Source organism: Canis lupus, chromosome 13 (genome assembly GCF_011100685.1).
Source record: "Canis lupus familiaris isolate Mischka breed German Shepherd chromosome 13, alternate assembly UU_Cfam_GSD_1.0, whole genome shotgun sequence".
Taxonomy (NCBI): domain Eukaryota; kingdom Metazoa; phylum Chordata; class Mammalia; order Carnivora; family Canidae; genus Canis; species Canis lupus.
In genome coordinates, this window is record NC_049234.1 from 30,224,258 (window position 1) to 30,295,124 (window position 70,867).

The 70,867-nt window shown below is 53.4% G+C and overlaps 1 protein-coding gene across 1 annotated transcript; it reads right to left on the reverse strand.

Moving 5' to 3' along the window:
• Positions 1–1,923: 1,923 nt before the first annotated feature.
• NDRG1 (N-myc downstream regulated 1) lies at positions 1,924–43,378 on the reverse strand. The gene is made up of 15 exons (NM_001284434.1): positions 43,308–43,378; positions 40,705–40,740; positions 28,307–28,412; positions 25,324–25,444; positions 21,593–21,655; positions 20,780–20,840; positions 19,653–19,739; positions 16,746–16,802; positions 13,642–13,745; positions 12,079–12,135; positions 11,206–11,257; positions 10,083–10,130; positions 7,557–7,592; positions 5,263–5,314; positions 1,924–2,157 (listed from the first exon to the last, which is right to left on the reverse strand). Exons 1-15 carry the CDS (start codon positions 43,368–43,370, stop codon positions 1,946–1,948), a joined length of 1,155 nt encoding a protein of 384 aa, NP_001271363.1. The 5' UTR covers positions 43,371–43,378; the 3' UTR covers positions 1,924–1,945.
• Between the last annotated feature and the right edge of the window lie 27,489 nt (positions 43,379–70,867).

Sequence of the window (70,867 nt, forward strand, 5' to 3'; positions counted from 1 at the left end):
GCCTCTCTCTCTCTCTGTGTCTCTCATGAATAAATAAATACATAAAATCTTTTTAAAATTAATTAATTAATTAAATACTGCTGTTAGAAGACTCACATCGGTGGCTCATATCATATTCCCAGGGGCCAGGGGTGCTCTAAGGCAGGTGTCAGGAGGCCCCAGGTAAGGAAGGACCCCTCCCTCGACTGTGGGGGCTGCATGCACGGTCCCTCGGAGGAAAAAGACACAAGCCACTGCAAAGTTACAAATTTATTGGTCTGGAAATAAATACAAATATCTGATTAAGAAACTTCTCTGGAAAGACTTGTACACAACAGTTTTCCTGTCTCGATTCAGCCACTCCTGCCCTGACCCCTGACCGGGTCAGGGGAGGCGTCCGGGTGGTAGGAGCAGTCAACTGAGTCACTGCCCCTTCAGCTACCTGGAAGCCTTGACTACGTCCTCCTCCCAACTCGAGGGTCCTGGAAAGCACCAGGCCCCAGCGGCTGATTCATAATGATTCATCCCCTCAGATCAAACTTCCTATAAGAAGATCCATGGTTAGCCAAAATGAAAATCAAAAGCCAGTAGTACAGGAACTTGACAGCGACGCCGACGTTGCCCAGAAATGTCAGTGGTGCCGCCCCACTCAGCAAAAGGTTAGAGGGGCAGGGAAGAGGGGAAGGCAGGCAGGAGAGGGAAGGAAATCCCGTGGGATATTCCAGAATCCTTTCATCTTCTCAGCCAACGCTCCCCGTGGGAGTCCCCCATGCCCCCCTGCAAGAGCGAACAGTTCTACCCAGAGATCCAGCAACGTTACCGGGTCAGAAATGTTTGGCCGTCAAGTTCAGATTCGACCCCGCTTGTCAAAGATCGGAAGCTGGATTTAACTCAATCACACAAGATTGTGTGTGATTTCAGGATGGACTGAAATCACGACTGCACTGGATCCCATCACAACCACAGAAATCCCTTACATCGAATAGCCCAGATACCCCGCCACCCCCACCCACCCCCGGTCCCCCACCCCCACCCCCCACCCCCACTGCAAGGAGACTCATCACAGCCAGGTACAGCTGCTTGGAATGTTTCCCTCCGTTGCAAAGCCAGCAAGCAGGGACCTCAGTGGTCTTCCCCATGAACAGAATCATGGCTCACGTCTTTGGGGTAGAAAGTCGGGGCCGTGGAGGAGGAGACAGCCTGCAGAGCCCAAGGCTCGAAGGCCATGATAACCAACGTTGGCTGAGGCTGCATCTCTGGAAAGCCTGGAGAATCTGCTGCCCGCTTTCACTGTCCATTGAAAGGACGCCAGAAAAAAATAGGCTCGTGTTGTTTCGGCATTAAAAAGTGGCTATATACGCGAACTTGAAAAATCTACGTCTTCGGGTCAACTCAACTACGCAGATTTGGTTTCCCAGGCAGTCTAGCCTCTACATAAATTCCACCTGCACCCCGCTCTCCATGCTGCAGAGCTAAAAGAGCTGCCCCTAAACCCGCAGGTCTCCCCCTCCCCAAATCAGAACAGATTCTGTTTCCAGAAACTGGGTCACTTCTTTAGTTGGAGAGGAAAACAGGAAGTAGAGAGGCTGGGCTCCCGACACAACGCCCTCTAGGACCAGGATGCCGGGGTCAGCCTAGGCCTGGGCTTAGGAAGTGTTTAGGGCGGCGGGTCTTGTTTTTGGCAGTTTGGTGTCTCTGAGGGAGGGTAAGAGGGTGGCCCAGTGGGCCACGTGTCAACGAGCACAGGACACCGAGATGCTTCTTTTCCTTTGGTCCGCCCACCCTGCCCTGCTGGGAAAGGTGCCCCTGACAAACCCAGTCTAAGTGTTCCCCCCCAGAGCTCTCTTACACCATAAGCTTTGGGTTAATACGAGTTATGTGTGGTGTGGCAGGCGGGGGCGGGAAGGGCCGGAGGAAGGGCAGCTGCGTGAGCCCAGAGTCCAGGGGCGGCCAAGGTGCAGGCCGTCTAGCAGGACACCTCCATGGACTTGGGCCCGGCATTGTTGCCGGTGGCTCCAGAGTTGGGGGTGATGTCCAGGCGAGCACCCTCACTGGTGTGGGAGCGGCTGCGGGTGCCCTCGCTGGTGTGGGAGCGGCTGCGGGCACCCTCCAGGGATGTGACGCTGGAGCCAGAGGCCGTGCGGGAGCGCATCAGGCGGGTCATGCTGGCTGAGGGCACTGGGGGGAGAGAGAGAGAGAGAGGGAGAGAAGAGGCGCCGGTTAGAGACAGAGAGCACCAGATGCACCTGCATGCCAGCAACGGTGCCTCCTGCCTGACCCGTCCATCCCTGCGGCCATCCCGCCACCGGGCTCCCTGTCCTCTCTGTATCTGCTCCCAGAGGATGAGAACAAGGCCCCGATAAGGGGTAAGGCCTTACAATCACACAGTGGCTTGAAACCAGAGGTTGGTCTGAAGCCCACATCTGCAACTTCCTTAACTGTTGTGTGACTCTGGAAGCATCCCTCTCGGAGCCCCCATCCTGGTCAAGAAGGTGGGAATCCCGATCCCCTAGTATTGGCACCCATGTGTGCACCCGAGTAGCATAACCCCCTGCTGTCTACAGGCTCTCGAGGGCATCAGCTGGGCTAATCCCTCCATGCCACAAGTGGGGGAAACTGAGGCCACAAAGCAAGTCTGTGGCCCCGGTCACTTGTCATGTCCTCCAGAGAAGCCTGGGAGTTCCCAGGAACTATGAATGGCACTGCCCATCCTTCAGGACTTAAAACGCCCTTGCACATAGCAGATGGCTGAGAAAGTGAAATAAAGACAAAGCAATCCCTGCCGCCCCGCGCTGCCCTGGGCTGAATCCTGTCCTCCCCACCCTCAAATTCAGAGCCACCAGCCCCAAGTCATATCCACAAGAATCTAAGAATGGACATAGGGTGCTTGCCAATATATTTTGTTAAGATGAGGTCATCCTGGATTAGGGTGGGCTCTAATGCAATGGCTGGTGGCTCATAAGAGGAGACAGACACACACACACACAGGGAAGAAGGCCACGTGAACACAGAGCAGAGATGGGCGTGATGTGGCTGCAAGCCAAGGGACACCACAGATTGCCAGCTCCCACCAGTAGCCGAGATGAGGTAAGGAAAGATCTTCCGAGAGCCTCTGAGGGGAGCATGACCTTGTATACATCTTGACTTTGGACTTCTAGCTTCTAGAACCGCAGTGCAGTCAAAGAAACGAACCATGGTGTCTGGTTTCCTTCTTAAGCCAACCAGTTTGTGGAGATTGGTGACGGCTGCTCCAGGAAACTAGCCCACCACCCAAACAGGCATCACTGCCAAGGCCCCCCTGAACAATCCGCATCACAATCTGAGCCAGCCCATAGAAACGCAAATGTGCAGAGGTCACACTCCGCTCCGTGGGCATGGGGGGCAGGCTGGCTGTGACACATATCCACAAACACAACAAAACAAACCCTGGCTGTACTGAATTCCCTTCTCGGAGAGCTAGTGTCTAAATGAGCTCTTTCAGAGAATCGGCCTCACTCCCACATCTGTCGCTCACCTATTTCTTCTGAGCCCTGTTGCTCAACCTCAGATCTGGAGTTTAACCGACCTCTCAGGGCTCTGGTGACCACAGAATGGTGTCACGGAGGCAAAGAGCTGGTCCTACCCGCCCCAGCTTGAACAGGCGCTCGATAGAGGACTATTTGCTTTCTCTGTGGTTCATGCCTCTGGGACTAAAGCTCTTCCTGCTGTCTTCCCCTATAACCTGCCGGATGCTTCAGCTTTCTGGAAATAGAAGCGTGTGTGTGTGTGTGTGTGTGTGTGTGTGTGTGTGTGTGTGTGTCGGAGGGAACAAGGCCTGCCTTTCACTTCCTTTCTCCCCAGAATACACTTTCAAGGCAGAAATCCAAACCCAGGGCAGGTCCAAGACAAGCGAGTCATGACGTGTGCCCCGCAAGGTTAATGAAGTCTGTCCATCCCATCGGTGTTCTCCGGCCACTGTCTCTGGCTGAACACTTTCCCATCGGGAAGGCAGCTCAAAAGGCAGCAGACCCACAGACAGATGTTTTCTGCTGGAATTGGGCACCCAGGGCCACCAACTCTGCCCGAAGCACATAAATCAGGCTCCCTGGCTCTCCTGGCCTCTCTAGAAACTGACCATGGCTGAGGCCAATCTTAACACTGCGGTCAGTTTACCAAATATACCATTACTATTTTAAATGGGTGGGAAAATTGTTTCAGTCTCAGGAAAAAAAAAACACACACACACACACACAACAAAAACAGAAGAGATTAGACATTCAGACTTCCTAGTTAAGATGGGCACATAAATTATAATTCTAAGCAGTAGGCAGAAAGAGCCAGAAGAACCACGTCATGGCTCACACATCAACCGGTACCATCTGTGGCTGCCACCCAACAGAGTGCTTACACTTGGCATTCTCTGTCCTGCTCATGGGACTGCATTTCTGAAAAGGGGCCGTAGGTGTCTAACGAATAAACTATAACCATCACACAAAATGCAGTAAGTTCTTGAATTATGCTTCTATTTATCCTTCAATTCCCAAATCCAGTGATTTGGCAAAGACGCACGATCTTGAACATAAGTGACTTTTTATCACCCGCTTACACAGAGCTTTTCAGTTTTCAAAGAACTTTGCAGAGATCTCCACTGTGCTCCAGGCTTACGTTTGCCCCCATTCACATCCACGAGCACTCTCACGCTATCTCGCTATCTCTCAAAAAAAAATAAGAGTATCGAATAGGATTTTTGTGATGGTTAAACGAGAAAAAAAAATGAAGGATTTACTAATAATCTTCCATCATTACCATCACCGCCACTACCACCAGCATCACGGAAACTGGAAGTCTCTTAAGAAAGCACGTAATCCTATATATGCAACTGATGCATCACTAAATTTTACCTCTGAAACTTATAATACACTCTGTGTTAATTAAATTGAATTAGATAGTGAAAGAAAGAAAGCACATAATCAAAATGTAAAAGATTTTCATAGTTCCGCCATCGTCTTTTTGGGGCTTAAAGAATTAGTCCTCATCTAAGTCTGAAGAAAATTACCTGGTATGAAACAACTCCTGTTCATCAGTGCAGGGAGCTACCATGGTACAAAGGAGATACTAGAACCTTTGCACTGCCACCCATCCACCACCACACACCTACGTATTTCTTCCCCTGACCTTCCCACTTTGCAAAAAGCTGAGGCTGGCCAAGGTGGATAGCTCACTCAAGCCCGGTTCAGGTCATTGCATTTTCAAACCCCACGCCTGCCCCTCGCCCCACTACCTGCTTGGAAAGGCCACACTTACTGTATCCCATGCCCTGCACGAAGTACTTGAAGGCCTCGGCAAGCTTGGCTGGCTGCAAGAGAGAAAGAGGACAGTACGGTCAGTCGTCGGAGGTCCAGTTCCTGAATGGCCACGTGGAGCTGTGCCCTTGGTCACCTTCACTAAAGAGCTTGGCTCAAGGGAGAAGGGCACCACATGTTGACAGGACAATGCACAAAAGTAAAGGAAAGGCTATGAGGTCACAATCGGGAGCAAAATTAACTTTGGCTCGAGAGAAAAAATTCAAATTCACTTCCTAGCTGGGTGAGTTTGTTCAAGTTACATAACTTCCCCTTGTGAAACATGGACAGAGAGCCACACTAACTTCTGAGGGTTTCTGTAAAGAAGACTATACTGGTAGAGTGATGTGTCCAACTCCGCATCTAGAATGTAACAGCACCACCCATTGTGCTAAGGACTTTGCAGCCTTGTCTTATTTTCTCTTGACAACAACCTTATGAGGTTGGTGCTATATCTGCATACATTTCATTGCTGAACAGAGAGGTAAATAATCCATCCAAGGTCATACAGCTAATTCATGAGGGGTCCTACAGATTAATCCAGGGCTTTCTAAATTCTATGCTTTTAAGACAATTCACTCTCAGCCTCAAGAGCAGGCTGGCTGACTGGATGAATGGAAAGAAGAAAGGATGGTGGATAGATAAAAAGGAAATAAGATGGATGGATAGAAGTAAGGAGGATGGACGGGTGGATGAAAATAAAGGATGGGTGGAAGGAAAGAAAAATTAGAAGAAGGATGGATGGATGGATGGATGGATGGATGGATGGATGGTGGGTGGGTGGATGGATGCATGGATGCATAGATGCATGTATGCATGGATGGATGGTTGGATGGATGGATGGATGGATAGATGGATATATGTATAGTTGGATAAGCCAATTAACCAAACCAATGGGGCTACTTTAAATGAAATGAGTTGGGAATGCTGGGAACACACCCAGTTCTATCAATTACTCCTTTACTCCTCCCAAATTTAAACCAATCTGCCCTGGCAGGTGAATGCTCTCAGGTAAAGGCCATATCCACAGTCTAATTAACTGCCACTCTCAAAAGCAATGCCCTGGCTCTATTCTCCTCATACTTTCTGTCCCAGTGAGAAGTCATCCGCAGACGCAGTGTTCCTACCCTTCCCCACCAACTCCTGCCACTATTCTACAAAGAGCCACATGACATAGAGGCTGTCGTCAAGTTGCCCTCTGGGGTTCGTGTGACAATCATAAGAAAGAGTTGCCGGTTAGAGGTGCAGGGAGCCAGGGGCACCCTTGCCAGCAGGACAGCAGAAACAATCTTTCAGCCTCTCTTCCCCTTCCATGACACTGCAATAAACACTTGCTCTTCTCATCTCTAAGGACTGTTGCCCTTGCCAATGGAATGAGGGGTGGGAACGCACTCTGTAAACATACACCCTATCCGTAAGGGCCAAAAGGGGGAGACTGATTCCTTGGACTGGGCTCCTGGAAGCCTGGGCTAGTCCAGCTGCCGCCATGCATCAACAACGCATTTTAATTATGGTCAGGGCTGCATCTGTTCTCATTCCAAATACAGAAAAGGAAAAAGGGAAAGGGTGGGGAGGGAGAGGACGGAGGGAGGCCGTGAGGGGGGCCCTGGAGTCCTACTGTCTCAGGAGGAGTCTCAGGAGTGAGATGGATGGATAAAGACTCCACCAGTAACGTGCAGGTATTAGCTCACGCTTATGTCTAAGCAGGGCTCTACGGGGAGCCCATCTGTTCCCCCCAGAGGCTGGGACATCCCATCCTTCTCTGGCTTCTCCCAGCTGTCAAACGGGCGTTAACACAACAGCAGATAAAACACTTGAAAGGATTTTGTCCCTTTCCAGTGGGAGCAGAGGGAGACCCCGCAGAGAGCCTAGTACCACCAAAGGCCACTTGTGCCTCCACCTCTGTATGGAGCTCTGGATGGGGGAGGCTGCAGTGAGCAAAGATCCAGAGCAATGAGTCAAGGTCCAGGATCCGCCTGATGCAGAAATCTGCTTCTCGGGAGGGTCTCTTCTTCAGATCCCTCCAGTGAAATACTCTGCGACCCCACACAGAAGACCCCCGTGTCATCTACCCCCCTGGGGTTCCTAGGTGATCAAGTCCTGACCCGCAAGCACCTTTCATAAACGGTAAGGTGTCTGCAGTGTCATCAGATGTCACAGTGAGGTAGGGGAGGAGCAGACAGGGGGGGAATAGGTGGTAACAGGACACAGAGGCACCTGCCCTCCAGCTGGGGAGTGGTGACAGGTGGGACTCACCTGGGAGATCTGCGGGAGGCCACCACAATCTGCCATCTGGGGGAGAGGGAAGCTGGTTAATGCCAAACACAGCAGCAGAGGCGTCCCTCCACCTGGCGCTGCCCTGCCGCTGCCCTGCCCCTGTTCTGTCCCCTTTGGGGGGAAGTGGGCACCTATGGGTGGGGAATCACCCATCTCCACCTAGCAAGGCTGCTCTTGTCACCACCCATCTTGGCACCGATGTGTGCCTTCTTGACAAACCAGATGCTCAGTGCTCTGCTAGACCCTAAAAGAAATTTCCCTCAGTTCCTCAGGAACCAGGGGGTGTGACTGTCCCCCGCTGCAGAAGAGGGACCTGAGACTTTGAAGGACCTGCAGGCCTCCGGCCAGGGTCCATCTGACCAGAAAGCCTTCACTGCATGAGGCCCTGTACACACACATTTTCTTTAAACACCCCCTCAGTCAGAAACTGCCCCACCCGAGACTTCAGGCCTCATGGTCTCTTCGCTGGCCACCCTGGTATAAATGCTGTAGCTTCCAAAGTTCCTACTGAATCACCCACGCTAAGGCCACCGCTTCTTCGTCAGGGCGGCTGTAGGCACGTGGGACTAGGACCCAGACCCAGGGCTCGGGAGACCTGGGCGACAGGTTGGGACGGGGGGAGGATGGCTTGGAGAGACATGGGACTGGCAGGCGGGAGTGACAGCGGCTGAGGCCGGGCCATCCCACAGCCCAGAGTCTCACCTCAGAGCCACGCTCACGGGGCTGTCCTGGGTCTGGGATCGTGGTGACACGAAGCCAGAATTCCACTCCAGGGACCAACCCGAATCAGGCCGAAACAGGTCAGATCCCCATCCACCATCAAAGCCACTTGCTCTTAGGTCATCACCTACCCTCTGCAGATGTAATGGGTTCAGATGAGACCTGTACTGGATTAGTGGGGACCCTAAATCCGGTGACTTGGATCCTAAGTCTAATGACTTAAAACTAGAGGGTAATTTTGGCTCAGGGACACCAGGGAGAAGGTTGGGTGGCGTGGAGGCGGAGACAGGAGGGATGCGGCCACAAGCCAGGGAACTGGGGATTGGCCACTGCCAGAAGCGGGAAGAGCAAGGAAGGAGGCTCCCTGGAGCCTTCAGAGGGAGCGTGGCCCTGCCCACACCTTGACTTTGGACTGACAGCCTCCAGATGGTGAAGAGAACAGACTCCTGTGCCTTTAGGCCACCCAGCTTGGGGTGCTTTTATGGAGAAAAGGGGACTGACCCCCTTTCCCGAATGCTCCTTCCTCCCCTCTCTAGCAGCAGTAACTGTGGCCTGTCCACCTTCCCCCTGGGACGGCAGCCCCAGGAGCCGCCGGAGCCCAGACACAGATGTGTTAGGACGATTGAGACAAAGGAGCCCCCGGGTTGGCCAATCAGCAGCCCCCTCAGGCTCAAAGCCCCGCATCTTCCAGTCTCGCAATTTCCTTGTAAGGAAATCTTGAAAGAAAATGTAGGTCAAAGAGCCAGTTCTGGGGGACCAACCACCCCTCCTGGGTGTCAGATGCCTCCTGGGACCTTTCATTTATTCATGAGAGACACAGAGAGAGGCAGAGACGGAGGCAGAGGGAGAAGCAGGCTCCCTGCAGGGAGCCCGAAGCGGGACTCGATCCCAGGACCCCGGGATCAGGCCCTGAGCCAAAGGCAGACGCTCAGCCCGAGTCACCCAGGCATCCTCCCCGATGCCTTTCAAATGTGTTCCTCTTTCACAGCGACCCACAGCCCCTCAGCTCCTCGTGCCCCCTAATTTCACACGGGCCCTTCCTGGGTCCCCTGCCCTCTCTATTTCTGGGAGAATAGCCAGAAAGATTCTTCACGTCCATTGTATCTTTGGGGCAATGCGGCCCCAAACACCAGGGTGGCTGGATTGCATGGTCAGCGAGGGCGCGGACCCTCACCCCGGCCTCGGGACAGAGAGCACCTCAAGTGTCCAGACGAGCCTTCTAGACATGGTCCTGCCTTCCCATGGCACAGCCCCCCTCGGGGGAACGCCCAGCCCCCGCCTCCACTCTCCACCCACCCCCGGGAGAGCCCTGCTTGCACCATCCCCGGTCCATTCCTCATCAGATCACCACAGCCAGTAGCCCCCCAAGGTCTCGGGGTCCCAGAGAAGGTTCCCTCCATCTTTGTGGCTGAGGGTGACCCGCGGTGGCCCAACACACAGACGTTTGTGTCTTTAATGCAAACATTAAAGAATTCTTTCTTGGGCCCCTGGTGTCTCAGCGGTTGAGCATCTGCCTTTGGCTCGGGTCATGATCCCGGGGTCCTGGGATCGAGTCCTGCCTCGGGCTCCCCGAAGGGAGCCTACTTCTCCTTCTGCCTGTGTCTCTGCCTCTCTCGCTGTGTCTCTCGTGAATAGATAAATAAACATCTTTAAAAATAAAAATAATTTAAAAAAGAAAAGAATTCTTTCTCTGGTCTCTAAGCAGGCACTAGACTATTCCTTTCTGCAGCAAACCAGGGGTCTCTCAGAAAGAACAAATGCAAACGGGGATCATTTTGCCTGTACCTTGAGGAGAGTGGTCTTGGTTGGGTCCAATTTTGAGTTGCACTCCACCTGGACAAGGAAAGGGGAAGAAATCTATTAATTTTCTCTCTGGGGCCAAAGTCCTCATCTTTTCCCCCTTCCTGGTGACGCGGCCACCATCGGCAGCAGCGCCAGTGCCCCTGCTGGCCTGAGGAAAGAACAGGAGCTCAAGGTTAAGCAACGTGGCCATAAATTCCAGCCCTGCCATCGCTAGCCGGGCGACCTCAGACAAGGTACTTCATGTCTTTGAGCCTCTCGGTTTTTTATCAATAAGATGGAAATAATATCTTTCTCAAAGGGTTGTTAGGGAGCTGAGCTCCAATCTAGCGGATGCCCCAGAAAGCTGCTAAATGAATGGCCTTCTGTAACCAGCTGCTGCCAGCGATTGTGCAAGCTCAGCATCTCTAGTCCAGACAACTATTCTTCATACAAAATGATGTTTGCTAAGCCAGGTTTCTCTCTTCAAATTGGGCAAAATAACCCACACGTGACCCGTGATGTTCAAAGCGCCTATAGGAGAACTATCACCTCCCTTGATGTGAATAAGATATCTCTACTGATGCATCCTAAGATTATGTCCAGTGGGTTAGATCACAGGAAACTCTCGGCCCCTTAAGACATTTCAGGTCTTTATTCTATGAACATTTGCAAATCCCACTCTGTAGCTCACCGCACAAGGCATGTCACCTCTCTAGGACTCTGCTCAATCACCCCTACGTCTCCCTGTCTCCAGCTCCAGGGATGGTGGAAGGGTAGAGTCTGGGCTTTTCCTCCCCAACATCACAGGTGGGAATTAAGGGGTGAAATGCCCCACAGAGCCTTGTCTGAGCCTCACTCCCCAGATGCCTCTTTGCCCCGCCAGACATTCGGGGACCAACTGGGTCTGAAAACTCTACCCAATTCCCAAAGGAGAGGACAGTCCCTTGGACCAGCAAGCCAGGCGACAAACCCATCTAAACCAACCAATGGGAAGTGGTCTGCGGGGCCGGCGAGGAAAGGCAGGGAAAGAGGCTCGTGTCTGGGGTCCCCCTAACCCCCGCCCCAAGGCCAACCAGATGTGGGCTGTTGACTTAAGCACAGAAACGAGTGGACGATTTCTACCTACCACAGCATCCACAGCAGGAGAACTGTCCCCAACCACCAACAAAGCAGGACACCTGGAGGCAGGGAGAGAAGGGAGAGTTAACACAAAGTTCATCTAAAGATTCACATGCTCCCAGGCCTGCTAGGCTGGGGCCAGAGTTCTAAAAAAATTTGAAAAAATAAAAATATTTTATTTTGATTTCCCCAGTACCCTTTGCTGTTTTTCTTTTCCTTCTCCTTCCATCCTCTGCTTTGTTCTTAGGATACACCTCGGGGGAAGGTGGGGGGTGGAAGTCATTTACACCTTAGTATTAATTTCAGCCGGAGAATTTCTGTGCCCTGATGTTTTTAGTTTCAAGCATCCTCTCCTTTAAGGCAGGATAAGTAGGACTTTGCCAGCAATCAGGCTCAGAGACCAAGAGGACAAGCCCAGCAAAGGAAATGGCATGTGCCAAGTTCAGGTGTCAAATAATATGGGTTCACTTGAGGGACTACAGAAGACAGGCGTTACTGGTGGAATGCAGCTAGTGGTCCCCATGACGGTCTTTGCCCCCCTAGGGCACTTGAGGGTGGGACTTGTGTCTTAGTCATCTCCAGGCTCTGTGAAAGCAAAGCCTAACCCCATATGCAACACAGAGTAGGTGCTTAATCAATTCTAGCGCACACAGCATTCTGAGATCCATGGCTCCCACCCAGGTCTTGGGGACACCCCAGGAACCCCACCACCTGCATAAGGAGGTGACTGAGACCGGGTAGTGCCTGACTCCTGGGAAGAATGCACCCGGGGCTCGCAGACGCCCTGGCACAGAGGGGCCCTCCCGCCGAGCATGGAAAGAAGGCCCTGCCAGTGGCTGAGCAAGGCTACGCAGTCGAGACGGGGAGAAAAGCCACTCACTGCAGGGTGACTGTGTGGGCTCCGGGCATCGGCCGCTCGATCTCCAGGTCCCGTCGGCTGCAGACAAGGAAGGCATGGTTACACCCCGGGAGGTCCTGCCCTTGGCTGTGCTGGCAAAACCACTCATGTTCCAACCTGCCTGGCTCTCAGGACATCACAGCCTCTGGGGGTCCATATAAATGGTTTCAGGGGTAGCGGGACTCGTGCATTTCCCCTGTACGGCCCGCCTCCTTGTCCCTAACATTTATTTTTAATAGGAGTACAAGCCACGTCCCCCACCACAGAGGGTTCCTATCCCCCCACCCCCCATGGAGCACCAGCCTCCACTGTTGGCCTGTGTCTCACCAGCCCCCAACTCTGAGTCCTCTACACAATCTCCTTGAGATCTCAGGCCCGACCCCTCTCCATCCTCGTTCCAAAGCCTCCCACGGTTTCCCACGGTGCTGCGTCATGCCCCACGTGGGCCCGGCCAGCCCCACGGCTCGCCCCTGCAGACGTCAATCCAGCCCCTCGTCCCCCGGCAGCTCCCACCGCCAGACATATGGCCTGGAGCCAGATGGACTGGATTCAGATCACGCGCCCCTCCAACTTCCCAGCTGTGTGACTTTGGGCAGAACACTGAACCTCTCTGTGCCTGTGCTTCCTCAGCGGGAAACGATGATGGCAACAGCGTCCAGGATTTTTAAGAGGAATCACTGGATTCCTAGGGGCATCGTGAAGCCAAGGTGGCGGGGGGGGGGGGCCTGGGGACTGTCCTGGCCTCTGTGCGTGTGTCCACCCACCGCCTTAGCCGACAGCCTGACTGCTCCAGCTCTCGGGGAGTGTTTGCTGACGAAACGCCCTGCTGGGCCCCAGGCCTTCTGTTACCCACTGGGGATGTGACCTCTCCCTCCCGGCGGGAGGCTGGGTGGACGGTTAAGAGGACATGGACACTGGATCTTGTTACAGATGGGAATGCCCTTCGTGAAGCTATCAAGGGTGAGGCCAGACACCCCATGAGGCTCTTTCCCGTCCCTCTCATGGGAGCGTGGCTGGGCAGACTGCATCCACTGGGGTTTACAGCCCCCCGGCTGACACCATGTCCCCGCCCTGTCCCCTCCCTTAGCTGAGGTCCAGGCTAGCAGCTAGCTATCAGCAAGAGGGCCACCCCACCCCTGCCCCCGCCAAAGACTGGCAGGATGGGCTCCTTATCCTCAGCAGGACTCCCCTCCCAGCAGCCCCCCTGGACTCCTCCCATCCGCCTACAGGGCTCCGTGGATGCTCTCTTCGCTCTCCCCCCACCTGGCCTCTCCTGGGGCTCAGCCTGAGCAAAGCGCTGACTCCAAACCCCGTGAGGGCTTCACCGTGTCCCCCTCGTGCTTGCCCCCTTCCCCATGGTCTGGCGCGGTAGCTGAGCTCCTTGCAAAGTGCCTGAAACACCAAGGCACCTTGTCCCTGTCCCAGTAATCTATCTGCTGCAAGTCAGGGGCTGCATCTTCTCCTAAGTTGAGGAGCCCCCTCCGCCTTAGCCCACGCTCCAGACCAACACAAGGAACTCGGCATGGCCGAGCTGCGGCCCAGTACCTGTTGTAGGCGTTGATGAACAGGTGCAGGTTGCCGGGGTTCATGTCATTCACGATGTGCTGGCGGTAAGTGTGGACCACCTCCACGTTGTTCTGCATTTCCTCCTGCATTGGGGGTGGGGGGAGAGAGACCCTTCACTGCGCCCGCCGCCCCAGGCCACTCCCGAGTGTCTCCACTCTTCAGGTTATACAGGCACAGAGATAACCATGCCTAACCCACTTGACTGCCGGGGTGGGGAGGGGAGCTGAGGAAACCCCCGAAAATGCAGCCTGATTTGGCACATCGGCTGATAGCAGGAAAGGATGCAAACCTGCAAAGGGCAAAGCAGACCCTTCCGGGCTCCCGACTGGGGGAGTCGTTATCTGAAGTCAGTCCTCCTGAATCTAGAGCTTGGCTTGGGCACTGCCCTTTTTTTCCTGGGGGCAAGCATCTTAATGTCCCTGAGCCTTAGTCCTCTCAAAAATAAAGCAGGAGGTGGCTCTTACCTCTTTTGTCAGGTTGTGGGATTTAACAGGGGCTGTGCACACAAAAACCCTTTGTACATACACAGTAAAAACTGATAAGCAACTGCTAACAATTAATATTTTTAAGGGGGAAGCCGAGAAGTTTTTCATGCTGGAAACACAAAACGAAGTCATGCAACTCCCGGGAAGTTTCTGGAACGAAGGGCCATCTCAATTCCCAGGGGAGGTTCGGGGTGGGGGGTGGGGGGGGGAGGCAGCCAGAGCCCTGCAGGAGCCTCCAGCCTCCTTCTCCCTGGTTCCTTTCTGAATGTGATTTGGGACAAACAAACAAGTGACGAGCTTGCTCTGTTTCTCATTTGTAAGAGAGCGGATGTGTAGGTTCCACAAAATGGCCTGATGTGATCAGTGGCGACCAGAGCAGGACAGAGAGGGAGCAAAGGGGGCCCTGCGTCCGGCCTGAGCGATTGTCTAAATAGCCCCTGATCACCGAAGCAACAAAGAAGCCAACATGCTGTTAAATAGAAAATCAGGGGGAGAAAAAAACCATGTGAGGAATTCATGGTGCTGGGGTTTCAGATCAAAACAAAAACGGAAACGAAAACACACACAAACTATAGCGATTTAGGGACTCCAAGAGATACCTCAAGTAATGTGGGGTACAAGCAGGCCAGACTCTCACCCTATACTTGACACCCCCTCCTGCAAGGAAATACAGAAACTGGCTTTAATTTTTTCCATATTCCTCTTGAGGTTCGGATTATACACTCAGGATGGAGAAAACATATCACAAACCGGACAGTGCACAGGTCGGGGGGACGCAGGCTCCCGTGGGCTGCAGGGTGGCCGCAAAGGCTACGTCCCCTATCAAACCCCCGGACACCGCGAATGCTAACTTATTCAGAAAAGAGGTCTTTGTAGATGTCATCCTGAGATGAGATCATTCTAGATTATCCCAGTAGGTCCTAAATCTAATGGCAGGTGAAAGGCTGAGGGAGATTTTTTTCTTTTTAAGATTTTGTTTATTTAGAGAGAATGTGGGGGAGGGGAGGAGCAGAGGGAGAGGGAGAGGCAGGCTCCACGCTGAGCTCAGAAGCCCATGCAAGGCTCCATCTCACAACCCTGAGATCAGGACCTGAGCCGAAATCAAGAGTCAGATGCTCAACGGACTGAGCCACCCGGGCGCCCCCAGAAGGAGGTTTGAAGCCCACACGGAGGGGTCATCAAGACAGAGTCAGAGCCTGGAGTGCTCAGACACAAGCCAAGGGATTCTGAAGCTCCCAGAAGCTGGAAAGGCAAGGAGGGATTCTCCACCTGTGCCAGGCCACTGGAGGGAGTGTGGCCCCGGCCGACACTTCCAGGGTGTGCTGGCCTCCACACCCTGACAGATGAGTTCCTGTTGTTTTAAGCCGCCCGGTGTGGGGTGCTTGTTAGAGCAGCCCCAGGAAAATAACACGAGGACCAAACACAGTGGGCACACCTGGCCAAGCCCAATGCACAACATCTGGTCACATCTCAGAGGGTCACGCTCTCACTTGGCGACAGCGGTGAGCAGGCCACACAGAACACAGAGCAAACACCTCGAGCTGGGCCGGTGTCTGGGCCTGTGCCAGGAGCCCCTGCACAGGCTCCCCTGGGGCTGTCGGCCAATCGGGAGCCCTGCTGGCCGGCCAGGTGACGGCTGGGAGGACTTCAGAATAACCCATCGGAGAGCACAGACCACAGCAGAAGCACAGATGGCCAGCATCCTGCTCTGGATACGGAAACACGCTCTGGAGCCAGACACATCGGTTCCAATCCCAGCCTCACCTCACCCTGACTGTGCAACCTCACAGCAATCAATCGACCTCTCTGGTCTCATCCATAAACTGGGAATAAACACTTTTTACATGGCTCAAACCACTCTTGGAGAGATTCATATTTTCATATTTATAAAACCCTTAGGACTGAGCAGAGCACATAGCAAACTCTGTGGATGTGTTTCCTGTAGGTCTGATCAGTAACAGCCACAACTGGAAATAACCCAAATGCCCATCAACGAGCAAATGGAAAAACAAACTGTACGTAGCACATCATCTGCACCGCACAACACCAGCCAGCGCTAAAAAGGAGTGAACTACTGAAAAACCCAACAACAGAGGTGGATCTCAACTGTGATGAGTGAAAGAAGCCAGATTACAAATTTTTTTTTTTTTTTTTAAGCAGGGTCCATACCACATGATGCCATTAATATAAAAATCTAGGAAAGACAAACTAACCTCTAGTGACGGAGAGCAGATATGAGGTTGTCCAAGGAGCAGGGAGGGGAAGGGTTAGCACGGGGCACAGTGGGCTCCTGGGGGCAACGGATGTGGTCATTATCTCAATTTCAGTGTGGTTTTATGGGCGGATGCATGTGTCAACGTTTGTTAAATGTTGTATTTCCAGGACGTGCAGGGTCTCATACCGCAACAAGGCTGGTTTAAGAAGGCTGACAGTAAAAGGAGAGCGAGCTGCGACCTGATGGTAAAGCAGTCACGTCGCGCTGGGGACAGGGTGGGCACCCGCAGGCGGCCCGGCCCCGCTGCCTCGGATCCCACTCGTGTCCGTGCCCTACGCAGTCGCTCAGCATGAATGACAGAGGTGCCAGGCTGCACTACTCACCTTCCCAAAGAGATGGGACACCACCATGTCTGGAAGGGCTTGGGTCCACCCGGAGATCTGGGGACGGCGAGAAGAGGTGTGATTAGAACAGGTGTTTGTGGTAGAGACGCGAGGTCAGCCAAGCCTCCCGGCCCGCGGGACACAAACTGGCTCCCCAGCACTCAGGTCTGCAGGCAGCCTCCTCGTGGGAACTTGCTTGCCTGCTCCAGTTGCCTGTGGGACCTGGGGCTCCCGCTTACCCCCACAGAAGGCGGGGCCTGAGCCTCCGTCAACTACTTATTCTCAGACCCCACGCACAGAAGATGCACAGCTAACACATGCTGAACAGAGACCCGACCTGCTCCCAGCCTTTCCTGTGCCCTAGCACACTAGGTCCTCACAAGGAGGGCCCCCATCCGTGTCTTCTAAACACGCTGAGCTTGGCCGGTCTATACCTCACCTGCTTGTTCTCTATCTCTCTCTATCTCTATCTCTATCTCTATCTCTATCTCTATCTCTCCTCTCTCTGTCAAATAAGTAAATAAATAAAATCTTTTTCTAATAAAAGAATTTGAGAAAGGAAATGGCAATATTTTTTCCTAATATTAAATACGAATGGATGCTTTATCTATAAAATAAACTTTCTTTTCCCAAAGCAGGAAGGAGCAATCTCCTGGATAACAAGGATCTGCTTGCCTTGAACTAGCCTTCCTATAGCATCCTCTAGATCTCCTCCCTCAAGCCAGTATCCTCTCTTTGCATAGACTGACGTCACTAAAGACACTGCCAACTTTCTCCTCTAATACCTCTCCCCGACATAATGCTGGATATAACGTAGGAGCTCCATAAATGCTAAGTATACAGCAGGAGCTCCACAAATGCTAGGTACACAGCAGGAGCTCTATAAATGCCAGGCATCCATCGGGAGCTCCATACATGTGTGCTGACCAACTTCAGTGTCAGGCAAGGACGGGCAGGACAGAGAAGCTCTGGACCCCTGCTGTGTGGTCCTGGGGGGTGCAGAGCCTCTGAAGCTCAGGCCTTTCATCTATAAGCAGCAGTGCCAGGAGCTTCCAAGTCACGAGGCCAAGGTGCGGATAAAGGAGGCAACCACACATGTCACAGGATCTGACACCAGTGCCTGACACACAGTAGATTACTCTTGATATAGGTTTTTTTTTTTTTTTTTTTTTCTCTTGGGGTTGGAAAGGAAGGATATGGTGCAGATACTAAAGCCACACGGACATTCCTCAGGCTCCTTTTTAGCCAATGGTCACTGTCCACGTCTGGCTCAGAATAGTTAACCGAGGAGCCAAACTGGCTGACTGGGATCTCACTTCCTTTCCTGGAAAATAAAATAAAAAACAGGGAGTGTTCTCTGCTCCTGAATATCACGCAGATGGGAGAGATGAACTCCTGGGTTCTAGTAGAACATTCAAGAAAATGCAGCATCAGAGAAGCCGAGACAGGGGTGGGAGGCAGCAGGGAGGGGCACGAGCCCTTCAAACCTCCGTCTGCGACCACCACCCGACACTTGGCAAAAACATACTTCCAAAACGAAAGACCGGGATCACCCCGGCTTGAAAGGTTTGGTCCTGTTTCAATTGGAACGGCCTCCCGGCTCCTTGGCAAATATGAGCGCCTTTATGAAAAAACACAATAATCATTTTTAAAAGGTCAACTAGGAACCCTAGGACACCAGCCAGGGCGGAGATTCCCGAGACAGCACAGGTCGCCCCCTCCTCTAGGCAGGCCTGTGCCCTGCGCCCTCTGTATTGCTAGACCCACACTGCTTGGGCCGAGGGGCCGTTCAACACCTGCTGGATGAGACTAGGGAGGGAGGCAGGAGGGGAGGCTCAAGGACCAGAGTCCACGGGATCTGTGTTCAGCCCCACTGCCTAGCTTTGTGGGACCCTGGACAGCTTCCCTCGCCACTCGCAGTCTCGGATTCCTTTTCTGGAACATGGCTCTAACAGTCCCCACCCCCTGGAGTCAGTGTGAGGATTAAGTGTGGTCAGAGGGTACAAATAGCGCCTGATAAATCCTCAGGACACATTAGCTAATCATTACTGTCATCAAACTGAGTGGCAGTGCTGGTCCTAAACACACCCTGCTTTTTCACCAATAATATGTGGGTTCCTGACATGAGATGCCTTTGTCTTGTCCTTCTTTTTATTTCCAGTGTCTCAGGCAAAGCCCAGTACATGTTAGATCCTCAGCAAACACGTCTTAACCCAAGCTACGCTTATCAAAGCTGGCTCGAGGACGCACATCCCCATGGGATGTCTGGTTTAGACCACAGTGTCCTACTGAAATCTTCTGAACGGCAAATAGCTGAGGTCATGTTTACTATTCTAAGCAAAGCAAAGGAAACCTGCTTTCTTTGTAGGGGTGGGGCGTAGGAGGTTAGGAGGGGTCTCAGCAAGCACACCTGTTCCACGTGCCTGACCCTGATCCTGGCCCTGAATCTGACCCTGGCCCTGAACCTGATCCTGGCCCTGACCCTGATTCTGATTCTGGCCCTGATTTTGGCCCTGACCATGGACCCTGACCCTCGCCCTGACTCTGACCCTGGATCCTGACCCTAATTCTGGCCCTGACCCTGGACCCTGATCTGGCCCTGACTCTGATCCTGGCCCTGATCCAGCCGTGGTCTTAGCCCTGAACCTGATTCTGGAGCCTGGCCCTGACCCTGGCCCTGGCCCTCATCTTGCCCTTGGACCTTGACCTGGACCCTGACCCTGGACCCTGATCCAGCCCTGGTCCAAGTCCTGACTCTGACCCTGGCTCTGATCCTGGCCCTGACCCTGGACCTGATCTTGACATTGGACCCTGACATGGACTCTGACCCTGGACCCTGATCTGGCCCGGACTCTTGATCCTGACTCTGATCCTGGCCATGACCCTGTCCCTGACCCCCAGCCTCACCTTGGATGCAGCCCAATCCATCCAGCCTTCTGCACAAGGGTTCACGTTGATAAGGACGAGGCCCTCCACCATCTCGGGGTTGTTCAGCTGCAATTCGAGACATAAGGTGAGAGGCAATCCCGCAATCTCAGATACTATAGACTTCAAAGGCCAAACTGGAGGTTGAGCAAAGTGCCAGAGAAGGGCCCGCATGGGCCACCAGAGCAGGCCGCTGCCCTCAAGAGCCTTCAACCCCCACCCCCCATGCAGAACTGAGGTTCCAGCTCAGCTGACACAGGACTGAGCCCCTGACAGAGTGGGGATAGGAAGCAGGAGACGTAGAACATGCGTGCTTGGTAGACCTGCCTTAGGCAAGTCACTTCTCCTCCCTGCACCTCCTCTTCCCCACCTGCCAAGCGGGCACGTCAGATGGCCCGCTCCGAGTCAGGCAGGGCACGTGGATGCTCTTTAGCAACTCCTCCCGGAAGAGTCATCCGTGTGTCCATCTCAGATCTAGTATGTACCTTCCTTTATCTGCTCAGAGCCTCAGTCAGGCCGTTTTTTATTCATGCCAGCATTTCTAACTTCTGACAAAGTCCAGCAAATAACAGGCAGGCAGAATACACAACTGTGTGAATAAAATGAGCACCGCTGTGTTTTTAAGACAATTGCTTGGTGAGGACACGAACGATCCAGTAGCACTTGGGCCCATGTCATGGTGACATATGTGTCTCAGATTCTAGTTTAGCATCAGTCAGGATCCAAAAGGCGTGGGGTTATTGTAAAGACGGCCCGCAACACGTGCAAGGATGTGAGGACCCGCCCACAATCAAGTGCAAAGTGAGCAAAACCAATGATTAAGAGTGTCCCCTGAAGGAAAAGAAAGGTGGTTCATACGTACGTGAGAACACACACACGTGCACACACACACACACACGCACGACCCCGGACCACACACCCCCATGTGAACTGCGGTTCTCCCTTCGGAAATGAAGTGATGGATCATTTCTCTCTTTGTTTTGTTTTTTTTTTTTCTCTCTTTGTTTCAGGGTTTTTGATGGTCTTCCAATTGTCTTCTTTAATCTTAATTCTACTTAAAACATGGTTTTAAAAACAAACAAACAAACAAAAAATGCCAAGGAACTCACAGCAAACCGAGTGAGGATGTAGGCGCCTGCTCCAGTTCCCATGCCAATGATGCTTTTCAGCCTGGAAGCAGAAATGAAAATTCATGTGACAGAAGGAATGAGCGATGGGGGCCCTAATGACCCTCTTAAAACCTCCCCCCCGTCCTGGTCCCTAAGGAACGTCGCCTCCCCCAGCATCGGTCCTGCTCATCGCTGAGCGTGGCTGGCAAGCTAGACACAGTGGGGACACGCGGCCGTGACGTGCCTCGAGGACCCGAAATGCATCATGCTTTGCAGCCTGACAGGAGGCCGTGACCTTGGAGAGACTCGTCTCTTTTCCTTACTTCTCTCCCGACTGCAGCCCAGGCTCTGAGAGACCGTCTAACCATTACGGGCAGGCCCATTACGGCACCGCTTCTTCCCACTCTCAAGCTTTTATTTTAGACTCTGAAACTTGTAATGAAAATAAATTGGGCAAGAACTCTGGCGTATTATCTTCACCCCGAAGGCTTGAGTAAGAGAGACCTGAGCACTGGGGAAATAGGGCACAGAGGGAGAAATCGAGGGCTCGGGCCACCCTCTTCCAGAATGTTCCGTCGATACGAGAAAGCAATGAAAGAAGGGGAGGCCGGGAAAGGATGGGTGATGTGTCTGCATCTGGGGAAGAGCCCAGCGGGACCCGACTAGAGGCTGTGGGAAAACAGGTCACGACGCGTGACAGCTAATTTCTCTCCTACATTGCAGGGGGCAGGCTAGATCAAGGCCAGGGGAAGGTGGAAGCCAGGAGCCACTCTTCTCTGCAGGCTGCTGGGGGAGCAGATCCCTCACTCTTACCCAAACTGGTGGAGGACTCCAGGAAGCATCTCGGCCAGCTGGTCCATGGAGGGGTACATGTACCTTTGGGAGAAGCCACGCAGAGGCCGTTAGTGAGAGCGAGACCCCAGAGGAAATGAATCATCAAACAGGAACACACTTGACGGGCTGGACCCACGCACGACCTGGCCTGTATGCCCGATCGCCACCCCCATCCCCGCCCAGGCCCCTGCAGCCCTCCTTCCCAGCAGCGAGCACGAGCCTGCTCCACGGTGCAAGGCCGTGCCCCACCCCAATGCTCCCCCTGTTTGTAAACTGACCCTGGACGGATTGCTTCCCATGCTCCAGGTCCCCCACCAAGCCTCTGAGGAGCATCAGAAGCTCATCTAATCCCTACAACAAGTCTGCGAGGTTCCAGTGAGATTAAACAGCACTGATGTGGGGAAGAGCCACTTGGCTTCGTGGCCAGGCAGGCCCTTAGTGTGGCATCTCACCTGGGCTCTGGGATTCCTCAGTCACGTCCCAGAAGGGGGCCCGCAGGCCGCTCTCCCATAAAACATTCCGGGCCGCAGGGAAGTCCCTCCTCTCTCACCCCTGTCCCCAAGCTCTGGAAGGAGCTTGGAGAGGGTACAAAGAGGCGGGCCACCCCGGAGAGCGGCACCCAGCGGGTTTGGGGAGACAGAGAACCCAGGGGTATTTTAAGGCACGGGGATGCCTCAGTGTCACACATCTGCTGGGACCCTGGTTCCTGTTACTGCAGGGCTGGGAGGCTCCCCTCTGTCAAAGCTGGATCACCACAGCGGGTATCGAGGACGGTGGGAGCGCTGAGGATCCAGGATGGGTGATGATGGAGTCTGCAGGCTGCCCTGGGCCTGTGCATTCAGGCAGACGCTTCCCCTTCCCAGAGGGTAGGGAACAACAGTCTCCTGTCACCAAGTCCTTAGCAGGGCCCACATGGGGTACCCGCTGGGCCAAGCGTACCCGTTGCCAACCCCAGACACTGTCCGGGGTCGTTCCTTCCTCTCAACTAACAGCAACCCTGCTCCTGGTGTCTCTTGGAGCATTTCTAGGCATGCTCTCTTCCTGGCCTTTGCACCTGCTGCTCCCTCTGCCTCCTCGCAAGAGACTGTGTGCTCACCTCCCTGGAATCTCCAGAAAGGTCAGGGACCTCTGTCCCACCAGGAGCTAACAACCCCAGCCAGAGTTCTGCACATTTTCTTTCCCATCTTCTCTGGAAGGACTCCAAGAATCATCCCTTTCACCAAGACCTTAGGTGCCATCAGAGAGCCTGGCCTTTTTATCAAAAGCAAGTCCACACAGCACGCCGTGTTAGGAGCAAGCTCCTCTGGGCATCCCAGAGGATACTCTAGACAGGTCCCTGGGGGAGCCGGCAAGAGGCCTCACAGGACCAGCGGATGGGCTAGGGTGCTGCGGGAAACAGGGACAGCCTTGGCTAGGAGGCACCCACAGCCTGGCCTCAGGGAGGAGGACTCAGAATACACATGAAGGAGTTTCTTTCGCAAAGGAGTGACTGGTGCTCACTCATGCCAGGCTCCTGGAGAGGCCACGGGGAGACCTCGGGAGCACAGCAGACCCGGTCCAGCACACGGGCCGGGTGGAACAGGGAGGGTGAGGACAAAGGTGACAGTGAGGGAGGTGGGCGTGTGCAGAAGGGCGGCCGAAACAGGGAGCCCTGTTCTGATCAGGTGGTTAGGGAGGGCTTCCTGGAGCAGTGACACTGAAGGAGGGCATTGGGGTTCGAGGAGCGTAGACTATAGGATACATATTCTAAGTGGGGGGAACCAGCGTGTACAAATGCTCCAGAAAGAGCCAGAAAGACCCTGGGTGGTATGTCTACGCAAAAATGGAGCCAGTGTCCTTCCACAGTGGCCGTGACTCAGTTTACAGCCAGCAGCCTCCAAAAGGTGATTCCGGGGAAGCCACTTAACACCCATCGGCGTCTTTTCTCGCTGTTCCTGGGGTTGGGTGCATAGCCAGGAGGTAACAAGATTCTATCACCAGACCCCCCCGCCATCTGTAGAAAGCTGACCCCAGAGCTGGAGTGCCCATCCCTGCCTTCCCACCTCAGCCCCGGGACAGAGGGGGTGTACCCTAGAGGGACTGGGAGCCCCCCAACTACAGGAGGCAGAAATAAGGCGGGAGCCATCCATGCCATAGATCCCACCAGCCACGCACTGAAATCACCTGCTAACTGTGGGAGCACGTACCCTGCATCGTGACCTCCAGGTCAACTTAGTGAAGATTCCAGAAGCCGGGGCCCAAACCTCAGGACGTTTTCTTAAATCTCCCCCTGGGGACCTAAGAGCCCCTCGGTCACCTCAAGTCTTTCAAACAGTTGTCCCAAACAAAGATGAATTTGTTTAATCTGGTTTAATCTGCTAGTGGACAGTTAACTGTGTCTCGCTGTGTTAGGAAGCTTTTTAGGTTTGGTTGTTGCTCCATGGGGCTGGGGCTGGGTATCCTTTCCCTTCTCTGATAAAGGTTAATTTTTAAGGATAATTCTCAACACCAACAAAAACTAAGAAATTAAAAAAAAAAAAAAAAAAAGGAAATCTGTCTGTGAATGTCAAGAAGGCCCCATCTGGGAGACTTGAAACCCAAGAGCCTGATGCCACCACCCCATGGTTTAATGACAACCTCGGGATGGGGGGCAGGGGGTACCTCTAAGAAGTCGGCCTCCCCTCCCCACCAGGCACACTGAGGGTAGCCTGTCCTGAGCCTCACAGGGGAGACCGGAGGGCTGCCCTGACTGCACCCCAAGGAGGAACATGCAGCTAAACACCCAGACGAGGGACCCTGACACTCTAAAGAGGACATGATCCTTAGAGCCAGCACACTCTCTGACTCCCCCAGTTAAACCAGCTGCGCAACCTCGAAGGGTAAGCTACTCAACCCTTCTGCCCCTCAGTTTCTTCATCCAGGAAATGGAGCTCTAATGCCAGGCATGTATACTAGCCATCGGATAAGTGCAAGTGACTTGTGTTCATAAAAACTAAGCTGAGGTGGGGGTATTGGGGGGAGGGGAGTGGTGATGGGCGCCTGGGTGGCTGAGTCAGTTGACCATTTGAGTCTTGATCTCAGCTCAGGTCATGATCTCAGGGTCATGGGATTGAGCCCCAGTTTGGGCTCTGTGCTGGGCAGGGAGTCTGCTTGGACTGTCTCTCCCTCTCCCTCTGCTTCTCCTACACTCCAGATTCTCTCTCACTCTCTCTCTGCCTCTCTCTCTCTCTCAAATAAATAAATAAACCTTAAAAAAAAAAAAAAAAACTAAGCCTGGACCACAGGAAGTACTCCATCAATATTATTTCCTGTTGTTCCCTCTCTTTTTCCTCCAACCTTTCTAGAACTCTCTCCTAACGATTTTTCTTGTCAAAGTCCTCTCCCACTCAGTCCCATGCAGAGGTGTGCATAGGAGCACCCACACCTATGAAAGAACTAGCTCCCTGGGTGGCAGGGAATCAGGACGTGGTGTTTAGCAGGGACGGGGTTCTGGTTTAAGATGGTGAGTAAGTCCTGGAGATGGACGGTGGGGACGGCTGCACACCAGCGTGAATGCACTTAATGCTACTCTACTCCACTAATGGTTAAGATGGTAAACCTTAGGTTATGTATATCTTACTACAATAAAACAAACAAAAACTCAGTGTGATGCCTGCCTTCGCACCCCCCACCCCCAGTCCACCCGCGTGGCTTTCTTGTCCCCCTCCTGGGGACAAGGCTCCGGGTCTTACCCCACAGGGAAGGAGGCAGCGCCGTCCTGCTGGCCAGGGGCATCCACATGGCAGACGGCGAAGTGCTGTGTGATCTCCTGCATGTCCTCAGAGTTGAAGAGGGGGTTGTAGCAGGTTTTGTCTGGAGAACAGGCAGGGGAGAGAGAGAAGAGGCACAAGTAGGGCAAGAATACATCTGGGTGCTCGGCGGCACGTGATGCCTTTTTGTTGATGTCACTCCCAGGAACATTCGAGAAAGTGCGCCCACCTTCTTGCCCCATCCCACTCCCCTCTGGTGATAAAAGGCAGTGGGCACGGAGGTGGAAATGGCCAGTCAACTCTGCTGTGCGTGCTGGCGGCTGAAGCTCACACCTGGAGCCGGCACTGGGAGGAGACGCCCATCCCGGCTCCTGCATCTTCTCCATCCATCGTGGATGCAATGGCCCCGGCATGAGTGAGCTTGCCACACTCATGCCCTCTCTCTGTCTGGGTCCCCTGAACCCCCACATTGGAAGTAATGGTCAGGGCACACGATTCTCAACCAAGGAGGAGCACAGGAGATAATGCATGGACCCTCTCACTTCTTATGTGGCCTTGGATGAGTATCCCAGATGCTCAGGGTCTGGGGCAGAGATGGCAGTTGGTCACCAAAGCATCCCCCCTTTCCTTCCTGGCTGCACAGCGGGACTACATTTCCCAGACTCCCTTGCAGTGCAAGGCAGCTATGTGACCGGGTTCTGGCCAACAGCACCTGAGGCTCACAGGTTGTTGTTAACACCTGCCACCCACTCTTCTAGGTTTCTCTCTCTGCTGTCAAAAGCCGGATGTCGAAGGCGCTGAGGGCCCCGGGGATGGAGGAGCCACAGCTGGCAGGAGCCTGGGTCTTGGAATCACCGTGTGCAATATTTCCTACAGGACGCCCAGACGTGTTACATGAGGGTGAGAGAAATGTAGACTGTGTGCGGCCACGGAGGTCTTGGGATCTTTTGTTTCTGGACCTGGCTTTCTAGAAGAGTGAGCCTCTGCAACGGGGGTGTGTAACACCACCACACGCATTTCCCTTCCTCACCAGAGTCTGGTAAAATAAGGTAACGGGGGTTCCTGGGGTGGCTCAGCAGTTTGGCACCGTTGTTTTTGTTTTTTTTGTTTGTTTGTTTGTTTTTTACAGGCTCAATATATTTTTTACACTTTGCTTGAAAGAAAATTTCATATTTTACAGTCTTTTAGGAGGCATTATATACACTGCACTTTATGAAATCTGAAGGTATTAAAGTGAAATCTGAAGGTATTAAAATGAATTTTTTCCAACATTTTGGTAACAAAACAGACGTTTCTCCAAATACTTGTGCTATCTATCTACATGATCTGTTTGATCTGATAACCACTAATCACAAAAACTGACTCAATGGAATAATTAGAAAAATTATCTAACACCATGCATGGATTTGAATCATTTTTAATATCCTATCCTAGAAACATTCTACAAATCTTAAGAATTAAAAAATTAAGTCTCTGTTCTGATTTTTAAAAGATATCTTTTTATGACAATATCCATAACATTGACAGGTACATGTTAAGGCTAGTATCATCTCCTTTTGTGAAATTTTTTGACTTTTTTTTTTTTTTTTTTTAAGAAAGATAGTAAAAGTCAGACTCCTTTATCCTTTAGGACTTTGAACTGTACCTACAGAAAATGAGAGTGCAGTGAACATAATGTTCAGTCCTACAGTCAGGATGCAGTTGCTCTTTCCCATTCCACAAGATACTGCACCTTTCCATCAAGTGTCACCCGATAAGCCAATACTCGGTATTTTTCACCACATGCTATTCTACCTGCAGCACCAAAATAACTGGTAATGGGTTTGGCCCAGGGCGTGATCCTGGAGTCCCGGGATCGAGTCCCGCATCGGGCTCCCTGCATGGAGCCTGCTTCTCCCTCTGCCTGTGTCTCTGCCTCTCTCTCTCATTCTGTGTCTCTCTTGGATAAATAAAATCTTTAAAAAAAAAAAATAAGGTAACAGACTTTCAAGTAGCTAGCATGGGGAGCTGGTACCTGCTGGACACAAGGGGAGCACACAGGCGAGGAAGAGGAACAAAAGAGAAGGGAAGATAAAGGAGAAAATGGTTTCCAGTGACTGACATCCCTGCCTCAAGGCACTCATGAGCTGGAGGAAAAACACGCAAGGCAGCAGGCTGCCAATCACAAATCAAGCCATTGTCCAGCTTGCAGAGGTGACTGGACACAAGGGCAGTCACAGTCGCCACGGGAAGACCCCCTTCTGTCGTCTGTGATTTTACCATCAGCAGATCTTACTCCTTCACCATCTGTGCAAAATGGGGAACCCACGTAGGGTGACGCTCCCGGGAATCTCGAGACCACAGGGTAAACCTTCATGGCAGTGCTGTTCGCAAGGGCCACACAGCAAGAACCATCCACACGTTCATCAACTGAAGAACGGATGAGCAGACCGGGGCCGATGCGCTCAATGGAATACCAGTCAGCCACCAAGAAGGGAGGAGGACGCAGTAGAGCCTACTCGTGAACTCTGAAGCCGTGATGAAAGGAGCCAGTCACAAAAGACCACAGATGGTAGGATTCCATTTATAAAAAAACATCGGGGATACGCATGTCCTTAGAGATGGGAAAGTGGACTAGAGGCTGCCGGGGGCTGAGCTGGGGGTAAGGGAGATGGGGGTACAGAGTGAGGAAGCTGTTCTCACATGGATGGTGCTGATGGCTGTACAACTCAGTGAAAATAATAAAAACAACTGTACAGACGAATCAAAAGATGTCACTGTCACACACAGACAGTGGCGCTCCCAGCACAGCCAGCACAGCCAGCACAAACACAGCTCTGTGCCCTGCCTAGTGCATTCCAGTCTGGGGCAAGTGCTCTTCCCACAACAGCTCCAGGAAGTGCCAGCGGAAGAGAAACAGCTGGACTCGCCCCCACCAGCCCTTCCTCGCCGTCCTCTCCCACCCCCACCCCCTGCGGAAACTTACGGTTCATGCCAATGTCGTGGTAGGTGAGGATGACGGGCCGGTTGCCCTTGGGGGTCCCACACAGCGTGACGTGGATGGAGCCATGCACGGTCTCGATGTCCTGCTCCTGAGGACAGACAGGAGACAGAGGGGCCTGTGATGGGAGCAGCCACGACTACTGACTGCAGGTGCACAGTGCGTTTCCAGCTGTGTTTTAAGGAGGCTCCAAGTCTGTTCCTCACTTGGTCAGGAGAGCCCTGGCCTTTGGGCAGCAGATCTCTCCGGCCAGAGAAACCACTCCAAAGACCAGGGAGGGAAGGGGAAGCCAGTTGGGAGGCAGAGGACAGAGTCCTGGGCTCAGACTGTGCCACCCACTGCATTAACCTTGGGGAAGGCACCGGCCCCAGCCCCTCTCTGCACAGGACCTGGTTTTCCCCATCCGGGAAACTGAGGTGATCAAAGCCTTCACCTCTTGGACAACACACCTCCACATCCTCGTCAGCGCACCCCTGAGCTGGTGGCCAGTGACACTCTGGCTCAGGGAAACCAATCCAGCTGCCCAGAGTCACACTCAGGACCCACCGAGAGAGCCAACTTTGGGTTCCCCACATGCTTCTCACTCCCTCACACTCCGAGAAGCTCCAAGAGTCAAACCACGTTCAGGCCGCAGGAGGCCACCTTAGGTTGGCACTTGACATTTATTTCCCAAGGACGGAACACTCCAGATGCCAATCTACACCTGCTCCCAAATGCCAGCCTAAATGTGAACCCTATTGGTCACTCACTGATGGCAGGAGGAAGAAGGTCGATGTCTACTCCTCAGGGGCAAGAAGAAGAAACAGGCCAGAACCCCTAGTTAGGAGCCTTGTGGACCTGGGCAAACTGTCCCTTCCCCCAACTTGCACAGTGGCAACAGACCTAGGACCCGTGGGCTCCAGGGATGCCAGGAGGCCCCTAGGACACAGCAGGAGGGACCGTGCCTGTAGCCCCTCCATCCCAGACCTGTGAAGGGTCACTCCTGAGGCAGTGTGATGCAGTCACATGCACACTGTCTACCAGGCAGGGGACCAAATCCCACCACAGCTCCTTCTCCACTGAAGTCAGTTCAACTTTAGCCAAAAACATTTATTAAGCACCTACAATATGCATATACAGAAAAGAGGAAGTAAGAACTCATAAGCTAGCAGTGGGGTGGTGGGGTGGGCCCCAAGAGCTTGCTGTAGACATGCTGTAGGGATTCTGGGAACAGCAAGAAGGAGGATTTAAGGGATGCCTGGGAGCCTCAGTGGTTGAGCATCTGCCTTCGGCTCTGAGCATGATCCTGGGGTCTTGGGATCGAGTCCTGCATCCGGCTCCCCGTAGGGAGCCTGCTTCTCCCTCTGCCTATGTCTCTGCCTCTCTCTGTGTGACTCATGAAAAAATAAATAAAATCTTTAAAAAAAGAAAAAAAAGGAAAGGAAAGGAAAGGAAAGGAAAGGAAAGGAAAGGAAAGGAAAGGAAAGGAAAGGAAAGGAAAGGAAAAGAAAAGAAAGAAGAAAAGAGGATTTCACCCACTGGGCAGCAGGGGCAGGGGGAAAGGGGGACCAGGGTAGGCACCCCATCCTCTGAAGTCAATGGTCATCAATCTGAGAAACTTGGTTCACGAATAAAGAAATATACCCCAATTTTCAGCCTCTGCCTCCAGAACAAGGGAGCACAGTGTTTGCATGTTTATAGCAAGAAGTTACTCCCCTCCCCATCCCAAGCAGAGCGACGCAGGGGCTTCCAGCCCTCACTCTGAAGACCCCTGAAGCAAGCAGGTGGGATGCTGGCTACCGGAGGGGGAGTCCCAGGCTGCCATCACAGCTGCGGAATGGGGAGAACCATGGAACCAAACAAGGGCGTGTGCGTGCTTGCCAGGTGATGTGGATGCGCCCAAACAGGCCACAGCATGGAAGGGACCCCCACTCCCCATCAGCCCCAGGGTCCCCATCACAAGGGTCCTTCGAAGCCACATGCCTCATCACCTCAACAAAGGGCATCCCCCCCAACACGGAGCCCACCATCTCTTTTCCCCTCCGCACCCAGCACTCCGCGGCTGCCTGTACAAACACTGGAAAAATCCACAGACGATGAAGCAACGGCCTGGCCCCCCAGTGGGGGCCACGGTCATCTGCTGGGCCCAGCCTAGGCCTTGGAGCCAACTGGGAACAATAGCTCATTGAGAGGGCCACAGTCTCCATTGTCTCGCCTGCTGACCCACAAGGCGCCCTCTAAAAATAGGCCAGGCCAGGCAGCAGCCCCCCCAGCCTGGGGTCACCAGGCTCCAAATCCCAGCTCTGCCCTTCCCCAAGCCCTCGAGCCCTGGGTCACTATCTGGAAGACAGGAGAGGAGGCCACCTTGTGGTCCAAAACACAGCACCGGGAGGAAAGGGGATCCCGGGTACAGGGAAGCAGAGCGTTTCGACACAGTGCCCGGGCACCACTTCGGTGGCAGATTCTACGGGATGCCCAGCCCTGGCTGGCACCTAGGGTGTCCCTGGCAGCCCCCAGGGGCGGGGCATGTGTGACAGACGCTGACTCATCTTTGTGGAGGCCTTCACATTATATAACCACGGAACCAGGGCTACACACATCCACGAAGGAAGGGCCTGCTCCTGCGTCACTTACTTTCCTACCCCCAGGCCTCAGTGCTCACAGTAGGTCCTCCTGAGCTGTTGGATGAAGACCTCAGAATAAATTATCAGAGTCACACAACTTCTCTAGGGAGTCCACCAACTATTCTGGGTTCAGGCTCTACTCCTTCCCTTAATTGGTTATAAGATTCTTGGCCAGCCCCTCTCGGAAAATTCCAGGATGGGCGTGAAATTTCCCAGGAGTGGGGTCAAACCTCCCTGGATGGCATGAGCCCCACTGAGCTTTAGCCTCTGGAGGAACCAGGCAGGCGTGGTGCCCGAGGCCCACTGCCTCACCCCTGGCCCGAACTTCAGCGCAGCCAGGAGCGGCATTAGCCGTGGCTCGCCTTACTAGGAAGGATAAGGCCTCCAGTCTGAGAAAGTGGAAGCGATGCAGCCAAGGTGATCAGGCACTTGTCTCCCGGGGCTGGGGGTGCTCAGGTGAGGGATTAAGGCGTGCTAAGTGCCCGCCAAGCGTCAGGCAGGGCGCCCGACCCCCGCGGCCCCAGGCAAGCCTCTCTACCCTCATCTCACAGATGAAGAAAATGCGGAGACCTCCCCAAGGTCACACAGCTTGTAGCAGTAGAAGCAGGATCAGAACCGGAGCTTCTGGGTCCTCACGCTGGTGCAGGGGCCCCCAGAAGGTGTGCGCTGACTTCTGTGCCCACCAGCCCACACAGGTAGGAGGAGGAGAAAAGGTAAGTGTGACCTTTCTTGTACGAGCCCCCTTCCTTTACCTCACAGATGCATGCACACACCCATACACACACACAAGTACAGGTGCATACGTGCATATGCATGCACACACATGTGCACACAGATGTGCCCATATACCCACACATATCTGCACGCACACACATACACCCCCAACCCCCCCAGCCCTGGTGCTCTCTCTCCACCAGCCAAAACCAAGACCATACCTGAGACTGGATGGAGGAAATCACTCACAATCACATGCCTTTGTCCTCTTTGGACCCACAAGAACATTCTGTCCTCCTGTCTCCATGGGGATGAATCACTATGCAGTATCCTGTAGGGACGGACCTACCTCCCATCCCCCACATGCTCCCAAAGAAAGCCAGTGCCCAGCGCACTTCATGTCCCCTTGCCTGACGGGGTTAGTCCCCTGTCCTGGGGCTTGCTAAGGGTCCTCTCTCTGGCTACGACGGTGTCCAGAAAGCCACGCACGATTCCTCCATCAGCCAGCTCTCCAACCTCAGCTCTTCCCCAGTTCAGAGCCGGACCTCAGAAGTCCCTGCACATGGGGGTCTGACCCAGGCAGAGGCATGCAACTGAGAAAAACCCAGGCTGTAGGAGTTCTCCTCTCCCCTCCTCTGGAAAAGGTAGACAGCCACTCTCTCAGGGTATAGAGGAGATGGCAATACTGTGCAATAAGCATCAAGTCAGCCCTCCGACCACACTTAGGCCCTGCCCGGAGCATTTACAAGTGTCCTCTCGTGGGATGCACACAACCCCACCGGGTAACAACCGTGCTCTTTTACAGAAGTGGAGACAGGCTAAGAGAGGGCAAGCAATCTACCCGAGGTCACCCAGCTGGAACGGAACCCAAGACAGCCCAAGTCCCAAGGCCCGAGTGTGCTCAGTGACATCTCTTTTAGTCTCTCTGTGTACCAGAAGAATAGAAACCTTTAACACAGAATGTGCACTGTGACTCTACATCAGCCCGCCCACTGATGTGTGACCGCAGATGGCTTTCCATCTCCCCAGCATCTGCAGGGACCCGCCATCCACGGACACCTGCTAGGCTACCCTGGAGTGTGGAATAGAGGAATAACACTGGCTCCTCCCATCCTTCCCCGGGCATGCACCTGTCTCCACACTGATGGCTGGACCAGGACCCCACCTGGAAGGGCCTCCGCATAGACATCACCGTCCCAGGCTGGCCCTCTGGCCTCACGCCAGTTCTTTTATCTGTAGCACCCACTGCAGGGCAAAGATGCTTGATCGCCACCTCCCACCTGCCAGCCAATTCCCAGAGGGAAAGGCCGGCTCTGCCCCAGACATGGTCTGGCCCCAAAAGGACACCGAGATTCACATAGTCCACACCACCTGTAAGCTGGTAAGGGGCGGAAACGGCCCCCATCCTATTCCTACTGTCTACGCGCTGGCTTGCGAGACGGCAGGTGGTGAAAGCAGCAGCTACCACTCAGCATTCCTTAAAGATTTCATTTTGGCTGCCAATCCTGGCTTCAGAGCTTTATAAACTCTGGCTGCCTATGTTGGTTGGCCCCTCAAACATTTGTTACGGCCTCCCTTAGGAAGAATTCCCAGCACTGCGCCTGATAAAATCCTCCCCTCCCCCATCTCCCTTGTAGCCAAAGGTGGTCCAGAGAGTCTTTTCTGGTTCATGAGATGTCAGCAGAACTTGCTGGAGTTTTGAGGAGAGGTGTTGTTGTTGTAAGGCTCAAAATTTGCCTTTTGATTTGTTTTCCTTTCACCCTTCCACCTGCTTCCTCCCTGGAATATGAATGAGGTGTTTGGAGGTGCAGGAGCCATCTCATGAGCATAAGGACAAAAAAACGATATGCTCAGGACGCTGGAAGGAGTCTGGGACTGGGTGACATTCATAGGTCTTCCAGGTCAGTAGAACAACAGACATTTCCTCATTTAGAGCAGCTATCTGATGAGAGATATTAACCCTAATGTTGCATTTATCATGTGCCGTTGGCCAAGTTATCAGACTAGACTGGGAATCCCTTCAGCTGTAAACCGAGGGCAGTAATAAGTCCATCTGCGCATGGAGCTGCTCCCAAGCCTAAATCCGCGGTATGCACCGGGAAGTGTTTTGCAAACTGTAGCATTTGGCTCCATGCTGGCTGTTAAGGATGCCTATCCCAAAGAGAATCCCTATGAAGCCGCCAGGGGGTCCCAATGGCTTAAGTCAACTGGCTGAATGATCCAGGGGAGCTCTGAGATCAGCTGCCCCACTCCTCCGTGATCCCCTCCTTTCCAGTGGGCCCCAGGGAGACACTGAATGATCTGGACTCTAAAGGATGACACAGTTAACCAGACACCAAGTCAGCTGGTGCACTGGGCTGCCCCTCCCCTCAGTCTAGCAAGCCTTGGTCAAGGCATGGCCAAGGACGGAGGGCGCTCTGTGGAACAAGAGGCAAAGAAACCCAATTTAGGGGCGGCCAGACGCAGCATTAAGTCCAGCCTTGTTGTGTTAAGAAAGGCAAATCGTGACAAGGGCTTGGGAGGAAATGGCAAGGGCTTGGGCCACCGCCCTCTTTTTGTAAATAACACCCCCATCCCCGCATCCTCCTGATTCATCTCTAGTGCCCCCAGCGGTGGGGGGCGGGGGGGGGGGGCGGCGAGGCCACCCATCTCCTTTCCATTAAGTAAGAGGCAGATAAGGAATGAGGGAGGCCAGGGAAGGGTGCGTGTGTGCAAGAAACAGTTGATTTGCATTTAGGGACAGTCATCTTGGGACATCTGGGTGGCTCAGTGGTTAAGCATCTGCCTTGGGCTCTGGGAGTGATCCCAGAGTCCCAGGATCGAGTCCTACATCAGGCTTCCTGCATGGAGCCTGCTTCTCCCTCTGCCTATGTCTCTACCTCTCTCTCTGTGCCTCTCATGAATAAATAAATAAAATCTTTAAAAAAAAATAATAAGGACAGTCATCTGTTTACTGAACAAACACTATACGACAGCCATTTCACAGATGGGAAACGCCAGCATCCGTGCACACCAGCACACACCCCCACAGGTGGCCAGGCCGAGTCAAGATCCAGGACAAGCCCTTGCCCCACCCCCCCCGCCGTGTCCTGACTGCTGGCCAAACCCCAGGGCTGCAGGAGGCACACCAGGCCCCCCTCAAAGATAAGACCTCAAGGAGGCCCAGCTGAACCTGCGGCTGCTCCCATTCCGCTGGTTTCTTTAACGCTGTCATCACATCATGGAAGAGAAAAGCTCCAGAGTTAGGAAACCAGCTGCTGTGGGCAGACGGGCGTCAGCCTGGGAATACAGAGTGAAGCCGGAACCCACACCAAAGACCGCAATTCTCCGAGGAAGAAAGAATTAGGAGGAAAGTCTTTGTCGGAATCAGAGAAAAGAGGAGGAGGAGGGCCGGCCATCCATCCAACCGGCCATCCATCCATGGAGCAGAAGTGGGAGGCTTGTGTGCTGAGGCCTATGCTGTGTTTATCACGTTCACAACACCCTCGGGGATGGCGATACTCCCCCAGATTACAGATCAGAAGACTCAGCCCCTGGGAGGTCGGGCCACAGGCCAAGGACACACAGCTAGCAAAGACTGAGCTGATTGGAACCTGATTCAGTCCCCTGCACCCACCCTGTGACACCAGGAGATGGGGGTCTACACTCGGTGAGCCTGACAGCCTGGGCTGCGCAGACCGAAGGGGAGCTGAGGCCCCCCACGCCCAGGAGGGCACTCCCAGGAAACCCAGAGGAGACACAGGAGGCAAGCGTCATTTCTCCGTGACCCAGATGAGCGCTCCTGCCATCTGTCACTCAGGGTTGGCTCTAAGCCCCAGTGGCCTTGCTGGGAGGTGGGGCCGGGGAAGCTCGAGGATGGGAAATGGTGGGTCGAGGACTTCTAAGCCTCTGAGTTCCGCCCACCTTCAGTCGGGGAGCATGAAAACAAGCAGCAATGTGTGGAAAGAAAGAAATTAGCAAAAGGTCACTGTTTCCATTTTCCCTAGAAGTTGATCTGCTTCCAAGGAAAGGGGAAATATCATCACCTCTGCCCACACCCTCGCCCTCCCTCAGGATCAGACTGGGCTCCAGAGTGGGAGCCGGACCCCAGGAGACGCTGCCCACTGCCTCCTGTGCCCCAGTCCCCGCCGCCCCAGACCCGCACCCGCACCCAGAGACCCCGGCGGGGGGAGTGAGAGGGTGACATTAGCTCACAGCCCAGCGAGCCCTGGTAAGCACACAGATGCAGATTCCCATGGAAACCGAATCAAATCAAATCATCTGAATCACTAAAGATCCAGGTGGAAGAGATGAGAAATAGCCAATCAAACAGGAGAGGCCATCTGGGGCCAGAGCAGGTGTCTCACCTCAGGGCAGGTGGAGTGAGGGGCAGTGCGCGACTCTGCAGACCCAACTCTTCCCACCGGTGACATGGACCTAAAGCTCCAGAATGTGGGGACTGGGTCAGGCTTGGTCACGTAGCTCATCACTGAGCCGTGCAGGGCAAATCCCTTAAACCTTCTCTGGGCCTTGTCTCCTCAACTATGAAACAAGTGTGGCACTAGCCCCTCTCCTAAAGGGCTGATGTGAGGATTGAGGGCATCATGCAGAAGAGGCCAGCGCAGTTTTCGGGGTAGTTAGTATTCAGGACGTTGGCGATTATGACCCTTGTGATTATCACATATCTCAGAGTCACATGGGCCAAAATTCAGGGGTATCTTTATAGTAGCCTTTGGGGAGTTTCTTAACATCTCCAGACTGGGACATCTGGGTGGCTCAGCGGTTGAGCACCTGGAGTCCTAGGATTGAGTCCCACATCGGGCTCCCTGCATGGAGCCTGCTTCTCCCTCTGCCTATGTCTCTGCCTCTCTCTCTCTCTCTCTCTCTCTCTCTTTCTCACATGAATAAATAAATAAAATTTTTTTTTAAATCTCCAGACTGGTTTCTCCTCTGCAAAAGGGAGTCACATTCCCACCCAGGCACGGAAGCCCTGCAATGATTAAGTGGGTGTGCAAATATGCATTTGCTACCTTCTCCCTAACCCTCCTCCCCTCTTGTGGCCTTCCAGGAAGCCTCCCCACCTGGAGCAGAAGAGGAAGGGTTAGATCACAAAGCACCTGCCAGTGCGGGATATTCTTGGATTCTAGGATTCTAGCCAAAGAAATTAAGCTGGAACCCAAAATACTCCTCCCACCAATCCCAGTTGTGCAAACACAACTGCCTAGTTCCTGATGCCAGAACCTTCTCTGCAAAGCTATCAAACCACATCCTTCCTGCAGCCACGGCACCTCAGCCAAGCAAGCCCACCCAGCCCTGTGCTCGGAGGGTCCCAGAGGGTCTCCAGGAAAGGCATGTAAAGAAATGTCCCGAGAGCAAGTCACAGAACCTCCCATGCCTGGGTACCAAGTCACTGGCCCAAAAACATCACCCAGGCCAAAACAAACTGCCCAGACTAAGGCAATGTGAGCCAGGAAGAGATAAAGCCACGATGCCATCCGCTCTGGCAGCTGAGCTGTCTCCTAAGGCAAGCAGCCCGGCGGCTTGGGCACCAGACCCTCCAGCAGCTTCTTACCGCTGAGCCCTGGGCTACGGTGAGTGTTTTGATTCAGAAAGGGGGAAAAAAAAATCTTGACTTCTTTGGGAAAAGAACAAAGCGTCTGCTTGAGTTACTCAAAACGCTGAAGCACCAAATATTTTTCAAGAAATAACACTGGCTGCTTTTGGACATACACAGCAAGGCTGCTGGGAGTCCTTAGATTTGACCCCCAAGGAACGACCCAGCTGGGGCCCCATTTCAATGAGCAGCAAGGAACCAACTAAATGGAGAGACGAAAGCAGTTTGCCACTGAGGCACACGGGCTCCCGAGCCCCGCCTCCGCTTACCCTCAACGGGCTAAACGTTGGCCCACCATGGTACTGTTCGGATTATTTGCCCAGGGAAATTGTTTTCCGATGGGAATTGCAAAGATATGCTGGCATCGTGTCTGGATTGGCTCTTCTAGGTTGTCACTGAGGTAATGCACTGTGGGTGAGACCCCTGGTTGGGGTCAGACCAGGTTGGATGCGGCCCCTTAGAAAAGCCACGGGAAAGCCTCAGTGTCCCAATCTGCCAAGTAGGGATGATGGTAAAAAGTCCCCGGAGGAATCAGCAAGTGCGCATGGTCCCTGGCCTGGACCCACAGAGGACAAGGTGCCGGCAGCAGGCAGGAGACACTTTGCCAGAGTCCCGTGTGAATCCTGAGGTCAGGGAGTGCTGGTACAGGGACGCCCTGCAGCCACCCTTGACCAAGGCTCTGTCATTCTCCGCCTCTGGCCCTGTGGTCAGTAACTCTTCAGGACACAGAGAGCATCACCCTGCAGCGCATCTTCTGAAGGAACATCCGACAGCAACCCACAGCCACGATTTTGGTGGAGACTGCTAGAAATCGGAGGGAAACCTTCATAAACATCATGAGTCAATCAGGCCTAGGAGCCAAGTCCAGATCATTATAGTTTCACACAAACAGATAGATTCTTGCAAACAACCTTGCCAGACCATCACTCAGCACTCAGCGTCGGCTCAAATGTTGGGATTCGATGGTTAAGATCGAGCCTATTAGCTTTGAGAAGATCTCAGCTTCCTTCGGAAGGCTCAGAATCCAAGTCAGAGGGGCCAGTGCCTGTGATGTTGCCTCTGCATGGGATGATAGGTCCCTAAGCTTCCCCTGGTCACATGACCGGCTCCATCTGTCCTTCGGGTCCCAGCTCAGCGTCATGTCACCTCCTCCGACAGCCATCCCGGACCCCTCAGCCTTAGACAGTGTCCCACAGTGGGAGCTGCTGTCCTCAGAGCCCCTCCAGTAGCTGGCACTGGCGTGCTGGCTTGATTCCATTCCCCCCATTGCTAGGGCGTCAGAAGCAGTGGTTCCAAACAGGGGCTGTGGAAACACACTGGGTGAGTTCAAACCCCCTGCCGACACCTTTCCAGCCCTGAGACTTCAGGCAAGTTCCTCAGCTTCTCTGTGCTGCGGGCTCTCCGGCTGCAACACAGAGGAAGGGATGGCTGCGAGCACGCCCTGAGCAAAACACGCGCCGCACTCAGAGCGATGCCTGGCACCTATTCAGTGCTCGATAGTGCTGAGCGATCGGTTTGAAATCTAAGTCCCTGAAAACAAGGATCACTGCCTGTCACGCTCCCCACTGTGTGCCCAGCACCTAAGACAATGCCAGGCACAAAGCAGGCATTTGTTAAAGGAATAAAGGGATGCATAATCAGAAAAAGGCTCCAAATAAAGGGATGCATGGTCAGAAAAAGGCTCCCACCTCACGGGACAGCTCTGGGATTAGTCCCAAGGGCCCAGCCCGGCCGCGGGGGCACACCGTGGTAGGCCTCACCCTATCCCTCCCAGGCCCTGGTCCAGCTTCCCTTCGTGGTCCCTGCTAGGCTGACATCCTGGGGATGCAGCGCCCCCGCCCAGTCCGGCCTGGGCAAACTTCAAGGCTAGGTGGGGGGGTCTGGGCAGGCAGGTGGGGCCCGAGGTGCTGTTCTCTGCTCTCCCAGCTACCTGCACCTGGAGGTCGGAGCACCTAACAGTGCTTTGCCAGCTGCCAAGAGCGATGCAAACGGGGGGAGTTATCTTCACGGGAAACAGATAAACTATGCTCTCAAGGTCTCTCCGAATTAATAACCAAGGTTTAAAAGATCTACAGTGGGGGCCTCTGGGTGGCTCAGCAGTTGAGCATCTGCTTCAGCTCAGGGAGTGATCCCAAGGTCGTGGGATCGAATCCCACACCGGGCTCCCCGCAGGGAGCCTGCTTCTCCCTCTGCCTGTGTCTCTGCCTCTCTCTGTGTGTCTCTCATGAACAAATAAAAGATCTTTAAGAAAAAAATCTACAATAATCCTGTGATCCAACAATTCTGTTTCTGGCCGCGTACGCAAAAGGATGGAAAGCAGGGGTTCCCGAACAGATCCCCGCACACCCATGTTCACAGCAGCACTCTGCACGAGAGCCAAAACGTGGAAGCAGCCCCAGGCGCCCACAGAGACACAAACGAATAAACAAAACGTGGTCTGTGCCTACAGCGGAAGAGTCTTCAGCCTTAGAGAAGAAAAAGGGAATTCCAACACCTGCTGCAGCACGGGGGAGCCTTGAGGATATTGCGTTCAGTGAAAGAAGCTAATGACAAAGACAAACACTGCCCGATGCCACTTATGTGAGGTCCATCGAGTCCTCATCAGATTCAGGGACAGAAGGCAGGACAGTGGTGGCCACAGGGGCCCTGGGGAGGCGACAGTGGGGGAATTTGCATTTACTGAGGGCAGGGTTTCAGTTTTGCAAGACGAAAGCGTTGTGGAGATGGTTGCACAACAACAGAAATGTACTTCATGCCAATGAAGCATGCAGTAAAAATGGTTAGGGTGGTAAATTTTATGTAATGTGTATTTCACCACCAAAAAAAAAAAAAAAAAATGGGGGGAAATAAAAAAGCCTCGCAAGAGAGTTAGGGTGTGTTACTGACCCAACACTGCCCAAGACACATCACATCAGGGTCCCCCACAGCGTGGGAGCCATGCCAGCTTTGAGATAATGAGTCCAGGCCTTACGGTTCCTGAGGTTCTGACCCTGCCCTCCACCAGGGCCAGCCAGCCCGCTCTTCTGAAAACTTGTTCTTGGACAAAGCTCCAGACACACACCACCCCCTCGCCCGCACCAATCCTGAGCGGAGATGAAGCCAGGAAACCACAGAGAAGGCTGGGCCCATGTTCCCAAGCAGAGCCAAGAACATCAAGCCTTTGCTCAGCGGCCACCCATCACAGGGTCCCAAGCCCACCCAACGTCTCCCCATTTCCATCCCGCACACGCCCCACACCTCAGCATCTCCTTCCCGCCTTTGCAGGGAGCGATGGGCTCTTGCTTCTTTGGCCCCCACTCAAACCAGCTTCTTTCCGGGGAGAAGGAGCAGAACGTGGAGAACCAGCTGGCGCAACTTCCTTCCCTCCCCTTGTCCCCCCCATGTCTGAACAATGATCTTCAACCAGTGGAAAGAAGAGGAAAGAGAAAAGACAGAGCAGGGAAGGGGGAAGGGAAGTCATCCCCTCTACTTGCCTGAACATCAAACTCTTGCAGGAGGCCGGTGATGGTCTGTGGAGAGAGAGAGAGATGGTCAGTTTTGTCAGTTTCTTGGAGAAAAAAAAAAAAAAATACTGGAACACATGGGTCTCTCCCCAAGACCTGAGTCTAGTTTATATCTACCCTCCCTCCTCTGGGGGGGCCTCTCCAATTTCCTACAAAAACAGACTGGGGACAGGACAGGGGGAGCATTGGAAATGTGGCTCTGGGGAGGAGCTGCAACATTCCCAAGAGATGTTGCTGGCATGTTTCCTTTCTGGTCTAGAGATAGGAGTCAAAGTCCTCTGAAAACTAAGCCCCAGCCAGACCCCATCACCAAGCACCAGGACAGAAGACAGCTCCACAGAGCAAAATGCAAATGAGGGGAAGGAAGTGTGCAGAGAAGCCCCTTGGGACAGCCAGAGCTGGAAGACCAGATTGCCACAGAGGCCCTGCTGCTGGAGGTTGAAATGGCTTCACACATCCTGGACTGGGTTAAGGACATCAGGGAGTGTGGTAAATTCTGGGAGAAGCAAAGGTGGCCAATGCCCACTGTGCATGAGTGTGTTGGTAGGAAGGAGCGGAAAATCCATTCTGCACAAGCCCAATCTTCAAAGTGCCGTGGCAGCCGGATGGGGGGATTGAGAACAGACGTCAGGAGGAACCGTCCAAGGAAGTCCGATTAAAAATGCTCTGTGGAGTCAGTGTAAGGAATTGGAAGGTTTATTACCATCGAAAACCTTGGAAGGAAAGGCAAATATTCACTTTGAGATAGACATGCAACCTGCAACTGATAATCTCTTAGGTGTTGGGTTTCAAAAACAAAATTTTCCAAAGATACCAGCAGGCTGCCTGAAAAGTATAAATACTGTGTTTAAAAACACATTTACCCTTGGACCCAGAGATGCCGCTCCTGAGAATTTACTCTGGAGTTGCACCTGCAAATGTATGAATGACGTACATCCAAGGTCCTAATAGTGCAAATACGCTGAAGCGCTGTTGGCAATTGTGAAGCACTGGCATGACCCACAAGTCCACAGACAAGGCGCTGCTCGATTAAACCCGGTGGGAGGGATGCCTGAGTGGCTCAGTGGCTGAGCATCTGTCTGCCTTTGGCTCAGGGTGTGATCCCAGGGTCCTGGGATCGAGTCCCACATCGAGCTCCTTGCAGGAAGCCTGCTTCTCCCTCTGCCTGTGTCTCTGCCTCTCTCTCTTTCTCTGTCTCTGTGTGTGTGTGTCTCATGAATAAATAAATAAAATCTTAAAAATAAAATTTTAGAAAGGAAACCTGGTGGGATGCTGTGAAGCTGGAAGGGAAGAGCATGCTGCGGACTGCTGCTGGATAGAGGTCTCCAAGAGAGTTCGCTGAAATGAGTAAAGCAAAGCGTGCTATGCTACTTCTCACGGCCTTTAAAAGCAAGAAATAAGAACGTGTTGATAGGTATTTGTATCCCCCGGGGTTTGTTTCCTTCTTTGTTTTGAAGACACTGTCACAGAGCCCAACTGGAAGAGGAACTGGATTCGGAGCCTGTGCAGCCAACAGTGTGGATTGGCGAAGGACAGCCCTCCCCAATCTTTGTAAATAAAGTTTTATTGGAACATGACAAGCCCGTTTGCTCACAGACTGTCGCTGGCCGCTCGCGTGTCGTAACCGTAAAGCTGAGTGGTTGCAACAGACTGAACGGCGGGCAAAGCCTGCGCTTTTCATAGTTGGCTCTTTACAGAGAACATGGGCAGAGCCCCGGAGCAGAACGGTAACAGGGATTCTAAAGCTCCACCTGCCCCGGGCCTGGCTTCTACTCCTCATTGGGCCACTGATCTGAATGAACTTGGGTGATCCCCTTCCCATCACAGACCAGTGTCTATATCTGCACGATGGGGACAGAGATGATGGCCTCACACATTCATAATGAGAAGCCCATGAAATAGTGGGCCTACGATGCAGCAGCGACAGGCAAGGCCACAAAAGAACCAGAAGAACAGTCCATTGACCGAAGGCAGCTGGCTGGCTTGTGTTTGGCCCCATGCCTCATGTTTTGCAACTATGTGACGGAGGACAGATTAACTTCTGATGGCTTCACGTTCCCTTCTGTAAAATGGGAACAATCACAGAACCCAGCACCTAACCAATCACAGTCTTATTCCGTCGTTCGGCAAGTCCTAACCCTGAGATACAGCCCAGCGGCAAGCAGGCGCAGACGACGCGCTTCAGGCCTGTTAATCCTTATTTTTGAAAGCATCCGGTTGGCCTTCGAATAACTTCACTTTTGAGGCTGAGCCTTCCGTTTTCAACAAGATGTATCGTCACAGGCAGTTACACAGCCCAGTAAGAACCAGGAGGTGAATGTGGTTTAAAACACAATGCCGAGGGCGCAAACGTGAAGGCTTTTTCCAAGCCAGCCCCAGCTGGAGGACAGGCACCTCTGTTTCCCACAAGGAGGCCTCCTCGGCATGGAAGGTCTGACCACAAGGACAAGGAACCTCTTGTCCTTCTGCATTCTTGGAAATTAGGAAGCAGTGGACACATGCAAGTGTGTACGCATGTGTCTGCCTACGAGCATGCACGTGAGCAGAGGGAGCCAGGAGTGTTGTCCACTCACCTCCCCTTTCTCTACCAAAGGCTTCACCTCGGCGAGGTCCACGTCCTGCAGCTCCCGAGACATGTCCCTGCTGTCACCTGCCTGCGAAGGGACAAAGGCCACAGGTCAGCACTTCTCACTGAGAGATGTTGCCCCAAGGAAGCAAATCTGAGGCCCGGGGATGAGCCCCCCTCTGTGGGCAGCATATTACAGTACAAGGCCCCCCCATCCCACTGGCCATTCTTGGATCGGAGGCTGGGAGGGCAAGAGGTAGATTTTCTGGAAGAGGAAACCAAGGCTCATGGACACAACTACCTTTCTGAGGAACATTCAAAGCAGGTCCTCACACAGTCCCCAGGCCCAACCGCCACATCCAGGACGTTCCTCGTGGCATTTTTTTTAAATTAAGTTATAATTGGCATACAATATTCCATTTGTTTCAGGTATACAGTAGGAGGGCGGGTGGATGGTTTTACACATTATGAAATGATGTGGGTGGCTAAGTGGGTGAGCATCTGCCTTTGGCTCAGGTTGTGATCCCGAGGTCCTGGGATCAAGTCCCACATCAGGTTCCCTGCAGGGAGCCTGCTTCTCCCTCGGCCTATGTCTCTGCCTCTCTCTCTGTGTGTCTTTCATGAATAAATAAAATCTTAAAAAAAAAAAATGAAATGATCACCACAGCAGGTTTGGCCACCATACCAAGCGATTACAATACTATTGACCACAGTCCCTGTGCTGCTATAGAAAACGTAGGCAGTAAGCCCTGTGATGATGATCTAAGCAATATTTTGGGGTGTCTTCTCAGGCAAGGGCAACAAAAGCAAAAATAAACAAGACTACATCTTGCTGCATTTTAGGAGATCCACACCACTGATCCTAAGTCAGGCAGCCCCAGGTTGACAACCAGAGGGGATGGAAAGTCACAGGAGGCTCCTCAAGCACAGGCTTGGCACGAGCTTCATTCCTCTTGGTCCTCAAAGTAGCCCTAACAGAGGGGTGGTCATACAGACATCCCACGTCCGCCTGTGTGCAGGGCTCCCTGCTCCATGCTGGTGCTGGTAAGGACCGGGCCAGGACAGGGGATACCTCAAGCTCAAGAGGTCTGATAGGACTAAACACTCAGAGGGATTCTGAAAGTAAAAGGATTTTCAAGGCAGCAGGGGGTGGGCGAGAGGGTGTGGGAAGAGCAAGGGAGGTGAAAGGTGAGGGGATGGAAGGTGAGAGTGGGGATGGGGAAGCAGGAGTGGTGGGAGGGGGGCAGGAGTGAGGGGGATGGAGGGTGAGAGCAGTGATGGGGAAGCAGGAGTGGGAGCAGGTGTGGGGCCAGGGGGAGGGAGGTAAGAGCAGTGATGGGGAGCAGGGGAGGTGGGGAAGCAGGATGGGGAGCAGGAGTGGGGCCAGGGGGAGGGAGTAAGAGCAATGATGGGGAGCAGGGGCAGTGGGAGGAGGGCAGGGGGCAGGGGTGACAGCAGTGGTGGGGAAGCAGGACTGTGAGCAGGGATGGGCCGCAGAGCCTGGCAGGAGCAGAGCTCTGGAGCGGGGAAGTTTGGGGGTGACATGTACTGAGCCTGCTCCTGGGAACTTAATCTGGAAGCGGGAGTTGCCATCATTTATTCTCAGAGCCTGATAATCAAACTAGAAGAATGACGTGACCACCGACGCCAGAGTGGGGGGCAAAGACCCCCCAAAAGGTGGGTTAGTTAAGTGCTGGAGAGGCAGCGGGAGCAGGAGTGAGTGAGTGACGGGGAGCAGGGGGCAGCGGGGTGGGGAGAGGCACCAGGTCAAAGACACAGGCCTTCAGAATCAGGAAATTTGGTGAAAAAGAGCCTGACTAAACTAAACCCCTCACTAAACCCCATCTTCTGGGGTGGGATGGTGGCCCCACGTTGCGGAACTCTCCGCAATTCCAGCCTGGGGCCCTCTGGAGACGCAGCCCCGAGAACCCACGAGAATCCTCGTGGTGAGTCACCTCTCAGAGGTGAGCGGACAACAGACCTGGGGCCACCCTGAAACCCCCACCCCCGCCGGTGCCAACACATGGCATTCCGTGGGCAGATCCCCTGGGATGCTCTGGTCTGGGGCCCCAGCACGATTTTCCCCGGTAGATAACTAGCCCCACAAGAATGCCTTTATGCAGCCTTTGGAGTCTATGCTCGAGAACATTCTGAAAACAAAGTCGGTTTTATGTTTGTGAGCATTCCTGGGCAGCTGCCAGCTCGGAGGCAGGAGGCATGAAAAGCAGAGGTCTGTCGGCCTTGCTAACTCAGCGTGTTCATGGTCCCGAGACCCTGGCCGTGGGACACCTCGCCTACACAGCCTAAGGAGCCTTCCAGAAGCCCAGGGCTCCGGCAACGCCACCCTTCACGCTGGGGATGGAAGGTGGGTGGGGGTCCTCACAGGGAGGGCAGCCCCACCTGCAGGCTCCCCGGGACAGGGAGCCCATCTGTCTTGCTCTGCAAGTTGGGCCACGGCTCGCTTGCGGAATACATCGACGGGTTTTAAGCAGCTGAACAGCAATGCTTGTGTTTGAATTCACTCTTAAATCACCACTAAACCACAAGAGTGGAAGGACCTTAAATGGGGTTACGTTTACACCGACGCAAGGGCACGCCATGGTTCAGCCCGGTGGGGTCCCTCCTGGCTCCCCGACGCTGGGATCACGTGAGCATCGCAGCCTCCCCCGGCTCCCCCATTCTCCTTCAGAACAGAAGAGTTTGATCTCTTTTCTGAAGCCTCCTACCGCCCCCCCCACACACACACCTCCTCTTCCTCCTTGCAACCCAGCTTCCCAGCCCACATGGGGCAGCAGGCCAAACACTGGCCAGTCTCTCTCTTAAATATCAAATATTTGAGAATCACTGATTTTTTTTTTTTTGGAAGCCCTGGAGGGCCATGGGGAGACTCAGGTGAGGCCCCTGAGAACTATGGCAGTGTTTCTCTGGACAAACAGGTGATTCTGTCCCCAGGGGACGTACAGCTATGTCCAGAGACGTCTGTGATGGTCATGACTGGGGGATGCTACCGGTATCTCATGGGTGGGGGGGCAGGTAGGCTGCAAATCTTCCTACACCGCACGGGATGGTACCCAGAGCACAATCATCAATAGCGCCGAGGCTGAGACACACTGGTGTAGACCAAGAAGCTTCCATAAGCATCCTGGGACTCTGAGGTCTGCAGAGATTGGATAGAGCAGAGGAAGCTTCTGTACTATTTGTCCCCTGGGAGAGTGGGGGTGCTGGGGGTCCAGGGCAACCTGTGGTTAATGGATGCAAACTGCCTGGCAAGGGAGGGCTCCGCCAGGACCTCCAGCCGGGTCACTGCCCTTCGCTAACCAAGGCTGCTGAGATGCTCCTTGCACTTTGAACCCTACCCCCCACCCCCAGACCGCTGGTGGTCAGCCTGCCAGGGCCTGGAAGACAGTTGACTGCTTCCAGCCCAATTCTGCTGACTTGGGCCAGTCCAGGGCCAGCCCTCACCCTGTTTGCTCTCCCTTGGCCTGAATCAAAACACGTTGCAAACTTCTCTCTTAGAACCTATTTGTCTAAAAGAAATCTTAGAAGGAAGCTCAATATAGAAGAACAAATTTACAAAAAAACAAAAACAAAAACAAACAAACAAAAAAATCCAAAAAGCTCACTTGCTTTGGACGAAGCCAGGGAAAGGGCCGAACATCCCCCAGCAGCCCCTCGTCCTCCCCACCCCACCACGGGCCCCCACCGCCCCTGCCTCCATGCCCACCCTCAAACACCTTCTGAGTTCCTAGAAGCACAGACTGAAACAGTGATTCATTCAGAGGTTGCTTCCTGTACTAGGTTCTCCTGCCCTGCACCAAGCCAAGTGTGACAGTACCTGGAACAGCTCTGCTGACCAGGCCTCACTAGGTAGCAAGGTGGGGACCTGGTCATGAACAGACCCAGCCCTGCCCCACTGAGCTTGCAGACCTGCTCACCCACTAGGCCCAGTCACGGCCGCCCCGTCTCCCCCACCAGGCCGCACTCTCCGGGAGTCACACAGCCCCACGTACCAGGTACCAGCACCGCCACCACCACTGCCACCACCATCACTCTATCAAGGAGGAAGTGAAGCTCCAGGGGTTGAGGGACCATCCTGAAATGACCCAGAGCCAGGGCAGATGGAGTGGCCGGGATGGAGAGGGCTCCGATGCTCACAGTTACTTCTTTATCACACTTTTCCTAAAAAAGTTTTTTCTATGGGTTTCAGATCCACAGCAGCAAGACCACACACACAGCTCATTCAAGGAAGCAGTTCCAGCAGCACTGGGCACACTGCTCCGTAGGCGACCGTGATTTCCTTCACCAGGAGGGAGCGACGGGGGGCGGGGAAGCCGGGTTTGGGGAGCTCTGGCTGGTGCCCTCACCCCTGCCCACCCACCAGGCGCTGCTCGCCACTCAGGGCCCAGGATCAGGGGGGTCCTCTACCCCAGGTCCCAACTTGGCTCAGCAGGTTCTCTCCCTGGGCTTGAGGCGGAGTGCTGGATGCCAGTCCCTGCCCCTCTCGGCCACCTCCTGGAAAGTCCCAACACAGAACATCAGGTCGCAAAGGGCCAAGGTGACCTTTCAGTGGGACAGAGTGACAGGGCAAGGACACACCGGGCATAGTGGGTGGGAGCCCAGGTGTCCGACCTCCAGCCCTCTGGCGCCACGTCACATGGTGATGGATGTGCAGTATCTGCCAACCACGTCTCTAAGAAGCACAGACCAAAGTTCCTCCAGACAGGGAACTGGGGCAGGACAGGTCTCCGGCTAAAACTCCAACCAGGGCCAAAACTGGGCTCTGGGTCCCAATGCCAGCTGCCAGACCGCTTCACACCACCACCTCCTCCTTTCCTACCTGCTCTCTGCAGAAGGAATTCAGAGGAAACTCATGGCAGAAAAGTAGAAGGTCACCTGGAGCTGGGGGAAGGCTTGAGGGTCAGGTGGGGGCATCATCATTTATGAGCTCTGCACCCCCTACCAAGTTATCTAGCCTCATCACCTTACATTTGGTTTGCTCATCTGTAAAATGGGTACAACTCCTGCTCCCAGTAAGCAGCAGCATGGCTTAAATTAAAGCCTGGAACACAGAATCTGGCACAAAGCATGGTCCCCGCGCACCTTAGCCACCAGGGATACGTTCCAAGACCCTCAGTAGATGCCTGGAACTGAGATAGTTCCAAACACCATACACAGCCTTTGCTCCTACACACACACACACACACCTGTGCTAAAGGCACAGCAAGAGATGAACGACAATAACTCGTAATAAAATAGAGCAGTTATCACAACTTGCTGTAACCGAAGCTACGTGAGTGTGGTCTCTCCTTCTCTCAAAGTATCTCACTGTGCTGTGCTCACCCTTCCTGGGAGGATGCGAGGTGACGTGCCCAGGCATGTGTCATGGTGGCAGGCTACTGATGACCTTCTGACGACGTGTCAGAGGGAGGATCATCTGCTTCTGGACCTTGGTTGACCAAGGGGAACTGAAACCGTGGATTCACAGGGGTAGCTATCTAAGTAATCAGTGCATTGTCCTTCCCTGGTGGCCTCAGAGAGACCCAGGGACATATGTGAGGACACAGCCGGTGTTTCATATACACCATGAGTGTCAGAGTCGGCCCAGCAAGGAGGGGGGATGCTCATAGAAGTTCAGCAAGTGCCACCAGGGTTTCCAGAGATCGGACCCAATGTGCCACCATGGGGGTCGGGTCTTCCTGCTGTTAGCAGCGTCGGTCAATGAGTAACGAGGGCCCAAGGAGAGTTGGGCAAATACCTTTCCAGTTCAACAGACAGACCCAGGAGACAGTCAGCAATTAGCTGGACCTCCTGGGTTCCAAGGGAAACCAACACTGGTATTTGCCCAGAGAAGGGAAGAACATGACCCCAGGGATCTGGGAGGGCAGTGGGTAGAGGTATGTTGGGCATGTGAAGCCTCTAGAAAATTGTTAACCAGTCACGGGGACAGGGAAGGGACACTCGGAGTCTGGGACTCTCAAAAGCCTTGATGGAGCAACAGTAACGCTGGCTGAGGAGTCAGGGCGGGGAAGGCCTGCCACTCTGCTGTCACGTGGCTTTGACCAAGTCATCCATCTCCACCCTGGAGGTCTTGGTTTCCCCATCTGCAAAAGATGCGGCATGCACTGCGTGGACATCACATGATCCACGAGCAACGTGGGGCAGATGGGAGCCCGGGGGGAACGTGCTGGACCCAAAGATGAAAGGGTCCTCCTACCCATCTCCGGCCTGCGCGGATCCACCCTGGGAACTGAGAAGTCTCAGATCTCTCCCTGTCTGGAAGACTGAGAGCCTCCCTCCGGCTCTGGTTCTCCACCCAGGGTCTGCACACACTAGTGAGCAAGTTCTCCTGAGCCCTCCAAACTGCCAGGAAGTGGGGCAGTGGGGGTGTACAGCCTTGAAACATCCATGATGTGTTCTGGGGGCTCCGGGATGCACCCAGCCCAGCCCAAGTGGCCACGGGCAGGCCGCAATGAGACCCCACACAGACCCACCACGACAAGTAGCAGAGGAATGACTTTTTTTAGCATTTATTGGACTCCAAATTACATACATCCTCTGAGTTTCACAGGACCCAGAGGCAGGCACCATCATGTTCACCATTTGATAGACAGGGAAACTGAGGCACAGGGAAGAAATGTGCCCCAAGTCATCAAGCATCGAGGTAGCACGGGTTCAAGCAACCTTAGCTGACCATGAAATCAGCTCAGTCTACATGTACGCACACCCTCTGTCCACGTGGGACGTTCTAGGGACGAGCTGCCTGTGACCAGGAGGCTTGTCCTGTGTGGGTCAGTGGAGGGAGGCACGTGCTCCTCGTCTCCCTCACACAGTCCCACAGGGTCCCCAAGCTCTGCACAGAGTCCATGTCCTAACTTTCCTACTCTCCCTCATAGTGCCCACAAAGGCTTCTGTTTTTAGCTCTCCCTGCAAAGCCCCTTCCTTTTTTTTTATTTTCCTTTTTCTTTTTTTAAAGTAGGCTCCACACCCATTGCGGGGCTCAAACTCACCACGGTGAGATCAAGACCTGAGCTGGGATCGGTGAGATCAAGACCTGAGCTGGGATCGAGAGTCAGACACTTAACTGAGACATCCAGGCGCTCCCACACACCTTCCTAATACAGCAGTTTCTAGGCTTCGAAAAAAGTGTTGACCGCATCGTGCTATTTGTCCCTTGCCGGGATCCCCAGCAGGAGGTGGGTATTAGCACCCCAGCAAGCAGACGGGTAACCTGAGGTTTAAAAGCAAAGACCCACATGACACCTTCGAGGCCAAGTCCCACTCCTTCGATGTGGGTACTACGAGTGTGGAGAGAGGGGGCGGGCAGACGGCAGAGGAAGAGGCTGACCAGGAGGCATTGTGGACAAGCTTCATCGATTGCGATTGTCAGCAACTGGCCCAGATTTTGTCCCCTCCATAGCACGCCTGGTTTCAAAGCCACATGAAAGTGGTGTTCTTTCCAGCACACTGGGCTCTTTATAGAACAGAATTTAAAAGGGGGGGGGGGGGTGGCGGAAGAGGGGAGTTGAAATCAATGTGTGCTGCTGATTGGCATAGCATCGTCCCGGGATACAGCAATCCCCGAAGGTTCCAGAACAGCCCCATGTCTGCATTAACCTCAAGGACAGCGGCCATGGGGTATGTATGCCTTGGATACCCCCCTGCCTTACTTCAGATACTTGCTTCTGCTTTTTTTTTTTGCCAAGGACATTGTGATGTCAAGCTACAAGACAGTTCATGGGGTCCCTTGATGTCTTCTGGACCTTTTGAAACTCAAGGCACTGGGGAGGGTGAAGAAGCTGGTGGTCTTGTCTCCCTATTTTCCTTCTGTAATCAACCGAGTAAAATAAACAATATGGATGAACCTACTGGACTGGCAAGAAAGTTCTCCGGTTCAGGGGAATGGAAGTGGAGAACAGAGCTCTCTTGGAGAGATAAATGGTCAATAAAATGGTACAAATGCCATTCAGAGGGGACAGCCAGACTAGAAAATTCCCAGAGGGCTCCCTTCCTGCTTTGCCTGGAGCCTGCTACTCAGCAGCATTCAAGGAATTGCTTGAAGCCAAAAGAATGGAAAAGGAACCTCCCAAAAGAAAGCGAACCCCAGCTGCACTCATTCCCTGGGTACAGGGCTGGAGCTGAAATGGGACATCTCTGTGGCCAAGCAGAGCACCGAACTCGCCAGGGGGTCCAGGACACGGAGCAGGAAGAGGGAAGGGCTGGCAATCCATTGCCGCCCACCCTCTCTCTGCAACGCCACTCAGGGAGCTTCCTGAAGGTTCTCAGTGCAGTTCTGGCAGCCCGATCAATTTGTTTGGCAGACAGAAGACCATCTGAGGGGACAAGCAGAATAATGGGGAGTCCAAAGGAGGGCACTGGTGGGATTCAAGGATGTTTCTGCAAATCTGCAGGGCAAGCATGAGCTGCACTGGATGGTCTGTGAGATAATTTGTTGAAAGCATACAAATGGAGCCAGTGTTAGCACAGAACATGGAAATAGATTCTTCCTACAAAACCCTTTGTCCCAGAGATGGGATGACTGCCACACTGACAGGATCCTCACCTCGCTTCTTCCACCCTCTGGATGGCCTTCCGATCGTTTTCCTATTAAGGAAGTAACTTAATAAATGGAGGGTGTCTTCTGAGCAACATTAATTGAGCACCTACTAAGTGCCAGGCCCTCTGATCTACAGGAAAAGGGTAAATAGAGATTCAACCCAGAATGATCTAAGGAGGGCACTCACCCTGGCAGGCCAGCCTGGAAAGGAGAGCCAGGGAGGGCTTTGTGCAGAAAGGAGGCCAGTTCAGTGCTTGGATAGGAGAGCGGAGAGGAGACCAGGGTTCCCAGCTGGGGGTCCTCAGAACCGCATACGTCTGAAGCTCATACCCACATCTGGGTGGTGCCCAGAGAGTGGCCCAGAATCTTCTCAAAGCAAAGGGAGTGAAGCTGGGCTTGAGACAGAGAACAGGATGAAGCCCTGGTCCCCATCCGCCCCTTCAGGCAGAGCTGCACGGAGGTATAAAATTCACCCTTGGACTGAGGTCGCCACAGATTTAAGAGGAGAAAAACTGTAAAATAAAAGATGAACCCCAGATGCGAACGAGCTTCACCTCCCACCACCTCAGCTGGAGGAACACCATTGGACTGGGGAAGCCTAGATACAGAGCCTGCCCCAAATCTCCATGAGGGGAGCACATCTCATCCCTCAGGACACCAACTCCAACAAGCCTGGGCTGGCCGGGCAGGAGGCCAAGAGGGTGTTAGGAAACTCACCTCCGGCTCCACAGCAGACTCTGCCTTCCATCCATCTCTTGTCTCCAGACGGAAAGAGAAAATAGAATGGCAGGCCTGGGACCAGACTGGGGCCAGGGAGGTAGAAGGGCGGCATGAAACAAATCCAGGAAACCTAGTTCTTGCTTCAAAGACAGGTCCAAAAGGGTCTGGGAGGCCTCAAAGGTTGACACTAGAGGGAAAGGTCCAGGGTGGCTCACCTGGAACAGGACCCCATTCACTTGATTCTAGACAAGCAAGTCACCTGCCCATGCCTCAGTTTTCTGAGCTGGGAAATGGCAAGAAGGTCTCCTATCTCCACTGCAGGAAGTGATGCTCTGAAACCACAAGGCATCTTAGCCACGGAAGAGCCGCTTACAGAGCACCAGGTTCTGGTAACATAGGAGTATGGGCTACTCTGGCCTCTCCTGTCCTTTCCCTCTCCCCCATCAATCTGGAGAGGATGACCTCAACTCTATATGCCCTGATCCACCCCAGAAAGCTCAGAAATGGTACAGATTCCCAGGTTCCCCCATCCCAGACCTCCTGGGGCTGGAAACCTGCATTTCAGACAAGGTTCTCATTACGTTTTTAGGCGGTCTGCACAGGCTTAGCTTTTTGGAAGAACTTCAAGAAGCAAAACTGGAGCCCAGCCCTGGCAGGAGCTTTCACCGGCATGCGCACACTTAGGACAGAAGTCCGTGACACCGACTGCCAAGGGAATGCCTTGAGAAATGCAATTCGTGGGAATCATTGACAGCAAACACCTAGGCGGTGTTCCCACGTGCCAGGCACTGTTCTCCGCTCTTTGCAGGAATTAACTCAGTTAATATTTGCATGTCCCTGTGAACCAGTGTCTGTTATTCTCACTTTACTGGAGAGGAAACTGAGGCACGGCACCCCCGATCGCCTCTCTGGGCTTTTCATTCTAGCTTCGTCCAGTCACCCCAAACTGCTATCAGGAAAAGGAACAAAGGCTTGGGTGTCTGACTCTCGGGTTTCAGAGCCTGGCTCTCCCATCTTTAGCCACACAGCCACGAGCAAGTCTCTTCAACTCTCTCAGCCTCGTTTTTCCCATCTATCCAATGGAGCCAACACAACTCTGGCAGAGCTCTGGCCAGGATGACAGGGGGCGGGGGATGCAGCAGCTGACTAGGAGGGAGGGTGTCCTGCCCCTCCCTGCCCCCTCCCAGCCTGAGTCAGGCCTCCTGCCCGCCAGAGTCTTACATGCTGACTCATCACCCTGGCTTCCTTTCTGAGGCACAGGGACTTTGAGTCACGCCTTGGATGAGATTTTCTGGAGTTGGGTCTCAAGGAAGAACTGCAGCTTCAGGCCACCAAGAAAACACACAATGAGATCTTTCTTCCCCATCGATGCCAGGGCAAGCTCAGGCCAGGACAGGTTCAGCGAGCCCGGTGGGGAGCCCCCGCTCTGTTGGGATCTAAGCTCCAACCTGGTGAGGGCAGCCAGAGTCCAGCCAACCACCCCTCAGCAGGCCTACAGCCCTGGCTTACTGGACTGACCCTGCTAAGTTCTCAAGAACACCTCATTGACCCTAAATAGTCACCATGTCCTGCCTGGAAAGTGGCCTCACCGAGAAACTCAGCGAAGAGCCAATGTGTGTTTGCCCTTCTCAAAGCCACGGTCAGGGGGCAAGAGTCAAGACCAAGAAGCCCCTTAACCACCTTCAATGCCAACCAGAGGGGTCTGGAGGGCCAAGTTCCAGCTCTGGCTCAGCCTTGGCAAGTCACACCCTGTCTCTGGGCCTCAGTTTCCATCCGTAAAATGGGTAAGAAGGTGCATTCAGAACTTCTGTGAGTTTTTAATTCTATTCCAAGTGATCAGACCAATTGCTAATAATCCTGGATTTGCTTGCTGATCCAGGGGATCCCCCTATGGGGTGAGAAGACCCCACAAAAGGTGCTGGAAGGTCTCCCTGGAAAGCCAAATCAAACACACCACCCAGTTGACCACCAGTCAACTCCACTCAAGAGATTATAGGGTAATGGGGGGCAGAGGGAAGGAGCCTTTCCATTTCCATTCATTCAATGCATGTGTTTAACTCCTCTCAAGTGTCAGGCCCTGGGCCAGGTACCAGGTAACGGGGTGAGGCAAGCAAAGCCTTCTTTCTCACCCTCTTGTGGGGGACAAGATCCCACAAAACTAAGAGGTCACAGGTCAGGGGACACCCTGGGTTTCACGGCTTACACCAGGCCACTGTTCCCCATCATCACTACATCCCCTACCCCTCACCCCTCGGCCCTCACCCCGAGCCCCACACCAGCACTCGCCACCTTCGCCTGCATTTCTTCCCTGAGCTGGTGAACCCCCAAAGGCAGAGGCTGGGGTTTGCACTCTCTGCACCTTGCTTATTTCAATTCACATTTGCCAAAGTCAGTAAAGACTCAGAATTTCGGTACAGCAGGCGGGGCTGGCGGGGTTGCTTTCAAATCGCATTTTCACAGCAGGAGCACCGTTTATATTTCAATATTTGGTTCATTTGAGGTGGCTGAGAACGGGAAGCGCGGCCAGTGGACATTAGGAAGAGACTAGGGCTCCCCTGTGCCGCCAGGGGCTGCACTGGCTTCCCGGCTTCAACCTTTTCCCAGTAACTTAAAGGAAGCAAAGAAACTGAAGTCCCGGCCCAACGGTGGGTGAAGAAGACCTGAGCCTGAACGTCCCCTAACCAGATTCCCCCCCCACACACACACACTGGCTGCCAGGCACCTCCCCCTCCCCAGCCACAGCCCCGGTGCTGCCCCTGACCCACAGGGACATCTGACAGCAGAGGCGACAGACGGGAGAGTGGCTGGGGGGGAGGGGGCGGTTAAGGCGCAGATCCACTAAATCCCAGCTTCAGCCCGTAAAGTGACAGCGTCGGTGCCCGCGCGTCACCCCCCTCCCCACCGCGGCCCTCCACTCCCCACCCCGCCGCCGGGGGCTGAATCGGAGACGGCGGAGGGCCCGGGCTGGGCGCAGCAATTCCAGCTGCTGTTCCCCGGGGAGGGCAGGAGAGGCGGGCCCCGCAGGCAGGGAGACCGGCGAGCGGGGGAGGTGGGCGGAGGCCAGAATGACGCCACTCGCGGCGGGGGCCAGCGCTGGGCCGGCACTTGCCCGCGCGACCCCTGGGGACCGGGCCACTCGGGGGGCGCACCCTGCGCAGGGGCGCGCGCGGGTGGCACGCGCGCTGGGACCCTCCCCCTTACACACACACACACACACACCCCACCCCGGCTTCCAGGCTGAAGCGGCCCCCGCCCCTGAGATGCATATCGCTGGGGGTGGGAAGCGGACACACCCACGCGCCTTTCTCCAGCCTCAGCTCGCCGCGCTCTCCTGCCCAGCTCCTTTCTACACACGCGCGCTCACGCCCGCCTTCCCCACACACCCCGCGCCGCCGGGGATACACCCGACCCCGACACGCGCGTGCACACACGCACACACACGCGCACACACACGCGCACACACACGCGCACACGCGCGCGCGCTCTCCCGGGCCCTCCGCGGGGCTCCCGCTTCCAGGCGCTCTCGGGCCCCAGGCGCCAGCTGTGACTCCAGGGGTGGCGCTGGGAAGCGCGATGGAGGTGTTCCCCCGCCGGCTCTGCACCCCTCTCCCCGGATCCCACTTTCCCGGCTGCGGAAAGGTGAGCGGGGACCTGCGCTTCCTCGCTTGAGCCCACCCGCCCCCGCCCGCTCCACTCCGGCCGCGCCCCAAAGCCCCTCGTCGCGCCCCGCCGCAGGGTCGCCCCGCACTTGCAGCTCCGAGGGCCACAGAGGGCGGTCCAGAGGCTGCAGCGGCACCCACGGGCGGTGGAAAGCGACTCCTCCCAGCCCGGGGGCCGGCGGGGCCGCGCTTACCGAAGGCGCCGGGAGGACGGGCGGGCGAGCGGGGCCGGGGCCGGGGCCGGGCTGGGGCGAGGCTGGGCGCGCTCCGAGGCGGCGGCGCGGGGCCAGGCGAGGTTTGTTTATGCCCCGGCGGCCGGCGGCTTTATAGGCGCCGCGGCCCCGCCCCCGCGCCCGCCCCGCCCCGCCCCGCCCCGCCCCGCCCCCGGCGCCCGCACACCGCGGGGACACACCCCTCCCGCTCCCCCTCCCCGCCCTCGCCCGCCCGGCAGGGGCAGAGCGCGGAGGGCGCCCGCCGGGGCCGCCGCCTGTTGCGCAAGCCTCTGCAGGGGCGCGGCGGGGAGGGGCCTGCGGGCCGGGGCTCCCTCCGCCCTCTGCCCTCGCCCTCGCCCTCGCCCTCGCCCGGAAGGCCGGGGCCGCGGTGGGCGCGGGTGCCCCCCACCCCGCCCCCGGGGTGCGTCCGTGTGCTCGCGCCCGTGCACGTGTCTCCGTGGGGCCCGATGACATCTCCGGGCCGAGGAGTTTCTCGAGGGCCGCCGCGCCACGCCCTGACATCCCTTGTGCGCGACTCCGCACTTCCTCCAGGTCTGGAGACCTGAGCTCCCCACCCCCAGCCCCCTGTAACTGCCTGCGTCCTTGGGTTCCCCCCCACACCGCCCACCGCCCACCCAGCAGCCCCCGTCCCCCCGGAGATGCTCACTCCGTGCCCCTTCCCTGTTGCATCATCTCTCCGCTGAAACCCTCCTTCCCGGGGAATCTCTCCATCTTGTTCACCCCATGGATCTTCTGGGCACCCGGTCCTAAGCCCACCACCAGTCCGGGGTGGGGGGGGCCTCCTTTCCCTCCCAGCGGCCTGGCTCCCCTCCTCCGGAGGGAGCCCCGGCTGGGAGGATCCTCACCCCTCTTCCTCTCCTGCTTCTCAGAACTTGTCCCGAGCACCCTTCCCACCCTCAGCTATCCTGCTCTGCTTCTGCCTTGTTTTTGTTTTAAAGATTGCCTCCGTGGTCTCAACCCACACTGCATATTAGAATCCCCAGAGGAACTTAAAAAAAAAAAGAAGAAGAAAAAGAAAAAAAAAAAAAAGGAAGAGAAAAGGTGCATATCAGGGCTCCATCCTAGGCCAGTTTTATCAGAACCTTGGGGAATGCAGACAAGGGATTGGGGTGTTTTAAAAGCTCCACAGGTGGCTGTGACTGTGACGTGCGGCCAGGTGAGAACCACTGCACTAGAGGAGCATCACTTTATAAGTAAAGGAAGACCCTGTCACTGTCCCCAGGCCCCTGCCAGGATTTGTACTGGCAGGATCCCGTGCCCTTCCCTGCCTCCCTCTTCTGGCTGATGATAAACCTGTTCCCTCCAGCGGCCCATGCTCCGCTCAAGGCAAGGGACCTGGCTCCCTGCATCCCTTTTGCCTCCATAGGCCCTGACATTTACTTATCCTGTCATTCCACAAATATTTATTGAGCCACTGCGATGAGCCAGCCTCTGTGCTCAGCCACTGGGAAAAGGACTGAGGAGGCAAAGTCCTCCCCCTCAGGAGCTCAGCATAAGAGGAGACCGAGTCTCTGTTTCCCCAACCACACGAGAAGTCCATACTGGGGTCGTTCGTTCCACACCTAGATCAAGCACCCACTAGGTCCAGGCACTCTCCTAGACACTAGGATTAAGGTCATGAACGAAAACTTTGCCTCCCCTAGAGCCACCCTCTCTTTGAACACCCTCCCGGATCCAGTAGTCTTTTACCCACTCCCATAAATCTGTTTTCCCTTTCCTCCTCTGCCTTGGCTTTCAACAAGCATTTATTGAGCACCTATGGTTTGCTACCTGCCAAAGATACAGAGTCGAATTCAAAGCTATGGAGGAAGCTGCCTACCCTTTCCCTCAACGACAAATTAAAACGCTAGTATGTGGGTCGAAGAAGGGCATTTTGCCAAGAGAGGCCATTTCCACCCGCTTTGAGGAAGTCTTTGGGGGCAAAACACTCAGAGCAGCCCAGGCCTGCAGCCCACTGGCCCCAACCTTGCTCTGTGGGAACCTCAACTTTCCAGAAGGCAGCAGAGAATGAATTCAGGCCCAGGGGAGGGAAGGTGCCAGATTCATAGAGAGGAGAAAGAGAAGAATTGGAATTGCAGAGGAGTAGAATTTCGGAGAGCAACAGAGTTCCAAAACCAGATTGAAAGGTGCTGGTTGCAGAGTCCAAATCCACTTGGAGACGATCTACAGAAGGTGCCATGGATCCCACACCCCGTCTCCCCTAGGTGCAGCACAGCCAGTTTCCCCTCGTGTCTCACCGTGTTGTTTCTTCCACTGAGCACCTGATGAGACCATTTTCATGTCCTCAAGGTGGCCCCACTAGAGGACCAACTGATGGTGGTACAACTCCAGTTGCACGCAGGAGTAGGAGATGCTTAGCCTCGGGAGCGACCCTAGCTGCTAAGAGCCGCCCACCACACCCCCACACCCCCAGCCCAGCCCAGCTGAGGCAGCAGAAGCGCTTGGAGCCAAATGTGGATGCAATTGAATTGAGCTGTTTAAATTATTTCTCTTTCTCGCTGGTCAGCAATAGAATTCGATTTGCTTAGTAAATGCGTATGTGCTGCAAATCCACCACGGGATGAGATTGGAGTTTCTGGACTCATGTCCTCTGGAAAGTTCTATGTAGTAACACCTTAAATTTGATCATAGACCATCCTGACCAGGAGGACCATAGGGCTTATCTATTCCCAACCTTCTTGCTTTGAATTCATGGGGATTCAGGGATGAGAGAGGCCCAGGAGAGAGCTGGAGTTCAGGAGAACACCTGCTTCCAACACTGAAGAGCTTGGGTCACCCCGGCCATCGGCACATGTCTCCTCCACATGCACTTGGAGCAAATAAGCGAGAGAGGATGTCAGAACTTCCCACCACAATTTAGAAACCTGAGGCTAAATATGTCCCATATTTTCTTCCTGATAAGATAAGAAAATGTCCCTGAAAAGCCAGCATCTCCCAGCTCCATCCTGGACCCCCCTCTCCATCCTCCAGAATCCACATTTCCCTCCCTTCTGGATCATTCTAATGAACAAGTACACGTTCACTGCAATCCACGACCCCTCCTATCATCCCAACTGCCCTCTGGTTACTGTTTACCTATTCGTCTCCCCACTTCTCTCCACCAAACTACTCTAAATAGGTGTCTATACACACCTCTCCACCTCCGTATGTCCACTTCCTTTGGCTTTTCAGTGTTTAATTTATCAAGATCCTGGCCGAAAAATTTTGCCAAGCTTGTTAGTAAAAACAATTGCCTTCCCTCCCCTCCCCACCTCACTGTCTCTACATCCAAGGCCAAATGCTTGGATTTCCTGCCTCAGCATCATCATCATAAACACACACACACACACACACACACACACACACAAGTAGAGTTACCTTTCCAAGGGTCGCTGTGAGAAATATATGAGCAAACACATGTAAAGTGCCTAGAACACTGCGTGGCACGTAAGAAGCTCTTGATAAAGTGTTAGCGGCCACCACCATCATCATCATCAGGGTCAGCATCCCAGCCCATCTTCCCTGGCGTATTGCAATGTACCTGATTCATACAGAAACCCAGTGAAATATTGGTGGAGTAAGTGAGTGGACTCGAAGACAGATCTCCAAATTCTCCATACTTTGGGCAGCCTCGCTTGGACTTTGTCAGGACGGGGAGGGATCTTTCTGCTTGCTTTAGGAGTCCACGTGGGAGGACCTCCGTGCATGCACCTCTGTAAATTCTCCCATGAGAGCATGCCTGCCCTGTGATATCCAGCTGTGAGCAATGGGGGGTGGTGTATGGGCAGGAGGTGCAAAGGAGCAATTCTAAGGAGGCTGGATGTTAGCCTGTGCTCAGGGCACATAATAATGATCCTTTCCTTCAAACATAAGTGAAAATGTATATAACTTTGGGCCCATAGAAAATAAGTTTCTAAGAAAGAAAGAAGAAAGAAAGAAAGAAAGAAAGAAAGAAAGAAAGAAAGAAAGAAAGAAAGAAAGAAAGAAAGAAAGAAAGAAAGAAAGAAAGAAAGAAAGAAAGAAAGAAAGAAAGAAAGAAAGAAAGAAAGAAAGAAAGTTTCTCTTTTCTCCTGGTATGTAATAGTTTATCAGAGCTGCTCTAATGAATCACTACAAACTGGGTGGCTTCAAACAATAGAAAGGCATTAGCCCCTAGTTCTGGAGGCCCCGGAGTCGAAAAGCAAGGTGTCCGCAGAGCTCTGCTCCCTATGAAGGTGTTCCCAGCTTCCAGTCTGTGCTGGGGGTGCTCGATGTCTCTTGGCTGGTGGCTGCATCCCCCCCTCCATCCCTGCCTCTGTCGTGTCATGGCTTTCTCCCTGGATGCTTCTGCCTCTGGCTCTTCTTTCCCAAGAAGGGCACCAGTGAGATTGAATTAAAGGCCCACCCTAATCCAGTATGACCTCATTGTACCCTGAAATAATTACATCTGCAAAGACCTTATTGCTGAATTAGGTCACATTCTGAAGTTCCCGGTAGAAATGAATTTCAGGGGCACGGGATTCACCCCAGTATGTGGCTAATGCGTGTTTCACCACAATTTGTAGTGGATTTGCAAAGACCTGCTTCTTGGCTCACTGGGGTCGAGCTCAAAGATGCTGCTTTCAGATGGTCTCACAGGGACTCCTTCCTCGCTTTCCAGCAGCTGCCCTGCCTTTGACATCTGCCCCTCCCTGGTTCCCTTCGGCCCCTGCTTGGCTGTCATCTTGAGCAACCTAATCACGGGTCCTGCTTAATTAAGGCTTCTACTCCTCTGGCTGCCTACCAAGCGGGCCACCCCCTCCCCGGGTGGCCACGCAGATGCCCTCACACATGCCCAGACGTCCCCCTGCCTTGCCCAGGCTCTGGGTTACTCATTCATCCTTCCCCTCACATCCCCACCTCTGAACTTGTGCCCACACTGCTTCTCCTTCCAGAAAGAGCCCTCCCTGCCCCGCACACCCCACCCCCACATACACACACATGTCTCCTTTCCTTATGGAGATTTCATTCACTGGGCGAAAACATGGATTACTCACTCCTCATTTCACCTCTCTTACTTCCTGCCCATCTTTCCCTGAAGGTAGGCATATGGGGTGCCTCGCACTGTCAATGATGGGGGAGTGGAAGTGACCTGTGTCACTTGGATGGGAACCTTGCTCTCTTGCCACTGCTACAAGCAATAACCCAGATAGTGTGGATTCCACCCCTTGGGGCCCAGCAGCAGGAGATACGATGCAGAGCCCCCCAGCTGAGTCAAAGTAGATATGTGACATGGGAAAGAAATAACCTGCCCCTAGGACCTTGAGCAGGTTTGTCACCACAGCCCCCACAGCCCATCCTGACTGGATCACTGCCCTTCAAGGCCACACCAAAAGTCAGCTTTTCCAGGAAACCTCTCTTGTTCTTCTCCAACCAGATTCACTTTTCAAATTCAATACATAGCTGTCAAGCGTTTGCAAGCCATTCAAGCACCATGTGAGGTTTAGGAACAAAGGGATGAATAGAACGATGGCATGCCTGTGTCCTTGCGGGTGTCCTCAGGTAAGAACAGAGGGTCTTGGAAGACTCCATGAACCAAAAGTCTCACCTACTCTGGAAGGTCTGGAAAAACCGTCCTAGAAAAGGGATGTTTGGAGCAGGCAGCTATGAGATGAGGCATGAGGCATGGTGGGGACCAGGACTGTTCCTGGAGCATTGCATGTTTTCCTTTCTTTTCGTTAGTCAGAACTAGTGTATATGCGGCATCAATCTGCTTTCAAACGGCCAAAGCAATCAAAGGAAGGGCATACCTATGGGCTCCTGTAGCAGTGAAGTCTAGTCAAAGCTGGCTTCAGGCACAGCCGGAACCAGGGCCTGACGTCACCAGGCCCCTGCCTCTCCAGCTCTCGGTATCTCTCAGATGAGTTGACTCCAACTTGGCTTTGTTCTCAAGGCAGGTCCTTTCTAGATCAGTCAGAAGGTTATCAGGAAATCCAGGTCAGTGAGCTAAAGAATTCCTCATCTCCAAGGAGGGCAGAGCCCTGGGAAATTTTCCCTGATTTTCTCTGAGAGGCCGTGGTTGCTGCAAGGAGCCCCAGTGGATGCCTGGGCCGGCACTCCTCCTAAAATTGCTGACCCTTGGCCCTCCGCCCACCTTCCTGGCCTGACCAGCTACCTTCACCATCACTACCACCACCACGAACTGTACCTTCCAGTCAAACCTGCCTGCCTGGCCTGGCCTGGCCCGTGCCCCTGCCCCCCCCCCCCCCCCCCCCCCCCCCCCCCCCCCGCCGCACCCTGTATGCCTTTGCCTGGGCCTCTGTAGGCAGAGCTCGCAGCTCCTCTCTCTTGGGAACACACCAACTTGCACAGGGCCGGCAGGGCCTGAGTGATGTCTGCTGATTGAATGTAAGGAAGGAGGGCAGGAGGAAGGGGCTTTGAACGTCTATACAGACAATCAGCTTATAACTACCATCGCTTATCTCGATTCCATTGGCTCCTTTGTGCTTTCCAAACTTTGATCTGCTTCTTTTTCCTCCGAGGCTGCATTTCCCTTGCCCGCAGAGGTGCTTACTGATGTTCCCAGCGAACGCTCAGTCTTTGAGAAGTCAAACCTGAACCTGAGTCTCCCCACTGGCTCCTGACTGATGCTCCCCACCCACCACCACCTGGGATCCAGAAATGCAAAAGGATTTTGTTGCAACCATGAAAATCTCTTGCCAACCAGATTGCAGAAGGAACATCACATGACTTTGCATTCCTTGTGTTAAATTGAAGCTGTGTCAGCCTCCTTCTGCTGGACCCGGTGGTGAATTCCATCCTGGTCAATAAATTATCCTGCCCAGTGTTATTACAATTAGGAAGGCAAGCAGTGCTTTCTGAAGCTAAACCAAAATGACTCTCCCGTTCACCCCTTGCTAGGAGCCTCCTAAGCCACGACTCAGTGTTAACACTGATTCTGCACGGCCTGCTGCTCCCTCTTTCTGGACAGAATCTGAAATTTTCATCCCACGCAGGCATTCTAGCAATGTGTGCCTTTGACCACCACTAGGATCAAATTTAAGAGAAGGAGTCTCAGTGATCGACCCCCACTTTGGGGAACACAGTGCAAGCATTCACCCTGCAGGCTGCAAGGGATCAGATGATAGAGCTCTGTGTATACAGGGGAGGGTGGACCGTAGCGAGAGGAGTTAGTGCTATTTTTAAAGGTACCAGAAGACCAAGGCCTAGCTGTCCTGGTCCTAAGCAGAGAAGGGAGGCCTGTGGAGGGGAAACCAATATGCCCTTATTCAATCTGGTGAGGGTTGATGAGTTCACCTGAGCAGGTGGACAGGTTCGTACTTAATAGTCTTCTTCCTATAAGGGCAGAGCATGGGGAAGTTTCAAAAGGAAGTCCCCCACCCCCTCGTCCTGTGGGCCATGTGGGTGCCCATTTCACAGATGAGGAAGCTGAGGCCCAGAATTGACTAATGACACAAAGCAATCCATCTTGGCCCAGACCTGGCAAGGTAGTCCCAGTGACTGACTGAGTGCATGATTGCTGGACACAGCTGGTGCCATGAGCCAGCCGTCCCTGAGGAGGAGAAAACACAGCCAAGGAGTGTTAGGAGAAGGGAAAATGTGGTTGCCACAGTCCCACCAGCCAGCGAGGTGAAGCAGGGGACAGAGCCCCCAGAGCCACCTTGGGGGCCAGGGTACATCTTGAATCACCCAGTCTTCCTGAAACAGACAGTCCCTAGAGTATATAGCAAGTTGAAATGTGCACTGGTCCAGGGAAATAGTGATTTTACCTCAAATGCAGGAGCCTACAGTGTGAGTAGACCAGGCCTTAATCCTGAGCATATCATAAACTAAGAAATGCTACAGAAATGGTTGCTACCATAACAACAACGGAAATTTAAAAATAAGTATTCCACGCAGAATTGTAAGAAAATTCAGATAGGCACGAAATGCATACAACAACCAAAATTTTAAAAAAATAAATAAAAAATTAAAAAAATAAACAACCAAAATCTCACACACACACACACACACACACACACAAAGACAGAAAATAGACCACCCCTCAGTAATAATCTCTATTACTATTTCGGTGCTTGCTACTCCAGTAATTTTTCTATGGGCGTGTATGGTTTGCATGTGTGTGAAAATGTACATTAAAAATTTACGATAACACTTAATTATAAGTAGGTCCCTTCGACAACAGCCTGTAAAAATGACTATTGACTTTGTCATAATATGTTTTTCTCACATAACCAGATGTGATGGACATCTGTGCAGTTGAAAAAAAAAATCTGCTTAGAGGTTTCTTTTTATTTTCTTATCATAGGACACAGCATATATGGAACAGAACGTGCATCAAGCCTTAAGTGTACAGTATAATGGGATAATTATGAAATGAACGCCCCAGAGTACATAGCAACTACCCAGGCCAAGACGGGCAACACGGCTGCCCAGTGGAAGCTCAGGCTGCTACTGCCACCCCATCCATGGGGCAATGAGATTGTTCTTAAAAATTCATAATATTTATTCCATTACATCGGATGGACCACGCTTAATGTCATGGTTCTAATAAGAACAGTGAATACCTCTTTAGCACAAAGGTACTGGGAAGTGCTGTAAACCATTCGCACGCAATAACAATAATCTTCACCGCGTCTCCAAGATGTAGGCTGCTATTTTTATCATCCTTACTTTATCAATGGAAAAACCGAGGCAGAAAAAATATAAAGTAATTTGCTCAAGATGCCCCGCGAGTAAGTGGTAGGGCTAGGAATCAAATCCAGCCAGCCTAGCTCCCAACTCTGTCCCTAACCACCATGTCTGGATGGCTTCCAAACCCACATTCTTTCTCCTAAACCACCAAGTGCCTTCTAAATGCAAGGGGTTCTGCAAACACTCTTCTATGTGATGTCGGTGGGGAGATGCCTGGAGCCGACATTGTAGCTGGAAGACCCTGGAAACCAGAGAGAAAGCACCTGGCCCTCCATCCTAGGCCTGTGACTCTGAATCCTCAGCACAGTCCCAGGTCACACCTCTGATGAAAGGGGAAAAGGCCTTGGGGATGATGTCACCGTCTCCCTGGCCACCTCTCCCCCACCGCCGGGGTCAGTGGGGCTGCGCTCTCTGAAGTGGTGATAGTGGGCTTAATCATGATGTGAGGGACCGTGGGAGGCATCCTGTGGCTGATTATTAATAGAAGCTGAGGAAGGTGTGCACGCGCTCAGGGATAGGCCAGTGGCATGGGGTGAGAGGCCGGCTTGGTCTCTGGGTTTCCGGAGCCACCTGGATGATTCAGGCTCTGAGCTGTGTCCCCTGACTCATCCCCTGGCTGAGGGCTTGGCTTCTCACCTCCGGGGCACCCCATTCTCAAGGCAAATTGCTCTCTCACCTCCCTCCTTGCTCCTGACTTATAGCATCTGTTCCAGGCTGTAGGAACTAAAACTTCTAGTCCCCGAGACATGGGTTTGTATCCTGGAAGACCTTGGCTAGACCGTCTAACCTCTTAGAAGCTCATCTTTGGAATGGGCGTAACAGCATCTATGGGGTTGCAAGGCCTGGTGGCTAATCACGTAGCGGACACCCAGTGACCCAGCAGTAGGACCTGTGACTCTGAGGCAGCCACCATGCAACCTGGCTGCCGCAGGGCGTGACTGCCTCTGTGCCTTTGCACATGCTATTGTCTTGGACGTAGACGTCCTCATCCCTTTCTTCACATGAGGCGTGACAGTCCTATGAGGAAGTACGATGCACTATAGCACTAAATAGTGAGGCTCTGAAAAAAGAAGGAAAGAAGAAAAGAAAGAAAGAAAGAAAGAAAGAAAGAAAGAAAGAAAGAAAGAAAGAAAGAAAGAAAGAAAGAAAGAAAGAAAAGAAAGAAAGAAAAGTGTGATTCTTGGGATGCCTGGGTGGTTCATTGGTTGAGTGTCTGTTTTCAGCTCAGGTTGTGATCCCAGGATCCTGGGATGGAGTCCCACATCGGGCTCCCTGCAGGGAGCCTGCTTCTCCCTCTGCCTGTGTCTCTGCCTCTCTCTCTGTGTCTCTCATGAATAAATAAATAAAATCTCATAAACAAACAAATAAATAGCGGGACTCTTATCTTTTTCGGCAGGGCTCTAGGGAAGAAACCTGGCCACGTCGAGCCCTCTAGATCCAGCTGTAAGATTACTGGACCTGATGCACGACATGGACCTTGCTGGCGTTTTTTTTTTTTTTTTTTTTTTTTTTTTTTTCCAGCAAAGGCTGAAGCAAGCAAGGTTTTGTGCCAAGAATCCCAGAAGGGAAGGAGAAAAGCTTGAAGGTGAAAAAGGAAGACCTGTCTGCCTGGGGTGGGGACAAGGCTAGGGTTCTGTTAGCAGCAAGGACTCCTGAGCCCAAGCCTTGAGGAGGAGGAAGAGGGGCAGTATCTTCACCCTGGCCCCCTCCCAGAGGGTCCGGCTGCCTGGACAGCACTGTGGCCCTGGAGAAAGCCTGGGTTATCCCATTTCCTGCTGCCCCATGACACAACCTCAGAAACTTGGCATGACACTTGCTGCAGGGGCGCTGAGTCCCCCACTCTGGACTAAGCTAGAATTTCCCACATGGCTGTCTCGAAGTCAGGTTTAATTTGATTCCAAGAAAATAAAGCACTGGGTATTTCTTGAGCCCCTGAGTATGTGGCCTCGACGCACCACGCCTGCAGCGGAGATCGCCCACCTCCCTGTGTGTGATGGAGCGCCAGCCTGCGAAGCTCTCCTGGAGAGATCGTGTCTTGAGGTTAAATGTGTCAGGAAATAGAGTGGATGCAGGCCTGGTGGGGCAACTTCCAGAATGCCCGGACCTGCCCTGAAACCACAGCCAGGAGCCACAGGTGGATATTTGTAAATTAATTCCAATGAAATAAAATTTTAAATCTGCCCCATTTACAAGCACTTGATAGATAGACCCATGTGTCCAATGGCCACTGTCCTAGCCAGCACATAGCTCCATCATGGCAGAAAGTTCTGGAAGGCCATGCTCATGAGCACAGGGCAGTTCTCCCAGAAGCATCGGGGAACAAATTTTCTCCATGCCATCTGACAACAGGTGAAGACCTACACTTGTTTTTAGGGATGACTCTAATGATTTCTAAGATGGAACATGGAAGAAAAGGCTTAGAAAATTATATGGAAGAGTGGGACACCTGGGTGGCTCAGCGTTGAGCGTCTGCCTTTGACTCGGGTCATGATCCCGGGGTCTCGAGATGGAGTGCCACATTGGGCTCCCTGCATGGAGCCTGCTTCTCCCTCTGCCTGTGTCTCTGCCTCTCTCTCTTTCTGTACGTCTCTCATGAGTAAATGAATAAAATCTTAAAAAGAAAGAAAAAAAATACGTGGGAGAAAACAAATACATGTGCAGAGGAAGTGTGCATTCTGGGGGTTCCCACCCAGCACGCGTAGGGATTTTGTGGCCGCCTTGTCCTTCAAGGCCTAATTATGGGTCCCCCTCCTTCTCAGGATTTCCAGGATGCTCTTGTGAGGTGAGGCCTCCACTGTTCCTCTGTTCCCCTGGGGCTCCCCTGTTCCTCTGTTCCCCTGGGGCTCCCCTGACCAAGGCCGTAAGATGTCTACTTCACATGGAAGCCTCATTTTCTTTTCCTTTTCCCCCCTGGCTCAGTGTAAGTAGAGTCTGTGACTGGATCTTGCAATTGTGAGTTCAAGCCTCACATTGGGCCTAGAGATTACTTAATTAAAAAAAAAAAAGTAAATTAAAAAAAAAAAAAAGAAAGAAGCAACCTCATTTGTCTCTTCCCTTTTGCACGCTAGCTCATTCTTTGAGAAAACTCTCCTGGTCACCAGTATGTCCCTGGCAATCAGAAGCTGGCCGGCGCGCAGTAGGCGCTTCATAAATGTTGACCAGATGGATGCGTGCATACGCTGCCAGATGGCAGGCTGATTTTGGTCTCCAGCATCACTGGGTTTCAACCGCATTATTTCCAGGAAGTCTTTGCTGATGACAACCCCCAAATCTGGACAGAATTGTATGTGTTTAAGAGCCAAGTATCTCTCGAAATCAGATGTGTTTAAGAGCCAGCAAGATCTCCCCATTGCTTCCTTAGGTTCACAGAACTGGCTTCGGTGTTACAGCCAGGGAGAGCAGAGAGGTCAGTGGCCACAACCTGGGGAGGGGAGGCTGAAACTTAGTGGATGAAAAAGGAAGAGAAAAGCCCAGGTACCTGGGGCCTTGCAGGTGGACAAGCCCTTCCGTCTGTCCGCACAGCATGGGCACGGATCTCAGGGGCGGCCGGCTGGATCCGCACCTCACTGCATCTCTGATATTCTGCACTGTGCCCATACCTGCCTGCGTGCTCAGTCACGTCCTCCTCGTCAGCTGCGTCCCCCACGCACACTGCGTCAGCCTCCCGAGATGCAGGTAAGCCTCTGGCTGGGGCCCAAGGTGTGTCTGGCAAGGCTCACCCACTGGGCGGTGGTGACCGTGTGCGCCACTGCCCCTCCTCCTCCGGGCCAACAAAGAAATCCCCTCTTGTCACACTTGGGCACTGGCTTTGTCATGAAGCATTCCTCACCGGATGGTAGAGAGGTGTCAACTGACACCATCAGTGGATGGCATTTTAATCTTCTTCCAAGAAACGTTTGAAAGAGCATTCATTCACTCCTTCATTATTCATTCCTTCACCCGTTTGCTCAACAGTATTTCCCACTGTGAGCCAAGGGTTCTACTGTTTCACCGAGTGTTGGGGGGTCCGGGAATGGATGAAGAACCGCTGCCTTTGAGCTCTGGTGGGGCAGGTGCATGGGTGGTAGTCAGAGCAATCATAGCTTACACGTACTGAGTGCTAATTCCGTGTGCAGGTCCTCTTCTAAGTACTTTCTTTTCCTTTTCGTTTTTTTTTTTAAGATTTTATTTATTTGCTGATGAGAGACACACACAGAGAGAGAGAGGCAGAGGCCGAGGGAGAAGCAGGTTCCCAGGTGGAGAACCTGATGCGGGACTCTATCCCAGGACCCCGGGATCATGACCTGAGCCAAAGCCAGATGCTCAACCGCTGAGCCACCCAGGTGCCCCTCTAAGTACTTTCTATATTTGAAACCTCAGAACATTCTCAGGAGGGAAATACTATTACTATTCCAATTTTATAGATGGGAAAACGAGCACAGAGAGCTTAAGTGAAAAAATGTCACGCAGCCTATATGGTTTGCTAGGGCTGCCGTGGCAAAATGCCGTAGACTGGGGGTTTCAACAACAGAAATTTATTTCTTTACAGTTCTGGCAGCTGGAAGTCCTAGATCGAGGTGTCAGTGGGGTTGGTTTCTCCCGAGGGCTCTCTCCTTGGCTCGTAGATGCCATCCTTCTCCCTGTGTCATCACATGCTCTCCCCGCTGTGTGGCTGTGTCCTAATCTCATTTTACAAGGACACAGCCATAGTGGATTAGGGCCCGCCCTAATGGCCTCATTTTAACTTAATGAGCTCTTTTAAACCCCCTGTCTCCAAGTAGTCACATGTGGAGATGCTGGGGGTTAGGACTTCAACATATGAATGGGGACCCAGTGGCAGAGTCAGGATTTGAACCCAGGCTGGTGGATCTCACAGAGAATGGCCATAGTGGATGATAGAGCCAGAGAGAGTCCCCTAAGCCAAGGCTAGAGGATTCCCAGGACAGGGACACCAGGAGGGGGCGAGGGGGAGTGAGGATTGGTGCCTTCCAAGTCCACCCCCCACCTCATAGCTCATTTCCCAGGAGCTCTCAAGCTCCAAAAGGACCTCCTTTACATGGCCAGGGAATCTTCTGTCCCCTGGAGCAAAGCAGCAGGCATGTGAACAGGAGGAAAGATTCTCCACACCTCGAGGCACCTTGCTGGGTACTGGCCCACAGGACCCATCCCACTCGGACAAGAACCCTACAAATGAGTGATGGTTCTCCTGGGAAGGAGATAATGGAAGCCGGGTTCTTCGTGGCCCTTTCTTTCCCCTACATCTCAGAGCCACTTGTCAGAGAATATCAATTATGGGCTCCAATAATACTGTAGATGCACACACTGAAGCTCGGAGAAGGCATGTGGTTCATCGAAGGCATATGTCTTGGTCACCTCGATCCCCCAGATGGAGAACAAGATGAGCACCAAGGAAGCCTTTCATACATATTTGTTTGAAGAATCAATGAAGGAATGAGCAACGAATCGATGAATTCCCAGCCCAAGCCCTTATTTTATTTTTATTTATTTATTTAATAATAAATTTATTTTTTATTGATGTTCAATTTGTCAACATACAGAATAACACCCAGTGCTCATTCCATTAAGTGCCTACCTCAGTGCCTGCCACCCAGTCACCCCCACCCCCCGCCCACCTCCCCTTCCACCACCCCTATTTTAGCCTTGAATCACCAAGAAAGAATAGGTTCTCTTCATTTTCCTCTTCATCCTCCATCACAGAACACCAGAGTTTAACATAAGGTCGGCCCAAATAAACATATATTTTCCAGTT

What these genes read in the sequence shown, in the direction of transcription:
- NDRG1 (NM_001284434.1), bottom strand. Translation starts at nt 43,370, where the DNA reads ATGTCTCGGGAGCTGCAGGACGTGGACCTCGCCGAGGTGAAGCCTTTG. An exon ending in TGTCCCATCTCTTTGGGAAG is followed by an intron (nt 13,746 to 16,745) that starts GTGAGTAGTGCA and finishes CCCCCAATGCAG; the next exon opens with GAGGAAATGCAGAACAACGT. An exon ending in TTCATCAACGCCTACAACAG is followed by an intron (nt 12,136 to 13,641) that starts GTACTGGGCCGC and finishes CCTTGTCTGCAG; the next exon opens with CCGACGGGACCTGGAGATCG.